At 38.6% G+C, this 72,089-nt stretch overlaps 1 protein-coding gene across 1 annotated transcript; it reads left to right on the forward strand.

Moving 5' to 3' along the window:
* The first annotated feature begins 8,381 nt into the window (after positions 1–8,381).
* LOC107810505 (light-inducible protein CPRF2) lies at positions 8,382–30,017 on the forward strand. Its single transcript, XM_075230805.1, has 6 exons — positions 8,382–8,879; positions 8,970–9,069; positions 19,811–20,015; positions 28,574–28,649; positions 28,725–28,850; positions 29,422–30,017. The coding sequence occupies exons 1-6, from the start codon at positions 8,415–8,417 to the stop codon at positions 29,818–29,820; spliced, it is 1,371 nt and encodes a 456-aa protein (XP_075086906.1). The 5' UTR covers positions 8,382–8,414; the 3' UTR covers positions 29,821–30,017.
* Positions 30,018–72,089: the final 42,072 nt, after the last annotated feature.

Below are 72,089 nucleotides of genomic sequence, written 5' to 3' on the forward strand. Positions count from 1 at the left end.
GTTCGTATGGTGTTTTAGGACTTGTTGATATCTTTGGTTGAGGTCCCGGGGGCTTCGGGTTGATTTCGGGTGGTTAACGGACTAGGATTGGACTTGTGAGGATTGCTTAAGGTAGGCATCATCTGGTGTAATCGCACCTGCGGTGTCCGCATCGCAGAAGCGAGCTAAGGAGCGCAGAAGCGGGATTTGAGAAACTGGCCAGGAATCGCAGGTGCGAGGGAAATACCGCATCTGCGAGCCTGCATATGCGCTTGATGTTTCGCAGAAGCGGAGAGTGAGCTAGATGAGGGAGTCCGTAGAAGCGGACAATGTCCACAGTGGACAATGTTCGCAGGTGCGGCCTTTTGATCGCAGAAGCGGACCCAAGTGTTTTAAGTCAAGTCCGCACCTGCGATGGAAATTTCGCAGGTACGACTGTGGGTCCACATGTGCGAGATCACTGGGCAGAATATGGGAAATTACGAGGGTTTGATCTCATTTTCACTTTGGGACTTTGAGGGCTCGGATTGAGGCGATAATTTGAGAGATTTTCAGAGGAAACTATTGGGTAATGATTCTTAACTCGTTTTTGGTTACATTCCACTAATCTATCGTTAATTTCATCATTTAATTAAGGATTTGGGTTGAGCAAATTGGGGAAAAAGCTGGAAAGTTCTTCAACCGAATTTTTTGGGTTTTGATTGAGATTTTGGTATAGGATTTGAGTAATTTTGGTACGAGTGAACTCGTGGTCGAATGGTTGTTCGTATTTTGTGACTTTTACCCGATTCCGAGACGGGGGCCCGGGTCGACTTTTTGGGGCGATTTTCTAATTTCTTGTAAAGTTTTGATTTCATTAATTGGACTAGTTTCTTATAGTTATATTTACGGTATGTTATTGCTTTTAGCTAGATTTGGGCCATTAGGAGTCGGAAAGTCGTGAAAAGGCATTCTTACTGATTGATTGAGCTTGGTTCGAGGTAAGTGGCTTGCCTAACCTTGTGTGGGGGGAAATCCCCTTAGGATTTGGTACTGTTGTGATACTTCTGTGATATGTGAGTGTCGTGCACGCGAGGTGACGAGTGCGTACACGGGCTAATTGTTATAAAACTCTATTTTTTTACTGAGCAGTAACCGGCTACATCTTAATTGAGTTATACTAGCATGTGTAGTTATCCTATTTAGCCTAATATCGCATGTCTACGTGTCTTAATTGCTTATTTGAAACTTATTTAGCATGTTTAGTTGATTTCCTACTTTTCTTTGACTTGTATTTAGTCTTAAACTATAGGATTTCTTGCTGTAATTGTTGCTGTCCATCGATTTCGAGCTGTGTGTTTACTTTTGGGACTACAAGACGGTACCTCGGGAGATCCCATGTCGCATATTTACTTTTGGGACTACGAGGCAGTACCTCGGGAGATCCCCATGCATACTTACTTTTGGGACTACGAGGCGGTACCTCGGGAGATCCCCTATTGAGCATTTACTTTTGGGGCTGCGAGACGGTATCTCGGGAGTGCCCCTGTTGTTTATCCCTATGTGCTGTGCTGTTATCTTTATGTAGTTTCTCCTCATTAAATTTCCAGTCTCTTATTACATTGCTATATCTTCTGCCTTAAATTATTATATACCAGTAGGGCCCTAACCTGACATCGTCACTAATCTACCGAGGTTAGGCTTGACACTTACTGGGTACCGTTATGGTGTACTCATGCTAGTCTTATGTGCATGTTTTGTGTGTAAACCTATGTACCTCCTGCCAGCCCCACTATTAGCTGAATGTACTTGTTGCTGCTATGGAGACTTCAAGGTATATCTGTTAGCGTCCGCATACCTCAGAGTCCCCATTTTATTCCCTCCTATGTTGTTTTCTTTTCTGTATTTTCCTTAGACTCAGATGTATAGAGACACCTAGCTTTCTCTTAGAGCTTGTGACTTGTGACTACTGGGTCTTTGGGAATTGTTTATACTCGAGTATCGGTTTACTTGTACATGCCGAGCGGAATTTTTCAGTTATATAGCTATCTGTTGAAGTTTAGTGGTTGATTCAGCTTTTATTTCAATTATTCCGCAATTGTTAGGCTTACCTAGTCATAAAGTCTAGGTGCCGTCACGACATCTTATGGAGGGAGATTTAGGTCGTGACATTTTTAATTGCTGGTTTTTGGCTACAACAGTGTGTATCGCGAGAAATTTCTGATGCACAGGGCTGACTTTGAAGCTTATATCTCGCAATCTGTAAAGAATTCAGATGATCCAAAATAAAAGTTGTATCCCTTTGATCTAGTTTCCAGAAAGGTAAACCATTCATCATTTGGACATTTGTACAGAAAGTTATGATCGGTTTACTGAAGACTAGTACTGCAGTCGTTTTGCCTGGTAGTGCGCATCGCAAGAAATTTTTGTTGCATAGGGCTAACTTTGGAAGTTTATATCTCGCAATCTATAAGGAATTTGGAGATACATAAAACATCAAAATTGTAGCTCTTTGATTCTAATTTCCAGAAAGGTTTACCATTCATCATTTGGACTTTTGTACAGAACGATATGAGTGATTTACTGAAGGCTAGTTCTGCCTTTTGTTTTGGCTGGAAATAATGAGACAAGTCGCATTTCATAGATGTGACTTGCCTGAAAAGAAGCTTATATTCGGGAGTTTGCTATTTTTATTCATTCTTGACGATTTTAGAGCTCGTGAGAAGCGATTTTCAGCTGGGGTAAGAATTTCTAACTCAATTTTGGTTAAATTACCTGAATCCATTGTTGTTTTTAACATTTAATTGGTGTTTTAAATTGGAAAAATAATGAAAACCATTAAGGATAAGATTGAGGACTTGAGGGTCGAGTTGTTATCAGAATTTTGCAATTTTGGTATGGTTGAACTCGTATCGGAATGGGTATTCGGATTTCGTAAAAATTCTGTCGGGTTTAGATAGGCAAGCCCCGTGTTGACTTTCGGGTTGACTTTTTAATGTGAAATTTTAAGTCGACGTTATATTATCTGGAATCGTTTTCGATAAATTTTAATGGAGTTATATAATTTATTTGGCTAGATTTTAACCGTCCGGAGATCATTTCACACAAGAAGGCTATTTGAGAATATCAGCCTAACTCCGTAAAGGTAAGTATCTTGCCTAACCTTGAGTGGAGGATTAGCCCTTAGGCATTGAGTCTTATATGGAAATTGTGTAATTGAAAGCCGTGTACGCGAGGTGACAAGTACGTACTCGAGTTTATATGTGCAAATTTTATTATTTTAAAGTCTTAGGCATTTCTATGTATCAAATTGGATAATTGTTGGCATTTATTAAATCATCTATTTGCCATACCTCAAATCCTTTTGTCTTCTAAACTTCTGTCTTCTATTCTCTCACATGTGGTGAGGACACATACAGGCGGATCAGATGACTAGGAACTCGCGCCCCCTACTAGAGCCATGAGAGGCCAGGGCCAGGGTAGAGGCCGAGGACATCCACATGGTGCAGCCAGAGCACCCACACGAGCTACTACAGAGGAGCCACCAGTAGCTCCAGTTGGAGCGCATGCACTTTAGACGCCTGTTACTTCACCAGCTCTTCAAGTCGACCCGGTTCCAGATATCATAACGATACAGCCAGTAGCTCCAGTTCAGCCCGAGGTTAGGGCAGCTGTTTCTGAGGCAGAGCAGCTTAGGCTTGAGAGGTACAAGAAGTACCTATCTCCTACTTTTAGTGGCTTGGCGTCAGAGGATGCCCAGGGTTTTCTTGAGAAGTGTCACCGTATCCTCCGTACCATGGGTGTAGCGGAGTCGAGTGGGATTTCTTTCACTACGTTCCAGCTTAGAAGAGCGGCCTATCAGTGGTGGCTTGCTCACGAGTTGGGTAGTCTGGTTGAGGCAGCTTCACTCACATGGACTCAGTTCTCGGATATGTTCTTGAGGGAGTATGTTCCCTAGAGTCTCAGAGATGCATGGCGTGTAGAGTTTGAACAGTTGCGCCAGGGTTCTATGACTGTGTCAGTGTATGCGGTTCACTTCAGCGATTTGGCTAGACATGCACCAACCTTGGTTTCTACAGTTCGAGAGAGGGTTCGCCGATTTATCGAGGGGCTCGACCCTAGTATCAGACTTAGCATGCCCCGAGAGTTGCAAATGGATATTTCTTACCAGTAGGTTGTAGGAATTGCTAGGAGATTAGAGGGCATGCTAACTCGGGAGAGATAGGAGAGAAAGGCCAAGAGGTCTCGAGAGTCTGGAACTTATAGTGGTACTCGTGCCCCAGCGGCAGCTCGTCATAGTAGGGGCTATGTGAGTCGCCCTGTTCATTCAGCACTTCCAGCCGCTAGTGGTATTTCTACCACTCTTAGGAGCCAGGAGCCTTATTATGCACTGCTAGTGTCTAGTACACTTTCTGCACGGGGTGCTTTCAGCTGTCAGTCCAGCCGACTTGGCCAGAGTCAGTCACACCAGCCACGCCCTCCGAGAGCTTGTTTTGAGTGTGGCGACACTCTCTTTATGGTAAGGGATTGCCCCAGACTTAGGAAGGGTACACCTACACAAACTACTCAAGCACCGCGTGCTCCACCGGGTCCCCAAGATATGATTACAGCACCGGCTACCACTCCACCTACTCAGCCAACTCGAGGTGAAAGTCAGGCAGGTAGAGGTCTTCCTAGAGGGTAATGTCAGGCCAGATACTATGCCCTTCCTGCTCGTACAGAGGCAGTTGCATCCGACTCTGTCATTACAAGTATTTTTCCGGTCTGTCATAGAGAAGTGTGAGTCTTATTTGATCCAGCTCCACTTATTCCTATGTGTCATCTTATTTTTCTCCATATTTGGGCGTATCAGTTGATTCTTTGAGTTCTCCTATTTATGTATCTACACATGTGGGTAATTTCATTGTTGTTGACCGTGTGTGTCGGTCGTGTTTGATTGTTCTTAGTGGTTTTGAGACCAGAGCTGATTTGTTATTACTCGGTATGGTAGACTTTGATATTATTTTGGGCATGGGCTGGCTGTCGCCCCATTATGTTATTCTTGATTGTCACGCCAAGACCGTGACACTGGCTATGCCAGGATTACCACGGTTAGAGTGGAGAGGTACCTTAGATCATACTCCCAGCAGAGTTATTTCATTTCTTAAAGCTCAACGAATGGTTGAGAAGGGGTGTGACGCATATCTAGCTTATGTGAGAGATGTCAATGTTGATACCCCTACGGTTGAGTCCGTTCCAGTAGTGAGGGATTATCCCGATGTATTTCTAGCTAATCTTCCGGGCATGCCATCCGACAGGGATATCGACTTTGGTATTGATTTGTTGCCGGGCACTCAGCACATCTCTATTCCTCTATATCGTATGGCTCCTTCTGAGTTGTAGGAGTTGAAGGAGCAGTTACAGGAGTTGCTTGATAAGGGCTTCATTCGGCCCAGTGTGTCATCTTGGGGTGCTTCGGTCTTGTTTGTGAAGAAGAAGGATGGTTTTATGCGTATGTGCATTGATTATGTGGGTAATAATAATACACTCAGTAATTTAATGTTCTCAGTAAGATTCTTGGCACGTTCGAGGACCATCGTTGGTTTAAGAGGGGGAGAATGTTGTTAGGCCCCGTAAAATATTTCCTAAAAATCAAGATTTCCGTGATGCCGAAGTAGGCGTAGAGGTTAATAATAGTAGAAATTCTTTGCGGCGAGTTTACGAGCCGCGATTCGGACTTTTTGGATTGAATAGTGCGCTGGGGAGTTGAAGGAAAATGTTGGGCAGAAGTAGGCATTTTTGCGGTCCGTTTTATGACCGCATAATGGCCGCAGAGTGGAGCAGTCTTCTAGTAAATTTTGATGTCATTTATGCGTCCTATTATGCGACCGCATTACCATTTTGCGGGCCGCACTCGTGTCGCATATCCCTCTTTGGGATTTTTCGGAGGGAGGTTTTGTGGTGCACTATGCGACCGCAGAACCGTTTTGCGGTGTATTATGCGTTTGGAGAACAGGTCTGCGGGCTGTATAGTGACCGCAGACCTGGTCAGTTCCTCTCCAGTTTTGGCACCCAATTTCGCGGTCATTTCGCGAACCACATAATCATTATGCTGTCGCATATGCGACCGCAGAACCTGTTCTGGAGCTTTATTTTTGGGTTTTTAAAACCCGACCCTACTTCGTTAAAATAGATGTAAGGGGCCATTTTGAGCAAAATCTTATACTCTAGAGTGAGAGTGAGAGAGTCCTAGAGAGAGAAAGTGATCTTCATCAAATTGCTCTTCAATTCTCACTTAAAACCTTGAATATTATCAAGAGAGGCACATAGGTCTTCTTCCTAAGAGGTAAGATTCTATCCCGCGCAAATTTACCTCCAAACGGCTCGAAACTAGCCAAAAGCAACTTAAAAACATCAATTAATGCCAAAGGAAACCAACCCGAACTATAAATGTCGAATCTTTAATCAAATACTCAAAGTCAACCAAAAAGTCAAAATCGGGCTCGCACCTCGGAACCCGACAAAACTCTCAAAAAATCAGACAACCCATTCAATTACGAGTCCAACCATACTAATTTTACTCAAATCCAACTCTGAATCGATGTTCAAAATTCGATAATTCACTTTAGGAAAATTTAGACAAAACCCCCCAATTTCTCTTTCAAAATCACCAATTAAATACCAAAACTCAAAGATGTAATCATGAAATATAATCAAAATCGAGTCAAAAATACTTACCCCAATCCATGTGGTGAAAATCGCCTCCAAAATCGCTCAAATCCAAAGTCCCCAACTCAAAATATGACAAAATGAACAAACCCTCGAATTTATAAGCTTCTGCCTAGACATTCCACTTTTGCGGACCACCTGCCACTTCTATGGCGTCGCTTTTGCGACAAAACTCTGCTTTTGCAAATATTCATTCAAATCCGACCTCTCGCACCTGCGGAAATATTTCCGCTTCTGCGACATCGCAGGTGTGAGCCTTGATCCGCTCCTGCACCCCAATTCACCGCTTCTGCGCTTCCGTAGATGCGGCCCAGCTCCCCGCACCTGCGACTTCTCGACAACAGGACACCTTCGCTTCTGCGATATTATGTCCGCATCTGCGTCCAAACTTCCGCATATGCGGAAACACCAGCACCAGGCCTTCTTCAGCAATGCAACATGAGACGAAAATGATCCGAACCATGTCCATAACTCACCCTAGCCCCTCGGGACCCCGTCCGAACATACCAACAAGTCCCATAACATAACACGGACCTACTTAAGGCTTCAAATCACGCATAACAACATCAAAACCACGAATCGCACCTCAAGTCAAATTTAATGAACTTTTAAAAACTTTCAACTTCCAAAACTCGTGCCAAATTATATAAAATCAACTCAGAATGACCTCAAATTTTGCACACAAGTTCTAATAACATAACAAACCTATTCCAACTCCCGGAACAACAATTCGAACTCAATATCATCAAAGTCAACTCTCGGTTAAACTTATGAACATTCCAAACCTTCAAATTTCCAACTTTCGCCAAATCGTGCCGAAACCTTCTAAAAACATCTAGATGCAAATTCGGGCATACGCCCAAGTCCAAAATCACCATCCGAACCCAACGGGACCATCAAAACTCCGATCCGAGGTCAAATATACAAAAGTCAAACTCGGTCAACTCTCCTAACTTAAAGCTTCTAAAATGATAATCATTCTTCCAAATCAATCTCGAATCACCGGAAAACCAGAATTGACGATTCACACAAGTCATAATACATCATATGAAGTAACTCAAGACTTTAAATAGCTGAACGGAATGCAAATGCTCAAAACGACCGGTTGAGTCGTTACAATTTTATTGCAAAAAAGTCAGGTATTATTTAAATTTATCAATAATATTTTTGAGAGTTATTAAAATGCGCTCACATCAAAACCAACTTAGAATGTTCAGATGACAATATTATTTAATTTAGCAAATTATTTAGTTAATTATTTAATTTCCTTGACCAAATACCACATTAGTTTTATGCTCCCACATCACTTTGGAATCATATTTTGGAACTACCGCATTGATATCATTTAATTTAACAAATTATTTTGTTAATTATTTAATTTCCTTTACCAAATATCACATTAGTTTTATGGTCCAGTCTGGAAGTGAAACTTTCACATTTTTATTACAACCCACGATTTGAAACTATCACTTTTTTTTAAACTCCAACTATTTTAATAATATTAGAATTTTGGCGAGCTCCCTCCATTTACAATCAAGAGGTTGTAAGTTTTCACCTTTCCCAAACCCACTAATAAAATTATAAAATTTTTATCGTAACGTTGCACATAACTTAGCAGTTAGCACGTTTGAATTACCTTTGGTAAACCTGTGATGTGATAAAATTTGTTTTTTGAATATAAATAAAAATAAAAACTGTCCTCCGTTTTACTACAGCTTACAGGTAGAAGATACAGGCAGCATAGATATATGAGAAATTCAGAATTAGAGCTCAGATTTAGCAATTCACCTATTTGTCTAAGAGTCTCTCTCTCGAGAGAAAGAGAGAGAATGGATAGTGTGTTTTCTGTGGACGACATTGCAGACCAGCTGTGGTCATCGCCGCCGCCGATGCGGTTGTCTCATGAATTGGATTCGTCTTCCACCACGTCGTCGTCGAAGATGATGAACAGGAGCTCGTCGGAATGGGCTTTTCAGCGATTCCTTCAAGAGGCCACCGCCGCCGACACTACTACTTCCTCGTCTTCTTCGCAGCAGATCAAGGATCAGACGCTTAATCAGAATTTAATCGCTGATCAACCGAAGCCGCCTATGTCCAATACGGCATCCTTTGGCTCCGAACCTCCTCCGAATATTCCGATAGAATCCGATGAATACCAAGCTGTCCTCAAAAAACGCCTTGATTTGGCTTGCGCCGCCTTCGCTTTGACTCGTGTAATTTTTTTCTTTTGGGCTTGTTGTTACGTTATTTTGTTTTTTGCTTTTCTCCACATTTAGGATTAATCAAAGCAATTTTATCCTCAGGCCAACTGTGTAAAACCTCAAGATTCAGTTTCTTTGCCATCCGAAAAAGGATCACTGTCGGCTACTGCATCACAATCTGGATCTCAGGTTCCTCCAAAAGGTTAGGGTTACCAATTAAACTGAATATACTGTTTTTCCTTGTTTTTTTCCTTCAAAATTTATGCATCGCGTTGGTTTTCAGATGCTGGTGTCTTCCGCAGGAAATTTCTAGTATTGTTGCTTACTCTTGTTCATAAAAAAATTATGAAATTAACATATAGGTGTTTCACTATTCATTAGACCTGTGTCATTACACTTGTTAACCATTTGGACGACTTTTAAGGAAGGGTTTTAAACTTTTTTTGGAGAACAGTTTTATGAAAAAGAAAAATATGTTTGTCCATTGTAGTTTTCTTTTTTCTTTTGATGAGTTGTGTGTGTAAATCTAGTTTTTAAATGAAAAGCACTTTCAATGCTGTTCATCATTTATCTTTTTTTTTTCTTTCCCGAAAAGATCACCTTTGCAAAAACTTGAGCAAACATGTTTTTGGAAAAAAAAATATTCAGAAAATTCCGAAAAGCTTTTCATGAACAAGGCATCCTGAAGCAAGCCTTTATTGGGAAGGAGGTTCAGCAGGACACAAGAGAGTAGCCATACCTTTTAAGCTAGCATAGATAGCAGTGGGAGATCAAACAAATGATTCATGCAATAGCATGAAAGAAGTCCTACTAAACTAAAGAAGCAGATGAAACATCGGGTCACTTTTCTCTTACCAAGCTTGCAAGACAAAAACAAAGTATTAAATTTCGGTGAAATGGAGTATATAAATGGATATGTGTCCATCATTCGTGCAATAACTACAGTGCATCGAAAATGTAAGAGGCATGATATTGTTCACCATTAAAACACGTTTCAATTAACAATGAGTGCAACCAAACATAATATACGTGCTTATAGATAACAAGGAGAAATAAAATCTGGTTTGGACCTCTCTTTTGAACATTCTAAATGATTTTCATGCTCTTCTTTAGTGTGTGTGCCGAGAGCGAGTTTCTTAACCACACGTTGCACGAACATAAGAGGACGACCCTAGGGGGATGGATCCTTAACCACACGTTGCACGAACAACTCACATGTCATAATCATAACAACTGCACGGACAACTCACGCGTTGTATGGACAACTCACCTGTCAATAATAATGACAACTGCACGGACAACTCATGTGTTGCACAGATAACCCACGTGCCGTAGTAATAATAACCGCACGGACAAGTCACGTGCTGTCAACCCAATCCATCACACAGAAAACATATACAAGAATACATGTATACAATCAACGGATATCAAATTGCATACTCATGGACTGATAAAGTAGCATGCTAAGGTATGCATGTGTGAAGTGTACATTTACAACTCAAGTCAGGTGAGTATGCCATACAATAGCGAGTATCATGTTCAAACAGGAAATCAAGACTTACACATGATCTCTAGCATTATTCGAGAAGTTTACATAACCATACAAACATATAAAGCATGATAGCAGAAAATATAGTATCCAAAACAAGGCATGATACAACCTAAAGACTACTTCGGTCATGAATCAAGCATAGTGCCCGCATATACGCTCGTCATCTCGCATATATGTTACTTCTCGCACATTCCAATTAGACAAATAATGTCATATCCTAAGGGTTATTCCCTCAACAAAATTAGGTAAGATACTTAACTCATCCGGGCTAGCCTTCAACCTCAAATCACATAGAAACCTTGCTCTAGCCCTCCAATCGCGCAAATCCCAGCCAATGCTCAACCAAGCAGGTCAACAATGCCATAGAAAGCATTTCCTATCCATAAAACCTCAATCTTTAAAGAATTTCCAAAAAAAATCCAAAAGTCAACCCGGACTTGCGTGCCCGAAATACAAAACCAATATCAGATCTCGATGACCCATAACCTGCCGACTCCAAATATGTAGATTCCAAAATCGAGTCCAAATCGGTACTTAAATCCCCAAAATGCACTCTCTTAAAGTGTAGACAAAATCCCCAAATTTCCTTTCAAAATTCCATGATTAAAGTGCATGAATCCATGAGAAATCAAGATATATAATCAAACCCAAGTGGAAAAACTTACTCGCAAAGTAGTAGTAGAAATCTACTCCAAAATTGCCTCTTTCCATGCTCCAAACCTCAAAATAATGAGAAAAGAACAAACCTCTGGATTATAACATGCTTCCCGGGCCTCTCGCATCTGCATCCCAAAAGCTCGCAGAAGCGAGCTCGCTTCTGCACCAGAAAGTTCGCATACGCGAACACTTCCTAGTTGATCATCGCACTAGCGACAATTACCTCCGCGGATGCGGCTCTGCAGGCGCGCACAAAATCCCGCAGGAGCGACACCCGCCTGGCCTGACAACACTCGCAAATACGCCATCGCAAATGCGAACACCAAGCCGTAGGTGCGACCACACTAGAATCAGCCATGCCATCACAGTGTTTTTGAGAGCGAGAAGCACTAAAAAGCGACAGGGGCTCGCCTCGCTTCAAAAGCGAAGCGCACACTTCATTGAAGTGAAGCGCAATTCTTAAAAAACATATTGTAAACCTAGCGAAGAGACAATATAAATAATCAAAAAGTTCAATTTAAAAACTTAAAAGTAGGTACCACAAAATCCTCCATAAACCATATGACAAGCAAAATCAAAACCACTAAATTACTAGAATCAACATCTTATTCTTCTACTCTTCTAGTTCTTCTTCAAGATTGTCGAAATCTTGAATTCCTCTATTATCTTCATATTGCTCGTCATCTTCTTCTTCCCCCTCCTCTTCCTCTTCATGATCACTTTCATCTTCGTCAATTAGGGATCGACTTGTAGTACCTACACTTTTTTCCTTCCTATTCAAGCTTGAACTTGAAGTATTCCCCCTTAAACCATAAGGGTTCTTCCCAACTCCACTAGCCTCCGCAACATCACCCCAAGTGAAATTAGAGTCGCCTTAAATATTTCTTCATCTTCACAATTTTTGGGAACTCCGGTTAGCCACTCATTAGCCTCATCAATATTGTCCAAAAGAATTCGATCAATTAGATTGCGGTGGTTGTAGCGACGCCTCAATGCTCTATTGTATTTTATGAACACTAAATTATGGAGGCACTTCAAGATTAATCGATTACTCTTCTTTGTATGAATCTGCAAACAAGATGTGTCAACTAATTAATAGGAGTTGGGACAATTGAGATATAATTTACTTTCTCAATACACGAAATCATTCTTTTTAGTTCTCACGTGTTAAAAAACGCTCCCGTTCCTTTCACATCCGGATGAACTACAAATTAAACTTAGAACTTTGATGGCGAAAATCTGTAATCCGGAGTCTCTGCACCATATTGGTCCTACCTCTCAACTATAGAAGTGAAAAAAAATATTCAAGAGTTAACAAGTATAAAAAATACATTAAAAGTTAGAGCTATAAAATATAGAAGCGCTCGGTCACCTGGCGACTTCGTCTTTCTTTGTTTAATAGCCAGTCACAGCTTAAAATGTCATTCAGCTGCCTTGTAAATAGCAAACTGATCTACTATCTTTTCTTCCAGCTCTTCATCTTGGGTCAACTTAATAACACACTCATGGAATCCCTTCCACACTTCTTTAGCCAGTGAATTATTCTCATACTGATCATGAAAGAGTGACGGGTTCAGAATAAGTCCAGCTGCATGCAAAGGTCGATGAAGTTGCTCCGTCCATCTTGAATCAATGATCTGAAAGACCTTTGCATATTTCTGCTCATCAGTGAATGATGCTTGAATAGCCTCCTTGGCCCTATCCATAGCTTCATAGAGGTAGCCCATTGGTGGTTTTTGCTCCCCATCCACCAAACGGAGTACTTTAACCAAAGGGCCACCAATTTTAAGAGCATGAAGGACATTATTCCAAAAAGAATAAGAAAGAATAATGCGTGCAACATCTTTCCCTGCACTTTCCTTTGCAAATTTACTCTTGCTCCATTCCTCTGAAGTGAACAACTTTCTCAAATTGGATTTTTGCAAGTGGATACTATGTAAAGTCAAGAAAGCAGTGGCGAACCTTGTCTTGCCCGGTTTCACCAAATTTTTTGTTTGGTGAATCTTCTCATCATATTCAATAACAAGGGCCGCTGAGTAATATAAGAATGTACCCTAACGCCCTGGCCAAAAACTGTAGAGAAGGGTTTTTTCTTGAAAATGTCCCCGAACATTAAGTTGATACAATGAGCCGCCCATGGAGTCCAATAGACATTCGGGTACGCTCCTTGCACCATACCACCCGCTTTAACATTTTCACTCGCATTATCAGTGACCACTTGAACAACATTGCTTGGGCCAAGACGGACATTTTGATGTGGTCAGTGGACGCATCGCTAGCATCAATCGACTCGAGAAACAAACTCCCCTTGGGAGAATTCACCAACACATCAATAGTCATTTTCCCCGTTCTTGCCGTCCACTTATCCATCATAATGGAGCATCCATACTTGTTCCACACAACTTTATGTTCCTTCACAATTTTATTGGTCTCCTACTTCCTTATTTAGATAAGGACCTCTGATTTCATGATAAGTGGGGGGCTTCATTCCAGGTCCATATTGACCAACGGCCTCAATAAAGTCTCCAAAAGTGTCAGTATAGTTGGCACAATTGAAGGGGAGCCCAACATCATAGACCCATCGTGCAAAAGCTTTAACTGCACGATCCCTTAAAATGTCCTTGACAATTTTTTTGCACATCTTTTCCACTGCTCTCTCCTTCTGGCTTCTTTGGGAAATAACAATCTATAAGATCTTTAGTCCTACTCGTACCCGTCGATCCATGGCTTGAAGAGATTGCATCTCTTCCCCGTTTTGTTGGAAGTGACAAACCCTCACCTTCTTCCATATTTTCATCATCATGATGACTCATTTGATTTTTTTGCTCCTTGTCCTTCTCAACAAAATTTTTTATTTCCTCCCTCACCTCCGGCGGGCATTTCGGACAACTTGTGACGTTTCTATCGCCACCAATAAGATGAAATCTAAAGCGATAAATTTCCCCCGTTGTATCTTGTTACAAAACTTATATATAGAATTTGTACTATTCTTCTCATTAACTTTATCGCCATATCGCCAAGCCGTGTCTTTCTCTTTCGAACTTTGGGACATTTTTAATCCCTATTAAGATACAAGAAAAACAAACACAATGAAATAAACTGAAAATATAACATATATATATATATAATAATAATAATTAACTTTATAAATTGAAACACACATAAAAAAACGCGCCTGCCGTAACAGTGAGCAAACACTTCGACGGGAAGAAGAAGAAAGAAGAAAAGGAGAAGAAAAAAGGAGCAGAAGAAGAAGAAAGAAGAAAAAAAGAAGAAGAAATTACATGGATTGGAGGCAGCTGGACGGAACCCTAACAGCAGCAGCGAGGTCGATGGAAGGGAAGAAGAGAAGAAATGTCTTCAGTTCACTTTGGGGTTTATGTTTTGTATAATAAAAAAAGACCCAATTTTGTTTTTAAAAAATTAACCCCTGACTGAAGCGAAACGCTTCTCGCTTCTGCATCGCTTCTCGCTTCAACACCTGAAGCGTTCGCTTTTTTAAACATTGTGCCATCAACTCCCAAAAGGGTCCGGAATCATCCCGAAACACACCTAGGCCTCTCGGGACGCAGTCCAAACATACCAACAAGTCCAAATACCTAATCCAAACTTATCTAAAGGCTCGAAGCACCACAATTAACATCAAAACCAAGAATCGAAGATCAAATCATTCTCTTAACTTTCAAACATTCCAACTTTGCCAAATGCGTTCGAATCACACTTAGACATTCCGGATCACAGCCAAACATTGCACACAAGTTCCAATCAACTAAATGAGGCTATACAAGATCTCAAAACCGCAATAGGAGTCCGATAACACCGAAGTCAACTCCCGGTCAAACCTATGGGCTCTCCAATTCTTCAAATTACCAAACTTTCGACAACAACAACAACAACAACAACAACATACCTAGTGTATTCCACAAATGGGATCGGGGGAGGGTAGTATGTACGCAGTCCTTACCCCTACCTTGTGAAAGTAGCAACTTTCGACAAATAGAGCCAAAACCATCTAGGAACATCCAAATCCAAATCAAGTCCAAAATCACCATACCCATTGAAACCATTAAATCCCGATTCCGGGGTCGTTACTCAAAAGTCAAACCTTCAACTCTTCCAACTTAAAACTTCTAAATTGAGAATCACTCTGTCAAATCGATTCGGAACCACTCGAAAATCAAAACCAACCATACATCAAGTCATAATACACCATATGAAACCACTCGAAGTGTCAAATTACAACATGAAATACTAGAAATCAAAACGATCGATCGGGTCATTACATTCCCCACAACTTAAACATATGTTCGTCCTCGAACGTGCCAAGAGTCGTTCCAAAGCCATCAAATCATTGTATAAGCTCATCATACACATCCATGGATATCACGTCACCTCAATCCATACAAGCTCACTAACACAATCTTGACTGAAAATTCTTCTTTCAACATTAGCCTACAATCCTTAAAACCAGATCCCAACATCCGGAGCTCCCTCTAAGATCTGATTCTCGTATATACACTCTATCAGTTCCCACAAGTTGTATCAAGTCATCAATGTACTCCCAATATAACCACACAATGTACCGCATAACTCATACTCATAACATCATTTTCCGATCACATTAGTTGCCCATTACCAACCTCGGTACCGATAATATACCTCATATCAAATAAAACCTTGTGTCAAACCTTCGCAACCCTGCTAAGGATAAAAGAAACGTGTAGAAACTCATAACCACCCATCAAATCAACAACTCGTGGTTCTCCTGCCCGACAAGGACCATAACCAAATTATGAGCTGTTTAATGACATTTTTCTTCCATACCCTATCCCAAATCCGAAAGCACAAATTCCAGGTCCAGTAATCTCGTCTCACCTAATACAAGCTGCTTAACCGACAAGCCACACCAAATGCCACCTAGAACCACATACGGCGCAATCCGTGCACCTAACAAGCAACAACTCGATGTGGCTAATAATGGAAAGAGAACCAAATAAGAGAACCGTCCAACAAGTTCAACAGATACAACCACAAATGTACAATGCTATGAATCCATTCCACAAGGGAGAAACAAAACACATGGAATAAGCACAAGGAATCATATCCCAACATAACTACTGTGGCGCGCAACTTGATCCAAACGTATCAACCAACATGGAAATACCCATCGAGCCCAAATGTGCATACTCAATTAACACGTGTGTATCAATAGCAAGCACGCGAAATGCATGACCATAACCATTGAGAGACAAATAACACAATATACCACAGACAGGCAAAGCGCGACTGAGGTGCAACAAGCAATTCAACATCTCAAGAGCCATCTCGCTCAAATACCGCTCACAAGGCATAGTCAAAGAGTCTCGCAACCCATCCTAGCATAAGAGAGTAACACATGAAATAGATTAGCGCATGAATAAGATCACCTCTAGCCGATGACACACCCCTCGCAAATGTTGTGCTGAGTCAACAAATCCAATCCAGTGCGGAATACACATACCTATTAGGCCTACAAATATGCCCTCAAACCGATTCAATCCATTCCGATCAGGTGAATAGCCTTCCAAAGGTCCACAATGACCTATCCATAACACACATAATCAACTGCCTAACCCTTAACTAGCGTATTGGAGAGCGAGAAGCAGAAAAAAACGACGAGGCTTCGCTTCACCAAAGCGAGAAGCGTGAAGCGAAACACGTGCTTTTTTCATGTGAAGCGCAATTTAATACAAAAATAAAAATATTAAATAGGCATAGATAAATGACCAAAAACTCAATAAAAATAACATATTACGAAAATCTTTCAATTCTTAAATTAAGAAGTAAAGAATAGACACCAGAACTAGATAGTCAATAATCCTCATAAGTCATAACATATTAAGCAAATGCAAAACCAAATCACAAAAGGAGCAACATCCTATTCTTCAACAAGATCTCAAAACTCTTGAAGTGTCATCACAATTGAGAAGAGAAAAAAACAGAGCAGAATAGAGAAAAATTTAGAGCAGAACATAGAAAATAACTGCTGCAAGTCGAAGAACCGAAAAAATAGAAAAGAAGAGAAAAAAGAGAATAAGAGAAAAGAGAAGAGGAGTCGAGAGGAAGCAGGTAAAGCAGAAAAAAGAAGAGGAAGAGAAGAGAAGAGAAGAAAGAGAATAAGAGAAGAGAAAACTTACCTTGAAATAAGTCGCAACAGTCAAAAGAAGAGGAGAGGAAGAGATGTCGCAAGGCTTGCAGCAGTCCACTCGAAGCAGATGTTTTGGAAGAGAAGTAAGAATGTATTTGCAAAATTTTAAAATAAAACTGTAGGCAGTCGTCGACCTCGCTTAAGCGAGCTTTTCTCGCTCGCCTCGCTTCTCGCTTTTGGGCCTGAAGCGTGCGCTTTTTAACCCATGCCTCGCTTTAAGGCAGAAAAACGCAAGGGTTACGCCTCGCTTCTCGCTTAAAGCGCATAAGCGCATAAGCGCTCACTTTTAATAACACTGCCCTTAACACACGTTCACAGTCCGCATCCAAAGGGATAATCTGCCTTTAAGAAGATCCAATCTTTGAATCTCGTGAATACAAGAGTCTCTATACTGGATCTCTAACTCTTCCATCTAAATAGCTACCACGTCATTCATACACAATCACCTCGTGAGAAGCACTCCCACAAATCCTCTGCGTCGAGTAGCAAACCTGAACATCAATGGTTACCAACCATGCAATCCAGTAGTACTAGTCAAGCATCCGCAATTCAATATTCAGTGCATCTTCTACAACATACATCCTCAGGCGATACAAGATAGTGCTAGTATCCTCTTAAATATTTGAAATCTCCCATGTTGTCTAGAACTCATGACCTTCATTTCGAAACTGAACCGCAATCTTGTCCATGAAATCTCAATCCCACACGGCACAATGCATATATCATGCCAACATATGAAAATACAAGTCTCATAATCAACTCTGAATCACAAGTAGGATAAACACTCCATTAACCAGGAATCTTCTACTTAACTCAATCCAGGGGAACATTGCAATACACAATAACCCTTCCATACCCATAGAAGACATTGGCCTCAAGCCGTGGTCGAAACCATCGTGAGCTCATCGAAACCCATATGCACATAACCAAGCTATCAGAACTCAACCCCTCAGAATCAACCAAGTCACACAGGCTGCCAAACCCAAAAGTATTGCCACAAAACACCTGTAAAGCCTGTCATACCAATGGAACCGATCATTTCTATTACCATGCTGATCCAAACCACTGCTAAGCTGAGCCAACATCTTCATATTCCTCTTGACTTGTATTCAAGATAATACTTGTCTTTCCCAGTATACTATGGACCTTAATCAACACTCATACCAAGTGATCCCAATATGAAACCATGTCGTCCTAGGACTCGTAAATCACTTTATTCCCTCTCATGCACCCTATACTACCTCAAACCGAAATGCCTGCTTTGAAGAAACCTTCTTCGAATCCGAAGTTGTTTCTTTCACCTTTCTAATAATGCAATGTAGAATAAATAATGATATAGAAATACTGCAAGTCTCGGCATCATCCGATGCAAATCTCAGATCATAGCCAGACACAAATTCGGGAACCTTTAGATATCACATATGAATCTTGAACCTATTAGAGTCACCGAGAGTCGTCCACTCTGCTATAATCTCCATTGTACAGCCAATTCACGCAGAACGACTAGTGATCCGCCAGTACATGAATATCCAAAAAGAAGCAACCAAGCGAATCCCTTTCCTTGCACACTGCATTTACAATGAAATATCAAACCTGAGTCATTCCACAACCTTCATATACCAATAAAGCATATTACATCATGGATCCAACAAATCTCTTGCTCGAATCATCCTCGAAGTCATCCTTTTCAAGTCATAACTGATCCACAAGTATGCCTTAGTCCAAAAACTAATATAACACATGACCATGCGATCCGATCGTCAATAGTAGACTCCCCCACTTGGCTCGAAGCCACAAAACACATCTTCTGATATCCCACAATACTCTTCTTTCTTAACTGCCATTATCTCGCCTATTACTCAGCTGAATTCATCATAGGCGCATGTAGTACTAGTCAAACACACTCCAAGTTATCTGCCAATGCTTACTCATCCTCATGGCGGTCGTGCCAACTTCCTCAAGCGATCCGAGCTCTAATCATAACACATGTATGCCACTAGATAGAAGGAAAACTCTTCATAGAACCTCATAAGAATCACACAACCTCAAATAAATTTACTTTGACTATCATATTTATGCTGAGTGTGTTATTTCAGTACTTCTATTCTTCTATTGATTGTAATATATATAGTTAGAATAAAACTTATTTTCCTCTATAAAGGACAATACCCTAACATTATATTTTCCTCAAATTATGGTTCATGCACTAAGAACCCGATAGATCTGTGAAGTCCATCTGCGGAGGGAGGGACCAAAAACATATTAAAATTAATTGAATGCCAAATACACTTAGTTAAATATTACAAAAACCAAAATTGCAATTTTTCTATAATTAAGGACCAGAAATCCAAGTCTATGGTTCTTTATCCAAGAATACAAGGATCTCATCAGCACCAAAGCATGTTATGCACAACACATAAATAAGATGATTAATGAACATAGATATCCATTTAATCCAGGGAAAGAGACAGTGCATGTTGCCGTATTGATTTACGTTTAACAAGGTTGTATCTTCATTCTTTAGTTTCCTTTTTTTTATTGGTGCAGGATTTGGACAGGAATTGGCAAAAGTTCAAGATAAGGATGCTGATGAGCCAGTTGGAATACCCCCTTTGCCTGCAGTGCAGAAGAAACCTGGGATCCAGGTAAGGTCAACAACAAGTGGTTCATCCGGGGAGCAATCAGATGATGATGAAGCTGAAGGAGAAACAACTCAATCAACGGATCCAACTGATGTGAAACGAGTGAGGAGGTAATACAGTTTGCAACTTCATTTTTGTCACGTCTCAAATTATTCCCTAGACGTAATTGACACCTAGCTGATACCACCCGCCAGGCGAACCAACTCCTTACGCTTAACCATTTATATACAAATTGAAAGATAATATGTACAAGGTCAAAAGCATTAATAATTATTAAATAGGAAATATTATCTAACCAAATCCAGAGTCGATTTATAAAACCAACAAGCTAAATTGCTCGGACACGGGTGCGGATCTAGAGATCGGATCCTTTGAGGTGTAAATTTTAAGATTCGGGGATATGGATCCTAGTACGGATACAGGTGCGGGGATTCAACTAAAAATAACTAAAATATAAAAATATCTCTAAATTATGAGAAATTTTGTGGAATACTTACGTATAGCTTGTAAAATGTGGATGCTTTTTTATTCTCAAGTTGTAGATAAGTAAATGATTGATTTCCTAGATGAGGCATGTTATTTTCTTCAAATTTACCCTAGTTTTGGTTCTGATTTCGGGAATGAAATTGTATCTCCACTCAAATTTTTTCATACGTCATGGTCAAAGTACCCAAAATTATTTGACCAGATCCGGTACGGATCCTATACCTACACCCATACTAGTGTCGTGTCGACACGGGTGCGGCACCTAAACATGCCGTTTTGGAGCAACTTAGCCAACAAACACTCAAACAATAAATCTCTAGCCCAATTCACACACTAAGACCATGGAGCATCTAATAGAGTAACATGAGTTTAACTAACGGGCATGCAAACCCCAAAACAAAGGATGTAACTGGCTAAAATTAGATAAAACTGAAATGGCAGCCTCCACGGACTATTCGGTGGCTCATCTCAGCAATAGAATCAGCTCGAATAAGTTTGTTAGCCACTAGCTCTATTGTCAGCAACAATATTTGCATAGACATGAAGGTAAGGAGTGAGTTATATGTAAATATAACTCAGTAAGATCCTTGACCCGCCACTTTAAACACCTCTAGAACAAGTGTTAGACAATACAAGCACACACGAGTACAAAAATAATTGCACTGAGGTTATATCACTATATAATACTTAGTAAGTTCCAAACAAATATTCAACAAGAACACTATATATATATATATATATATATATATATCTCAGCACAATTTACACTAAGAACTTGTCATAAACGGCAGTGCAAGAAATTAATCAAACACCTCAATGAGTCCACGACAACATATACAATGCTCCAAATCTATCACGGCGACATACATAATGTCCTAAATATATTACGGCAGCAAAGAAATAATTCCTAACGTCCCAACGTCATGTCACGAAGCCACGCCACACCACAAATCACTTATTAAATAATTTCAGCATTTTTTACAAAATAATATATTTGTGGCTGATCTAAGACCACCGATTCTGCCAAGGACACGCTCGTTCCACCACATGGACCAAGCAGACAAAACATACTTTTAGAACGGGTTTGAAAAGTAAGCACCAAAGCTTAAAGTCTCACTTACCTTGCTAATGATATATTCCCCAACCTTGCGACGTCTAGAACATCAATCAAACTGACTCCAATGTCCTCAATCTATGCAAAGTAGTAATTAACAATGTCAATTATGCTAGTCGGGTCAAATCTCATTATCCCAAACTTTTAAGCTTATAGTTGAATCTTAATATTCCACCTATCAAATACCATATTTTTGAAGGTAAAGACATATCCCAATATCTCAATCTAAACCCAATATTTAATATACAAGTGCAAAATATTAAAATTCAAGTCCCAAAATAATATTCATAAGAAAAAAGTATGTGTCTGCACTTGAGACCGAAGCAACAATTTTATACATAATTCCACAGTTTTGAAACTCGCTAACTAAATTAATGAATCGTCACGTTGAAACCCGCTTTTGTATCCATCATGTACTAGTACACTTAATTATCATTACAATAACCATGTAGTCCTCTCGTCATTACCTAATGATTGAATAATCATTTTGTCCCCAAATTTAAAGAGGCAAAAATCGAACTGCATAAGTGAATTACTTCAATTTCCATAGCAGCTTTTCAAATTCAAAATTTTTATGTCTAACTCCACTATCTCACCAATCATTACAATAATTATTTTGCCCCCCTCAATCATTACTTAATCATTAAGTATAATTGATAATCTTTTTTAATTCAAGGTCACGTACATAGGTAAGGTTTAGATATATCTACATACCTTGTAACTTGACTTTCCCTGTACAATATTCCTCCGCAGTGAAAGATAACTCAATCAAGCTTGCCTTCTAACGTCTTCTTACCGATACAGTGTTTCCTAGTATTCTTTACTGGGTTACTATTCTTTATCAAGGAACTAACAACAACAACAACATACCCAGTATTATCCCACACCGTGGGGCCTGGGGAGGGTAGTGTGTACGCAGACCTTACCCCTACCATGTGAGGATAGAGAGGCTGTTTCCAATAGACCCTCGGCTCAGGAAAGCATAAGCACCACATTAATGAAAATATAGACAAGAAGGGACAATACCAAAAAGCCATATAAAAGCAGAATAAAAACAACAAGATAGTAAGGTGATCAACAATGAAAGAAAACAACAGATAGTCATAAAAACCTACTACCAACAGAAAGCGAGACTGCATGCCAATACTACTGTTATGAACACTCTAGACTACCTACTCTACTACCCTAATACTCGACCTCCATACCTTCCAATGAAGGGTCATGTCCTCGGTTAGCTGAAACTGCGCCATGTCTTGCCTAATCACCTCTCCCCACCTCTTCTTTGGCCTACCTCTACCTCTCTGTAAGCCCTCCACTGTCAACCTCTCACACCTCCTCACCGGGGCGTCTGTGCTCCTCCTCCTCACTTGATCAAACCACCTAAGCCGCGCTTCCCGCATCTTGTCCTCAATAGGGGCCACACCCACCTTGTCGCGAATAACCTCATTTCTGATTCTATCTAACCTGATGTGCCCGTACATCCATCTCAACATCCTCATCTCTATTGACTTAGTTATCAAGGAACTAAGTCATAAAATTATATACTCCAAGCCCCAAGTCCAAAAACGCTTAGGGCCCACTTCTTTCATCTCTATTACTATCCAAAATCACTACATTGCTTACTAGTATGTGAATTATAAATTAGGCCCACTAACTACTTATTTGGTATACTATTTATATATCATAATAAATTCTTTTTTACTTGCTTAATATTTGACCAAATAGTTAGACATAAAATTAATTCTCCAATCCCATAATAATAAGTATATAAAAAAAATTCGACTTATTACAGTTTTTTCCCTGGTTGTAGCCAAACTCTTTAATACTAATATTCTACCAGTTAATAGTCTCTAATAATAAGTATTGAATTTTAAGGGAACTACATCTATCCTTTCAAATAAGTATTCCCATACTTTTAGGTAAATATAACAGATTATGAAAATTCTTTTGGTGTTTTATATTTGATAAAAGTTTAAAAAATGTGAATACATGGTATATTTATATTTATACTTATGAAGAAAATTCTGTTTATGTTTTAATATCGGAGAGATATTTTAAATATGTGGATACACTATATATGTGTAAATTTATAATATTGTCATGTACATTAGATGACTTTAATCTTACTTTAGCACTATGAGTAATCAGAATTATCCAGAATCTTTTGATTTCTCCTCTTCTCCGATTGTTTTCTTTCCATACCTTACAGGTGGTTTAAATTTTAGTTAAGGACAATATTTTTTTAGCTTTCTAATTAATACTTTTAGTGACCAATAATTTCACCATCTCCAAAATATTTATTGTTGGAGACTAGAGTTGTTGAAGTTGTTTGAATCTGAGAAAGGAGTTAAACTATCTGATAAGACCTTGCGGATGGACACATCATAATAATTAACTAGTGAGTATATCCGCGCTTCGCGCGGTTATATTTCTCATTCTTTGTTATTTTTTCGTCCAAAATTTTTTCCCTTTTCAGTGAACTTTTTACTATTAAATATATTATAATTATTACACTTAATATTATTTCTGTTATAACTCCAAAATATACGTTACTCATTATTTTTGCAATTACTAAATGTTTGCCATCCTCTTTAGTACCTATCATATTATAATCTTTAAGATCATGATCTTTATTTTAGTGAAAAAAATATAGAAATTTCAGTAACCAAGAGGGAGGAACTGACGGCTACTCCATCTACATAGAAGGACTGGCAGTGAGCACGTTTCCTTGATGACACATAAAAACAAAGAAAAGAGTTGTAGAAATTGTAAAATAAAATTTGTCATCTCGATGTCAAAATTTGTGTTGGTTTTTGTTTTTACACTTTTTTTTGTTTTTGACTTTCTTGTTCTTTTTTTGTTTTGTTTTTCTTTTTCCCTTTCATCTCTCCTCCTTTAATTTTAATATTAAAGGGAATCAATAAAAAGAGCTTACAATAGCATATATTCCATGAGGATCATTCCAAAAAAAAAAATTAAATATATATATATATATATATATATATATATATATATATTCAGATTATAGAACATAAGTTATTGTCTTTACTTGACTATACTTCGGCATAGCATCTCCAACAATGTTTCGTCATGAAACTATTCACTTTCTGTTTTTCAATTAGATTAAATACATACACATGCAAAGAAATTATGAATACAAAATTCTAGTGTCTCCCATTACCATGTATAATAATTAATTTCTTGAAAACTCTATTTCTAGTAATCTGAAAGGGTCGCAATTGATTGATTCACAACAGAATATTGGCAGTTGTAAAGCGTACTCAACATGATATATAAGCTTCTTATTTCTTATTTGGCTCGTGAATAATATATTTATATCATCAACTATTAAGCCAATGGTCTATCAGAAACAGTCTCTCTGCTCTCTAGGATGAGGGTAAGGTCTGCATACCCACCACTCTTCTCATACCCCACTTGTGAGATTATACTTGATTGTTGTTGTTGTATATCATCAACGGTTGAATTCATCACAACAATGCCCCTGTGATACCATGAAAGAAAAGAACAGCTAAGGTACATGGGCTTGCTCATTTGCTTGTGAAGCTAATCTTATTTATGCCCATAGAATCAAAGAATTTCTGAATTTAAAGGGAATTCATTTTCCAATAATAGCAATTTCATCTTTTAGAAAAAGTTGAAAAAGAGTGGACATCAGACATGTATTCACATTTGCTTTTTCGCCGACTGACATTCTAAATTGCTATCTCAAACAACCAAATCAGGAGTCACTGCAGGGAGCAAATAGTTGCAAATTATAAGTAAAGGATCTTCATTAAAGCAACAGATGAAAATATGTGTATTTCTTTGATAATATAGATGAAATAACATAAATTATTTGCAATTCATAGCCACAAATTGAACTTGAAATATTGACTGAGAGAAGTATTTCATAATTTCAGTAGTATCGTTTTTCCGGACTATAAAACTTATTGTATTCTTGAAAAAATCACGTATATAAATGATAGAACATGCTAACACTTTCTTACATGAAAGAAAATATCCTAAATTCAGAATATGTAGCACTGCATTGAGGTCATAAAAGCAGTCTAGTACTCTAGTCTTCCCTTGTTAAGATCCTGAACCAACAAATGTGAAGACTTATTATGAACAACTAATAATACCAAGAAACTGCTCAAATAACTCAGACCCTGCCAATCCAAAAAAGAAGAAAGATGATGCAATGCTCCTAAGGTTTTATGGGTATTGTTAATCGAAGAACTCATTTTCACTGGTTATGCCTCCGAAAGACTTGATAATGCCATCCGAAGAATTTTATACAGCAATCAATAGGTTATCACCCATGATCTTTTGTTTAGCACCAGCAGAATTGATTTGGTGGCCGGAGTAATTTTGCACAGCAGTGGATCTTTATAATGAATGAAAGCTTAAAATTATTATGGAATTTAGAATTGGTAAAGAAATTAATTATAAAAGCAATGAAAAAAGATTACCATGGCGATCAAATGATGAAGTAAATGATTTTCATAAGTTTTACAAACTGCTTATTAAACCAATTTTGCCGCTACTTATTATCGTAAAATTTTGAGAAATTGCAAGATAGGCCGTTCGTATAGGATGTATAAGGGACGGTTCTACATCTGCAATATCCTTAGTAGACTTGCAAGCAGCATTAATTAAGACTCACGATCAGGATTTCCATGCTCTTCGGCAAAACAATTGCTCAATAGCTTCGTGAATATTGCCTCACTTTTGCTAGAGGAGTTTCTGTAAAATATATTTTATCGAAGAGTTGCTGTACAATGCAATCGTAGTTTTGTGCCTTTTTACCTAGGGAGACTCTTGGACTTTTAATATATTGATGATTCTTTGGAAACGGTCGTGACTTTTGAATGGCAAACGGTTATTGTTTTAAATCAATTTTTTGGTCTCTTTAATATATATAAGTAATAAGTAATAATTGAAGGGAAGAGAAGAATGAGGAAAAATCCAAAAAAAGAAGAAAAAAGAGAAATGTGTTTATTGGCCAAAGAGAGGTGCCAAGTTATCACTCTTTGTCCCTGTGTTACTGTGTGAAAATAAATTCCCCATGATACACTCTTCCAATAACTTTCATAGTCATTTCCAGTGAATTGCTTTATGTAGTGAGTGTTCATATGAAGGTAAGATATTGCAGAGTTGTTACATTTTCCTTTACATTTTTCTGATAGGTAAGTTGTCGTTATCATTGCATCCTCATATGTTGTGGCAACATTGTTACATTGTCCTTTACTAATTTTCTGATTGGTAAATGGTCCTTATCGTTGCATCCTCAGTTATTGTATATTAAAACAAGAAAAATGCCATGCACCGGTCCCCGTAAGTTACTGGTCTACAGTTCAAGTGGAAGGCTTAGAGTAAAAGGACGTACAAATACTTTGTGGCCTTTCCAAAAGCCTAAAAGCTTCGAAGTTCAGTGAGGATGTTCTTGGGTTGAAGGAGGACTGGTTCTCCCCATCTCAGAGAACACAGAATCAAACTACCAATTGCAGTTGCCTCCAGACAAATGGATCTTTCTGATTTACTTCCGAAGGAAAGAGCTGAACTTCAATGTGGGAAGGTGTCATTTATGACAAGATTACTACTCCCTCCTTTTCAATTTGGATGACACACTTTCCTTATTAGTCCGTTCCAAAAAGAATGACACATTTCTATAGTTAGAAACAGTTTAACTTTAAACTTTTCATTATACCCACTTTACCCCCGATGAGAAGCTTTTATAGCCACACAAATATCATGACCCCACTAAGCTTTTGCCCCTTAAGCTTAAAGCACAACATGTTTCAAAAATCTTCTTTTATTTCTTAAACTTTGTGCCAAGTCAAACTACCTCATCTAAATTGAAACGGAGGGAGTAGTCTGTTTTATGCAAGAACAAATAAGTCCTCAGAAAATGATATGGTTAGAGGTGGAGTCATGGATATAAGTTGTTTGGATTTGATTCTGTTTAGTAATATTGTGCTAATTGACGAAACTAGCGAGGGTGTCAACCGAAAGCTTGACCTATGGAGAAACACCTTAGTGTGCAAGGCTTTTAAGATAAGTAGAAGTACTAAGTACATGGACTGCAAGTTTCGTCAGCATGAGAAGAGCGAAGATGCGGTGAGACTAGATGGAATTGCGGTGCCAAAATGCAAATAATTTAGATATCTAGGCTCGTTGTTTCAAGAGAATGGAATGATAGATGAAGATGTTGCTCATATGATTAAACCAGATGATTGAAATAGAGAAGTGCAACCAGGGTGTTATGGTAAAGACTGACTATGTAAAATGGTAGTGAATGTTGGGCTGCTAAAGACATATCCACAAGATGAGTTGTAGAAATGCGAATGCTAAGATGGATGTGTGGTCACACAATATTAGATAAGATTAAAAATGACCACATTCGCCAGAAGGTGCAAGAAGAACACATTGAGGATAAATGAGAGAAGGTTGCTTGAGATGGTTTGTTTATGTTCCGCATCGACCTACAGATGCATCGGTCTTTAGGTGTGAAACTATAGTGGGGGAAGGTGTTAAAAGGGGACGGGTAGACCTAAAATCACATGTAAGGAAGTTGTCTCGAAAGACCTACAAATCCTTGGAATTAAAATAGACTTAGTTAAAGATAGAGCACAATAGAAGGAAAAAAAAATCTATATAGGTGATACCTATTAGTTGGGAATAAGTTTAGACTTGGTATAGAACTTCTATTATTATTATTATTATTACAAATTTATCTTTTTACTTATCAAAAAAGATTTACAAATTTATCTTTTTTAGTGCACTTTTATTTTATTTTGGTAATGCTGATGGTATGAGTTGAGCTAAATGAAAGAAATGAGGAATCATATCAGTGGCCCCAACTTGTTTGGGATTAAGGCGTAGTAGTAGTAGTTGTTGTAAAATCATGTCGAAGGTAACAAATTTATTGGGCATCCAAGAGATGAAGCTTAGTGTTGGTATGTTATATTTATGGCAAGTTTACGATGAAGCTTAGTGTTGGTATGTTATATTTATGGCAAGTTTATCTGGTTAGAATCCTAATTTCTTGTGCCAACACATTGACAGAATGCTATCCAATAGAGAATCAGCTAGACGCTCCAGAAGAAGAAAGCAGGCCCATCTGACAGAATTAGAGACACAGGTATGTTTCTAGGTCATGCTTTCAGTTAAGATTTACTTTAAGACTATTCATTTAATGAAAATTTGTTCATGGCAGGTTTCTCAAGTAAGAGTAGAAAACTCCTCTTTATTGAAACGCTTTACTGACATAAGCCAGAAATACAATGAAGCAGCAGTTGATAATAGAGTATTGAAAGCAGATGTTGAGACATTGAGAGCAAAGGTAAGGCTACTTTCAGTGTTTGGAGAAGAAAACAGGTTTAACAATATTCGTTTCATTTGTGTTGGAGAAAAGTAAGGTAAATATAGTTGAAAAGGATATTCATCTCAAAAAAAATATAGTTGAAAAGGATATTTTCATTGCGTTGTCATTTTTATCAATTGATCAGAAAGTTAAACTGAGTTTAAAATTCCTGTTACACTTTTGCTATCTCCTCTTTGTTCGTCATTCCATGCTTCTAGACGTTGAAATGCCTAATGTGCTTCTTAATCAAAATCTACCTAGCTTTATTTAAATTACACTTGACTCAAGCTTACCTCGTATTACTGCCACCTACTTTAGGATACCTAGCTGCTATAGACTAGTGGTGAAGAAGAACCATCCCTCCGTTAATTTCTCTTTTGCTTCTACTAAATAAGAGAACCTGTAGTAGAGAGATCTCGCGCATTGGGATTTTATTTGGGGAGAAAGAAGTTGAGTTATGTTATCATCCTTCTGTTCCATTATCTTTTCATTGTTGGTGTCTTTTTCTATTTGAAACCTGTAAACCAGTCCTTCATATACTGATGTGCAGGTGAAGATGGCTGAAGAAACTGTTAAAAGAGTTACTGGGTTAAACCCGCTATTCCAAGCTATGTCTGAGATATCCACAATGATGATGCCATCTTTCACTGGCAGTCCTTTTGACTCATCAGCAGACGCTGCTGTTCCTGAACAAGATGACCCCAGACATCACTACTATCAAGCACCGGAAAATAGTCATATGCCCAACCATACTCCTAGAATGCAAAATGGTATGATAGATATTCCTTCCATGGAAAATGCACATCAGAGTTCTGCAGCAGAAGCAATCGGGGGCAATAAGATTGGCAGAACTTCTTCAATGCAGCGGGTGGCTAGCTTGGAGCATCTGCAGAAGCGCATGCGTGGAGAAGCGAGTACTTGTGGAACCCAATGCAGGAAAGAGCAGTAGCGACTTAGTAAGCAGAGGAGTTAACAACTGCTAGAGATTTCACATAAAAATATTGTAAAAGATTACATATAATCACTTTGAAAAAATATATATCGTTCTTAGCATAACGAGTCTATCGGAGGCAGAAAACATGACTATTCTGTGTACCAATGCCTTTTTGATAGTGGGTTTATGCAAAATTTATCTTATCGTGATGACACCTAATCCCAACATGCTTGGTAAGCCAAACATAGAGTAATGCAACACAAGTGACAAATCAATAATAGCAAGGAGTGGAATAGCTGAAATCTATATAACATCCGAAGGATTGATAGTACAAGTCATGAGTCACTAAGATTTAGATTTTACAAAGCTAGTTCGAACATAAATACATGTGTTTGGAATATACATGAACAGAATATGAATCCAAAGCTACCGAGGACAAGTGGTAGCTATATTCGGAAAACAGGTACATCTTTAATGATAATCTCCATCACCCACTGTAGCTCAGCTCCACGATCTGCATGCAAGGTGCAGAAGTGTAGTAAGTATAACCGACTCCATGCACTCAGTAAGTATCCTGATTAACCTCGATGAAACAATGATGAGGTCTCGGTCAAGGATACTCACTGTATATATTTAACCTACACAGTCAATAACATATTCGTGTACACAACAACAGTAGCAAGGTCTAAATAAGAAAATATACGTACCACCAACGATGCACATAGAGAGATGTGCGCAAGTCTCTTAACAGTTCAACATGTAAAGAAGGTATGCTTCTGATATCAAATAACAAATCAACAATTGCATATAGAGAAGATATACCTAGATACTATTCTAGTTCAACAACTCAGCAAATATAGAAGATATGCGTCCAACATCATTAAATCATCAAGCTTGCATATAGAGAAGATATGCGTAAAGTATCAAATAATCATTCCATAGTTGCATATAGAGAGAATATGCATGAAATACCAGATAATCCTTCAGCAGTTGCATATAGAGAAGATATGCATTATTACTCAATTAATCCTTCAACAATTGCATATATAGAAGATATGCACGATTAAACCAGTCAAGTCACACGTGTTCACATATAGAGAAGACATTGTACCATGTCTCATCTAATTAATTAAGGTAACATATAGAGAAGATATGCATAAAGGCATGTATACATTCCAGAATTAGCATATAGAGAAGATATGTAGTAAAATCATGTATACATCCAACGAGTTTGCAAATAGAGAAGAGATGCAATGTCCAACCAAGAATCACTTTTCCATAACCACGACAACCAGAAAATTGTCAGTTTCTCACAACCTGCCTGTACACCATCAAGAGAGAAACATGAGAGGGTGACCCAGGGGGATGGATCCTTATCCATACACTGCACGGACACCTCACGTGCTAATAATAACAACCGCACGGATAACTTACGTGCCATAATAACTCATCCCGCACGGACCACTCACGTGCTGCCAATCCAGTCCATCACACAGAAGATATATACAAGAATACATGTATACGAATAATGATATCAAATCACATACTCATGGATTGAAGACGATAGCATGCTAGATGTATGCATGTGCGAGTGTACAACTACAGCTCAAATTAGGCGGATACGCCATACAACAACAAATATCATACTCAACTGGAAAATCAACACCTACACAGGGTCTTGTGCATGATTCACGGAGTTCACGTAGTCGTACAAACATATAAAATATGTGTCACGACCCAAAATCTCACTAGCCGTGATGGCACCTAACCCAACCCGTTAGGTAAGCCAATTTCCAACAATCCAATTCCAATGAAATTAATTAAAAGAAAATATCTAAAACCAATACATCTCCCCAAGAACTGGTAGTACAAATCATGAGCTTCTAAGAATAGAGTATACAAAGCGAAAATAAAATAAATACATAGTCTGTTTGAATAATACATAAACAGAGCTTTTATAAATCTAAGACTATCCTGAACAAGAAGCAGTTACAATAGGAACGCAGGTACATCTTCAGATCCCGCAACCACCGAGCACAGCAACAACGACAACCAATATCTGCACGCAATGTGCAGAAGTGTAGTATCAGTACAACCGACCCCATGTACTGAGTAAGTAACAAACCTAGCCATAGGTTGAAAGTAGTGACGAGCTTCTACCAAGGTCGGATCCAAAACCACTAGTCCACAACAGTCCATAACAACATAAAGCAAATAATACCAGAAGAAACACAAAAATAAAATGCTCAGCCAAATCATGATTTCAAAAATAATAGTTCTTCCTTTCAAATACATCAGTGAAAACCCAAATCATTGGCCGAAGTTGCCAAAAATATGAATAATTTGAGAACAGTAATTTTTCCAAAAATAATTTCAATAATAAACAATATATTTCCTTTTCCTTCCGGATAACCCGTGTAAAACAAATGCATCACTATGCCCATCTGTCAACATGCGTGAGAAATCAGGAATAATGTGATACCGTACAACATGAGGAAAAATACATCTCTATGCATATATGTCATATGTGCATGTCAATGCAATGTATCTTAGAGATTGTACTCATGTACTTACACTCTCAGAATACTCAATTTCACTGTCTCGCATTCTCTCTCACTATGTTCAGCACACTCAATCACTCAGCGCTATATAATACTTGCTGCGGCGTGCAGCCCGATCCCTGTTTATAGTCGACTGCGCTCACTGGGGGTGTGTACAGACTCATGAGGGGCTCCTACAACCCAAGCGCTATAAGTACGGACAACTCACGTGCTGCACGGACAACTCACGTGCCATAATATCAATCCCTGGATCCGCACGGTCAACTCACGTGCTACGCGGACAACTCACGCGCTATGGTATCAATACCTGGATCCGCATGGATAACTCACGTGTTGCACGGATAACTCACGTGCCTCAATCAAATACCTTACAATAGCCCCTCGGCCTCACTCAGTCATTACCTCTCTAGCCTCACCGCTATGGTATCATACTTGGATCCGCACGGACAACTCACGTGCAATAGTATAATATATATAAAGCCAACATGGCCTGCTGCGGCGTGCAACCCGATCCCAAAAATATCCTCACAATCAGGCCCTCGGCCTCCCTCAGTCATCAATCTCTCTAGTCTCTCTCTCATGGGCTCACAATGTCATGAGAATAGTCCAAAAATAATGATATGATGTATCAATAAATAACAACAGAGACTGAGAGATGATATGCAATGAAATGAATATGATTGAATATAAATTTTTAATTTAAAATAAATATTTCACAACAATATAACCTCTGTGGGTCCCAATAATACTGGCACATAGTCTCAACATGATTTTTTTTAATATGCCTTTCAGCTCAATTTCTTTAACTCATAAAATCGCATGAAAAATGTCAAGATCATTTAACTACAAAATTTCACAGAAACAATTATGTCATAATTTCTATAGTGCCCGTCACCTAGCATGTGCGTCACCTCCCAATAATTTACAGAATACATATATTCAGGGTTTATACCCTCAACTACAAGATTAGAAGAGTTACTTACCTCGAACAAGCCGAATCCAATGTCGAGCAAGCTAAACAATGCTCCATAAATCCCATTATGCATGTATCAACTCCCGAACGGCTCGAATCTAGTCACAATTAATTTGATTCAGCCCACAAAATTTATAGGAATTAATTCCATATCAAAATACTAATATTTCCACAAAATCCGAAATTACGCCCCAAAAATCACCCGTGGGACCCACATCTCGAAATTCGACGAAACTCACAAAATACGACAACCTATCCAATTACAAGTTCAACCATACTGATTTCACTCAAATCCGACTCCAAATCGGTATTCAAACTTGAAAAATTGACATTATAGAAATTTCCTTCTATTTCTCTTGAAGATTCAATAATCTTACACCAAAAATGAAGATTAATTCATGGAATATAATCACAAGGGAGTTAAGAATACTTACCCCAAGTTTTGTGAAAAATTTCCTCTCCAAAATAGCCCAACCCGAGCTCCAAAATACGAAAATGGGTGAAAATGTTGAACCCTAGAATTTAAGGTTCTGGCCCAGCGATTTCCGTACCTGCGGACAAGATTTGCGCACCTGCGCATCCGCTTGTGCGAGCAAAACGTTGCATTTGCGAACTCCACTCGCCTGTCCAGTTTTCGCTTCTGCGCGCTTCCGTCCGCATCTGCGCTCACGCAGGTGCGGAATTTTCCCTCGCATCTGCGACCAATGCCTCACAGCCCTCTGCCCGCATCTGCGCTCCTTCTCGCGCATGTGCGATTCCGCACCTGCGAAGCTCCTTCCGCACCTGCGTGCCTCGCTTTAGCGCACTCCTGCTCGCATTTGCGAGCTCGCACTTGCGACCACTTTTCCGCAGGTACGATTACACCAGAAGGCTTCAGTTCCAGCAGTCTTCCAAATTCAAAAATCAATCCGTTAACCGTCCGAAACTTACCCGAGGCGCTCGGGTCCCCGTTCGAACTTACCAACAAGTTCCATAACATAATACGGACCTACTCGAGGCCTCAAATCATACCTAACAACCTCAAAAATCCGAACTACACACGGATTCAAGCCTAATAAATTTCCAAATTTCTGAATTCTACAAACAACGTCGAAACCTATCAAATCTCGTCCGATTGACCTCAAATTTTGCACACAAGTCACAAATGACACTACGAACCTACTCCAACTTCTAGAATTCCATTCCGATCGCGATATCAAATTTTTCACTGCCGACCGAAATCGCTAAATTTTCAATTTTGCCAATTCAAGCCTAATTCTACCACGGACCTCCAAATCACATTCCGGACGCACTCCTAAGTCCAAAATCACCTAACGGAGCTAACAGAACCATCAAAATTCAAATCCGAGATCGGTTACACATAAGTCCGCATCCTGTCACTATTTTAACTTAAGCTTTAAACCTTGGAACTAAGTGTTCCAATTCCTTCAAAAACCTCACTGGACCCGAATCAATTACTCCGCAATTCACACAACAATTGTAAAGTACAATTTGAGAAGTAAATTGGGAAACGGGGTTGTAATGCTCAAAACGACCGGCCGGGTCGTTACGGCATGATAGCAAGAAGCACAACATCCAGATCAAGGCATAGTACAACATAAAGACTACTCCGGTCATGCATCATACATAACACTCATATATACGCTTGTCACCTCGCATATACATCGCTTCTCAAATATTTCAATTAGACAAACAAAGTCATATCCTAATGTTATTCCCTTAACAAGATTAGGCAAGATACTTATCTCAAACAAGGCTAATCAATACTCTAAAAACTGCCTTCCTACATGAATGAATCTCCAAACGGCTCGAATCTAGCAAAAAGCAACTCAATAACATCAAATAATACCATAAGAATCAAATCAAACGATAAAGGTAGAATCTTTAATCAATTACTCATAGTCAACCAAAACGCCAACCCGGGCCCGCACTCTGAAACCTGATAAAACTCACAAATCCCAAGCACCCCTTCGAATACGAGTCCAAATATATAAGTTTCATAAAAAATTGACTCCAAATCAGGGATCTAATGTCCATTTTTCACTTTTAAAAGGTTTTGCCAAAACCCCTCAATTTTTCTCTCTTAGATTCACCAATCAAATGCAAAAATCGAAGATAGAATCATGAATAATAATTAAATTCGAGTCAAGAACACTTACCCATTCCAAGTGGATGAATATCGCCTAAACAATCGCCTCAATCAGAGCTCCCAACTCAAAATAATTAAATATGAATGAACCCTCGAATTATAACATGCTGCCAGGCAATGTCGCATCTGCGACTCAAAGATCCGCTTCTGCGGAACCACATATGCAGTCAAAACCTCTCTTCTATGAGCTACCTCATCTCAGTCCCAATCGCTTATGCGACAAAAGTTGCGCTTCTGTGCACAAGGACCCGCTTCTGCAGATGCGCAGATGCGCCCAAAACTCTGCATCTGCGGACTTCCCAACCTCCATCCTTCCTCGTAGGTGCGACCAAATCAAGCACTTCTACGACCTTGTACCTGCGCAAAAACCATCGCAGGTGCTCAACACCAATAACATACCTGCCAAAACACTCCTAAATAGTCTGAAGCTCATCCGAAACACACTCGAGGCCCCTGGGACCCCATCCAATCATCCGAACATGACCAAATACATTATCCAAACTTATCCAAAAGACCGAAACATCATAAAGAACATCAAAACCATGAATCGAAGGTCAAAATCATTCTCTTAACTTCCAAACCTTTAAACTTCGCCTAACGCGTCCGAATCACACTTAAACATTTCGGATTTCAACTAAACTTTGCACACAAGTTCCATTCAACCAAACGAACCTATACAAGGTCTCAAAACCACAATAGCAGTCCAATAATCCCAAAGTCAACTCCTGGTCAAACCTATGAACTCTCCAATTATTCAAATTGCTAACTTTCAACAAATAAAACTATAATCTCATAGGAACATCCAAATTCAAGTCTGAACATACGCCCAAGTCTAAATTCAGCATACAGACATATTGAAACCATCAAATCTCGATTCCAAAGCCGTTTAATCCGAAGTCAAACCTTGGTCAACTCTTTTAACTTAAAGCTTCTAAAGTGAGAATTACTCTATCAAATAAATCCCGAACCACTCGAAAATCAAAACCAACTCTGCTCGTAAGCCATAATGCATCATACAAAGCTACTTGAAGTCTCAAATCATAGAATGAAATACCGAAGCTCAAAACGACCAATCATGTCGTTATATTTTCCCTCACTTAAACATACATTCGTCATCGAACGTGACAAGAGTCGTTCCTAAGCCATCAAATCAGTGTATAATCTCACCATACACATATTCATGGGTGATCCTACATCACCTCAATCCATATATGTAACATCCCGTACCTTAACGCTAGGATTCATCAAAGTCATAACACATGAGTTGGAAGGTATTAAGGCTATACAAGAAGATATGGATGTAAGACTCCGTAAGTTTGACAAATTTCGGAACTTCTATATATTAGCTTGATATGTATTTTCTTTGAAGTAAACCATTTTCGCTAAATGTTGATAAATATGATTTTATATGGTTGTGATAAGTTTTAAGTTATATACATGACATGTGGGAGTTTATAAATGAGGTTTTATTTATTATAAGAGTAGATAGTATTTTATCATAAGAAACATTATCCTTTTTCTGTTTTGAGAATTTATAGTACAAAAAAAAGAATTGTACTCTTGAGGTTAAAGTGGAATTTTTTTGAATTTGATAAAGTATGTATTTTTCCGTAAATATTTTTATGAAATATTAGTGTGTGTATTAATTTTATAAGATACCCACGATTTATTGATATTTTAATGGATATATTTAAGTCCAGCCATGTAGAGAAAAGAATTGAAAAATAAAAAAGGGAAACAATAGAAATTTTGACACCTAGAAAAGATTCTTGTTGATCCTTTTTTAGTTGACTATATTTTCCTTTATCCTTGTTGACATGTAGCAAACATATTTTGTTTATCTTTTGTTAGGTGACACATGGCTAATATTCTTAGTCATCCTTTGGTGACAATTCATGAATTATCACCAGCATATATGCACACGACAAACACATAGGGATGGGTCCCTTACACTTTATTTTCAATCCATATCATAAATTCATTTGGGGGAGTTGTAGATAGGGGAAAGTCAAGAACGAAAAGGTGAGGGGATTTAGGAATTTCACCACCGGTTAGGAGAAAGTAGAACTCAACCAACTTCCTTTTGCTAAGGGAAGTCTATTTTCACGAAAAAAAGAGAAAGGGGAGAAGCGCTCTAAAAAAACCATCCTTGAGCGATCACATAGTGCAAGAATTGGTCATGGCTGTTAAAAAGAAGAAGATTTACCTTAAGTTGCTAAGCACGAACTCAAGGTATGTAAGGCTATCCCTTCTTTCCTTTTGGCATGATCCATTCGATACAAACGAAACGAGCAAACGCACAACTTTCATAAATATCTCTATTCATAGAAGCACTAGGAGTGCCTATGTTGTTGATTCCCCAAGTGTCTTATTATTATATCTTTTGTTCATGGGTCTTAGAAAAATATGTAGTTGATAAAGTTTATCCGAAGGCATATTGATCTTATGACATTCCGAGAGATCTTATTGACTTACTTATGCATTGCATTCATTTATACATGTACATTGACCTATGACCAGATGACATTATATACGCATATATTATATATATATGGGGTATGGAAAAATATTATGGCTTTATATACGCACCACCACCTGATCAATTGGTATATGTTGATGATTTCGCCCACAGAGGCTGTGATGATATGATGAGATTCCCTCAGAGGCTTGATGATGTTATGTACGCATAGACCTATGCATTATATGACATTTATACGCATGTGCATGACATTATAAATATTTCATGATTCACAGAGCTATTTAGACTTACATGTTGAGTTCTTTACTCCATGTTTCTTTCATGTATTTTATATACTGATTTTCATACCTTACATACTCGGTACATTATTCGTACTGATGTCCTTTTATTGTGGACGCTACATTCATGCCTTCAGGTGTAGGTAATCAGTTTGACGAGACCTCATAGTAGACGAGGTTAGCATTCAGCGAAGGATCGATAAGACTCCACTTCATTCGGAGTGCAGCCGACCGAGTCTATAAGTCATCATGTCAGAGTTTTTCTACTGACTTATGGGTAGGCCGGGGCCCTGCCCCGTTGGATGTCGAATACTCTTGGAGGCTTTATAGACAAAGGTTCATTATGTACAGTATGTTAGAGGCCTTGACGGCCCGTGTATATACTTGTTTTAAGTACAATGGATCGCTGATACAACATTTTCCCACTTATAGTTGTACATTATGAATTGTGGCCATGTTGGACCATGATAGTTACAAAAGGAATGAGTTCAGTTAACTCAACCTTTGTATGTTCTAGTTTTGGTTGATCGATCATGAGTTACAGAGTGGTTCGCTTGGGCCAGTACGACACCGGGTGCCAGCCACGCCTCCCCAGGTTTGGGGTGTGATAAAGTGGTATTAGAGCATGCCGTGTCCTAGGGAGTCTACAAAGTCGTGTCTAGTAAAATCTCACTTATATGTGTGTTGGGAGCCACACTTATAATTGGGAGGCTGTAGGGCATTTAAGAAATTTTACCCTTCTCTCATATTCCAAATCGTGCTATAGAACGACGTTATCAGATTATTCTATTTCCTTTGAGTAGGACTACGCGATAAGCAATCACAGAGTCTTTATCAGATCAGACATGTCGTAGATACGTAAGTCATGTATTAGAGCTTAGAGTTACAGTCCAACATTCGAGGACGAATATTCCTTGGGGGGGGGGGGAAGGGAGGAAGATGTAACATCTCGTACCTTAACGTTAGGATTCATCAAAGTTATAACCCATGAGTTGGAAGGTATTAAGGCTATACATGAAGATATGGATGTAAGACTCCGTAAGTTCGAAGAATTTCGGAACTTCTATATATTGGCTTGATATGTATTTTCTTTGAAGTAAATCATTTTCGGTAAAAGTTGATAAATATGATTTTATATGGTTGTGATAAGTTTTAAGTTATATACATGACATGCAGTAGTTTATAAATGAGGTTTTATTTATTATAAGAGTAGATAGTATTTTATCATAAGAAATGTTATCCTTTTTCCTTTTTGAGAATTTATAGTACAAAAATAAAAAAATGTACTTTTGAGGTTAAAGTGAAATTGTTTTGAATTTGATAAAGCATGTATTTTTCCGTAATTTTTTTTTGTATAAAATATTAGTGTGTGTATTAATTTTATAAGATACCCATGATTTATTGATTTTTTAATGGATATATTTAAGTGCAGCCATGTAGAGAAAAGAATTGAAAAATGAAAAAAGGGAACCAATAGAAATTTTGACACATAGAAAACATTCTTGTTGATCCTTTTTTAGTTGACTACATTTTCTTTTATCCTTGTTGACACGTAGCAAACATATTTTGTTTATCTTTTGTTAGGTGACGCATGACAAATATTCTTAGTCATCATTTGGTGATAATTCATGAATTATCACCAATATATATGCACGTGACAAACACATAGGGATGGGGTCCCCTATATTTTATTTTCAATCCATATCATAAAATTTATTTGGGGGAGTTGTAGAAAGGGGAAAGGCAAGAACGAAAAGGTGAGGCGATTTGGGAATTTCACCACCGGCTAGGAGAAAGTAGAACTCAGCCAACTTCCTTTTGCTAAGGGAGTCTATTTTCACGAAAAAATAAGAGAAAGGGGAGAAGCGCTCTAAAAAAAGAAACCATCCTTGAGCGATCGCGTAGTGCAAGAATTGGTCATGGCTGTTAAAAAGAAGAGGATTTACTTCAAGTTGTTCAGCACATACTCAAGGCATGTTAAGGCTATCCCTTATTTTCTTTTGGCATGATCCATTCGATACAAACGAAATGAGCAAATACAAAACTTTCATAAATGTCTCTATTCATAGAAGAACAAGGAAAATCTGACGAGCGCAAAACCGACGTATAAACTTAGGCTCGCTAGTAGAATATAGTATAGAAAATATCGTATCCACAAGGATTGGATTTAAACAGTATTTTCATAGCTTTTAGTCTTATTGCTATTCAAGATGATCAATAATTTGGAGTTGTGTGAATTAAAACTAAATATAACTAAAAGTCTAAACTATTGGCTAATGACAATCGCAACAAGAGTAAGAAAAGAAGATATCAATGAGAGAAAATAGGGGTTGATTGGATAGGTGCCAGATACTTGTTTGGGAATTAACTCTAGTTACTTCACTTCTATAGTTCAAGTGAGTCTCTCGAATTCACTCTATTATGTTCAAACATTCAGTAGAAAGTCCTCTCTCGATTAAGTATCAACCTTACGATATGAACTAAGTTAAGCTTGGTGAATATATGCAAGAATTCTTAGTGGATTGATCCTTAGGAGAACCTCTTTCGATTATCCTCCTAACTAGGTCTAAACATTAATTCAACTAGCCTCTTTCGATTACTAACAAGAATCAATGAAATCAACCAATAAGATAATGCAGAACATCACAAATTATGCCTCTTTAGATTACATAAACAAGTGAATATATATGCAACAATAAAAATATCCAAAACGATTCAAAATATAAAACTAGAGTTAATATCCACAAACAATTCTCAAAACACCAAATCCATCAATCCCTAAGGAAGAATTACTCCATGAATATGGAGAAATTAATCACAATTAAGTTTAAGTCAAAGAAAAACATAAAACATCCAAACCCTTGTCTTGAGTGGGGATGAATGGTGAAATCCTTGTGCTCTTGATTCTCCCTCTTCTCCTTAGCTTCCTTAGGTCTAAATTATATAAAGTCCTCAAAATACCATTTTTCTATGTATATATACCAAGTAGGGTCGGGCCTTATCCTAAAACATGTGATTATAGCCTACCATCAACACCCCAAACTCAAACCATTTCTCATCCTCGAGCAATCAAACCACACTTTATATAGACACAACCTTACTAAGCAACTCTCCTAACTCATCACACTAAGAATATTTAAAATAGACTAAGCACAATAGTGTAACATCTTCACCTCAAGATTTGACTCACAAGCACCACGCATTATTCAAAACTTACTCACTTACTCAAACATAGAGATCAAGATTTACCTTTCCTTCATGAATCATGTGCCCTCACACACCAATAGAGAGTGGTTCCACACACAATAAAATTAAGAACAATCAGGAACTCAAGATAGAAAGAATTCACTCACTCTCAAAAATAACATTCATATGCCACAAAAGATGAATCATAGGCTTGCTCGTAGTGTACTACTCTACTAATTGAGCTCATTCAGTCAAAGATCAAGTAGGACTTTTAACTGGTTGTAATGTAGGCTGCGGGACGGGTAGAATACATTTAGATATAAGAGTGACTACACCTCCCTGAGCGCTTTAATAAATACACGTTAACATTCAAATCCCAACACTTATGTCCAACCATAACTCCACATTCATATCAATATACATTAACTCCCAACTTCTTTAAGCACACTTACATCAAAAGTCACCACTATCAAAGAATATTTTCACAACATTACAATGTTTTTTTCTTTCTTTTTCAATTCAAGTGGCGCTTACTTTTTCAAAACAATGCACCTTCCTCCTTATTTCAATAGTTCCACTCAAAAGCCAAACCAACCACCCCACACTTCATCTTTTACAAAGTTCATAACAATTTCAAGTGGTCACGAGAGGTACAAGGTTCAAATAGATTGTCAATTCAAACAATTGGGTAAGGCTTGTAATGTAGTTGCCAAAGAAAATAGGATTATAGGCTCAGAGGGGTTAACTACGATACATAACAATTAGGTGGGTAATATAATATAAATGGCTCCATAAAGAAACGCCTAAATTACTTCCAAGACTGAACAAAACTACTATTTCACTTTGCAAATACACGGGGCAAGTTCTAGACATCAAATGCAATGCACAGAATACACAAACCTCACACACATGGCACATAACTCACTCAAGATTGGATTCATCAAGACACTCTAGTCAAAGCAGTTAAGCAAAGTTAAGATCATACAATTTAAGGTACTTATACAAGAGTGAAAAACTGAGCCTAAGCATCACAACTAAAGAACTCACTATTCTCAAGGCATAACAAACTCAAGAGGCATTGCTTTTAATTCAAATCATAGCACAAGGTTTTCCTACTTCAAAAAACAAAAATCTAACCACACCCGGTTCAAAAAAAACCCTTGAAAAAGAACCGCGACACAAAGAAAACCAAGGAGGAATTATTATACTAAATACAAAAGAAACGCTTTTTGTGCCCGTGCATCTGGAAGTGTGCCCGCGCACTTTTCACACCGTACTGCCCCATATGTGCGGTTAGTGCGCGACCGCACACGTGCCACACACTTTTCATCCTGTTATGTTGGGAATTTGAAAACACATAAAACTTGAAGGTTGTATCCCTTTTAATTAGCTTTCCAACAATATACTGTGGTGCCCAAATAGAGTTCCGAGCAAAAAGATATGTGCATTTTATTAGACACTGCGCAGTATGCCTGCTCGATTTTTCGTTCGTTCTAAACTATCAACCGTTGATCCCCGAACATGATCCCGGCTTAATTCCTTGGGCTTTTACTCAGACTTCAAAGCTCCAAATCACTTGAATTCATTCCATAACATCTACATTGCTCGAAATCACTCATACAAGTCATAAAACACACAATTAGTGCAAAATACTAGCGATTAAAGCTCAAACTCAACTAAAGTGCAGTAAATTGGTATGTAATAATCGACTAAAACATGAGATTATAGCCTACCATCAACACCCCAAACTTAAACCATTGCTCATCATCGAGCAATCATACCACACTTTATATAGACACAACCTTACTAAGAAACTCTCCAAACTCATCACACCAAGAATATTTAAAATAGTCTAAGCACAATAGTGTAACATTTTCACCTCAAGATTTGACTCACAAGCACCACGCATTATTCACAACATACTCACTTACTCTAACATAGAGATCAAGAATTATCTTTCCTTCATGAATCATGTGCCCTCACACAGCAATAGAGAATGGTTCCACAAATAATAAAAAATAAGAACAATCAGGAACTCAAGATAGAAGGAATTCACTCACTCTCAAAAATAACATTCATATGCCACAAAAGATGAACCATAGGCTTGCCCGTAATGTACTACTCTACTGATTGAGCTCATTCAGTCAAGGATCAAGTAGGACTTTTAATTGGTTGTAATGTAGGCTGCGGGACGGGTAGGATACATTTAGATATAAGAGTGACCACACCTCCTTGAGCATTTTAATACATACACTTTAACATTCAAAACCCTACACTTATGTCAAATTATAACTCCACCTTCACATCAATATACATTAACTCCCAACTTCTTTAAGCATACTTACATCAAGAGTCACCACTATCAAAGAATAGTTTTCACAACAATACAACATTTTTTTCTTTCTTTTTCAATTTAAGTGGCGCTTACTTTTTCAAAACAATGCACCTTCCTCCTTATTTCAATAGTTTCACTCAAAAGCCAAACCAACCACCCCACACTTCATCTTTTACAAAGTTCATAAACATTTCAAGTGCTCACGAGAGGTACAAGGTTCAAATAGATTGTTAATTTAAACAATTGGGTAAGGCTTATAATGTGGTTGCCAAAGAAAATAGGATTACAGGCTCAAAGGGGTTAACTAATACATAACAATTAGGTGGTTAATAGAATATAACTGGCTCAACAAAGAAAAGCCTAAATCACTTCCAAGACTGAACAAAACTACTATTTCACTTTAGAAACACACGGGGCAAGTTCTAGACATCAAATACAATGCACAGAATACACAAACCTCACACACATGGCACATAACTCACTCAAGATTGGATTCATCAAGACACTCTAGTCAAAGCAGTTAAGCAAAGTTAAGATCATACAATTTAAGGTACTTATACAAGAGTAAAAAACTGAGCATAAGCGTCACAACTAAAGAACTCACTATTCTTAAGGCATAACAAACTTAAGAGGCATTGCTTTTAATTCAAATCATAGCACAAGGTTTTCCTACTTCTAAAAACAAAAATCTAACTACACCCGGTTCAAACAAAATCCTTGAAAAAGAACCGCGGCACAAAGAAAACAAAGGGGGAATTATTATACTAAATACAAAAGAAACTCTTTCTGCATTTTGCTTTCGACTTTAATCCCTCAAGAAACCCGTCGAATGATATCCATCGTCGGGAAAAGTCGTGGATTTTAAAATTTTATGTTTTTTTTCAAATTTTTTTCTCTATCTCTACTACTCAAACTAACGAAAGAAAACAAAAACTAATATACACACATACATACAATATATCCCCCACCCGACACTTTAAGTTGTGGCATGTCTCCATGACACATAGTTAAAAAGCATAAGGTAAAGAATACTTCCCTGAATTTTCTTCTTTTCCGAGAACTTATGAACTCCACCCCTAATTCTGAATTCATTCCTCATTTTCGCTCCTTGGGATTCATTATGGAGCTCATTAGGCCCAATTCTTCTAAGGATACCTGCAAGACCCACTCTTTTCTTTCTTTCTAGTCCTCATCTTGAGCGGTGAATTGTTCGTTCATGATCATCCTCAACTTGTTCCTGCATTCTTTCATAGGATTAATCAATACATATTCCTGTAGATCCTTGAAAATAAAATCCACATGATCAAGGTTAGAATAAGAAAACAAGGATGAAAGGTCAAGTGAATATTCCTCTGGTATGTCCAAGACCATTTGTTTTTCATTCTCTTCTACTACATGTTGCAAATGTGGAAAGGTGGATGGGGGTTTGAACTCTTCTTTCGTTGCTTCACACTCAACCACAACCTTATTTTTGATCATCTCGATTTAATCAGAGTCATCTTGAATAGTGGGAAGCTCTCTCTGTGGATGCTCATCCTCTTGGTTAGGCTCATTCTCACAGGGTATCTTCTCCATATATTCACCATCACAACGCAATGAGCTTTCTAATAGTGTACTTACCAATTGACTCACTTGCGTTGTTAGGTTGTTAATGGCTTCATCATCTTGTGTAAATCTCTCTACCGGCTTATTTATGAACTTATACACAAGCTCTTCCAAACTATCATTCTCCCCTTGAGGTGGTTGTCGCACTTCACTTCCATTCAAGTTATAATAAGGGTATTCATCATAACCAGAGTCAAAATTGTGCCCATATGAATCCTCATAGCTGTACGGACTAGAAAACGAGTGAGATTGTTCAAAATACGAACCATAGGAAGAATACATACCTACTTGACAGTCAACCCATAGATGATTTCCACCGAATTTAAAACACATAGCAGACCGTTGATAATATTCAGTTGCTAACTCTTCAACCATTTTCTTAGGCTGGTTGCACTCCATCTTCACAGCATTTAGAGTTCATTATCTACAATTTCTTCTCCAACTTATTAGGAACAACAAAACAATTCTTGAAAAGAAGTTATCTAATAAAGAAAATAAAATAGAAAAGGAAAAAGAAAAGAAAAAAAAACTATAACCTAATTCCTGAATTAGCACTACAAACTATTTCAAACACTATTGATTTCCAATCCTCGGCAACGACGCCAAAATTCGACGAGTGCAAAGCCGGTGTATAAACTTAGGCTTGCTAGTCGAATATAGTATAGAAAATATCGTATCCACAGGGATTTGATTTAAACAGTATTTTCGTAGCTTCTAGTCTTATTGCTATTCAAGATGATCAAAAATTTGGAGTTGTGTGAATTAAAACTAAATTTAACTAAAAGTCTAAACTATTGGCTAATGACAATCGCAACAAGAGTAAGAAAAGTAAATATCAATGGGAGAAAATAGTGGTTGATTGGATAGGTGCAAGATATTTGTTTGGGAATTAACTCTAGTTACTTCACTTCTATGGTTCAAAGTGAGTCTCTCGAATTCACTCTATTATGTTCAAACATTCAGTAGAAAGTCCTCTCTTGATTAAGTCTCAACCTTACGATATAAACTAAGTTAAGCTTGGTGAATATATGCAAGAATTCGTAGGAGATCCCCTTTCGATTATCCTCCTAACTAGGTCTAAACATTAATTCAACTAGCCTTTTTCCATTACTAACAAGAATAAATGAATTCAACCAATAAGATAATGCAGAACATCACAAATTATGCCTCTTTCGATTACATAAACAAGTGAATATATACGCAACAATAAAAATACCCAAAATGATTCAATGCATAAAACTAGAGCTAATATCCACAAATAATTCTCAAAACACCAAATCCATCAACCCCTAAGGAAGAATTACTCCTTGGATATAGAGAAATTCATCACAATTAAGTTTAAGCCAAAGGAAAATATAAAACATCCAAACCCTTGTCTTGAGTGGGGATGAATGGTGAAATCCCTGTGCTCTTTCTTCTCCCTCTTCTCCTTAGCTTCCTTAGGTCTAAATTATGTCAGAAGTCCTCAAAATACCATTTTCCATGTACATATACCAAGTAGGGTCGGGCCCAAACAAATATACCTTATCCTACGCGAAATAGGACACTTTTTCAGAGTTGGACATGCGCGGCCGCGCATCTGGAAGTGCGCCCGCGCACTTTTCACACTGTACTGCCCCATATGCGCGGTTAGTGCGCGACTGCACACGTGCCACACACTTTTCATCCTGTTTTGTTGGGAATTTGAAAACACATAAAACTTGAAGGTTGTATCCCTTTCAATTAGCTTTCCAACAATATACTGTGGGGCCCAAACGGAGTTTCGAGAAAAAAGATATGTGCATTTTATTAGACACTGCGCAATATGCTTGCTCGATTTTTCGTTCGTTCTAAACTATCAACCGTTGATCCCCGAACATGATCCCGGCTTAATTCCTTGGGCTTTTACTCAGACTCCAAAGCTCCAAATCACTTGAATTCATTCCATAACATCTACATTGCTTGGAATCACTCATACAAGTCATAAAACACACAATTAGTGCAAAATACTAGCGATTAAAGCTCAAACTCAACTAAAGTGCAGTAAATTGGTATGTAATAATCGACTAAAACATGAGATTATAGCCTACCATCAACACCCCAAACTTAAACCATTGCTCATCGTCGAGCAATCATACCACACTTTATATAGACACAACCTTACTAAGAAACTCTCCAAACTCATCACACCAAGAATATTTAAAATAGTCTAAGCACAATAGTGTAACATTTTCACCTCAAGATTTGACTCACAAACACCACGCATTATTCACAACTTACTCACTTACTCTAACATAGAGATCAAGAATTACCTTTCCTTCATGAATCATGTGCCCTCACACAGTAATAGAGAATGGTTCCACACACAATAAAAATTAAGAACAATCAGGAACTCAAGATAGAAGAAATTCACTCACTCTCAAAAATAACATTCATATGCCACAAAAGATGAACCATAGGCTTGCCCATAATGTACTACTCTACTGATTGAGCTCATTCAGTCAAGGATCAAGTAGGACTTTTAACTGGTTGTAATGTAGGCTGCGGGACGGGTAGGATACATTTAGATATAAGAGTGACCACACCTCCTTGAGCATTTTAATACATACACTTTAACATTCAAAACCCTACACTTATGTCAAACCATAAATCCACCTTCACATCAATATACATTAACTCCCAACTTCTTTAAGCACACTTACATCAAGAGTCACCACTATCAAAGAATAGTTTTCACAATAATACACCATTTTTTTCTTTCTTTTTCAATTTAAGTGGCGCTTACTTTTTCAAAACAATGCACCTTCCTCCTTATTTCAATAGTTTCACTCAAAAGCCAAACCAACCACCCCACACTTCATCTTTTACAAAGTTCATAACAATTTCAAGTGCTCACGAGAGGTACAAGGTTCAAATAGATTGTTAATTCAAACAATTGGGTAAGGCTTATAATGTGGTTGCCAAAGAAAACAGGATTACAGGCTCAAAGGGGTTAACTAATACATAACAATTAGGTGGGTAATAGAATATAACTGGCTCAATAAAGAAACGCCTAAATCACTTCCAAGACTGAACAAAACTACTATTTCGCTTTAGAAACACACGGGGCAAGTTCTAGACATCAAATGCAATGCACAGAATACACAAACCTCACACACATGGCACATAACTCACTCAAGATTGGATTCATCAAGACACTCTAATCAAAGCAGTTAAGCAAAGTTAAGATCATACAATTTAAGGTACTTATACAAGAGTAAAAAACTGAGCATAAGCGTCACAACTAAAGAACTCACTATTCTCAAGGCATAACAAACTTAAGAGGCATTGCTTTTAATTCAAATCATAGCACAAGGTTTTCCTACTTCTAAAAACAAAAATCTAACTACACCCGGTTCAAACAAAACCCCTGGAAAAGAACCGCGGCACAAAGAAAACAAAGGGGGAATTATTATACTAAATAAAAAAGAAACTCTTTTTGCATTTTTCTTTCGACTTTAATCCCTCAAGAAACCCGTCGAATGATATCCATCGTCGGGAAAAGTCGTGGATTTTAAAATTTTATGTTTTTTTTTCAATTTTTTTTCTCTATCTCTACTACTCAAACTAACAAAAGAAAACTAAAACTAATATACACACATACATACAATATATCCCCCACCCCACACTTTAAGTTATGGCATGTCCCCATGACACATAATTAAAAAGCATAAGGTAAAGAATACTTCCCTGAATTTTCTTCTTTTCAGAGACTTATGAGCTCCATCCCTAATTCTGAGTTCATTCCTCGTTTTCGCTCCTTGGGATTCTTTATGGAGCTCATTAGGCCCAATTCTTCTAAGGATACCTGCAAGACTTCTTTTCTTTCTTTCTAGTCCTCATCTTGAGCGGTGAATTGTTCGTTCATGATCATCCTCAACTTGTTCCTGCATTCTTTCATAGGATTAATCAATACATATTCCTGTAGATCCTCGAAAATAAAATCCACATGATCAAGGTTAGAATAAGAAAACAAGGATGAAAGGTCAAGTGAATATTCCTCTGGTATGTCCAAGACCATTTGTTTTTCATTCTCTTCTACTACATGTTGCAAATGTGGAAAGGTGGATAGGGGTTTGAACTCTTCTTTCGTTGCTTCACACTCAATCACAACCTTATTTTTGATCATCTCGATTTAATCAGAGTCATCTTGAATAGTGGAAAGCTCTCTCTGTGGATGCTCATCCTCTTGGTTAGGCTCATTCTCACAGGGTATCTTCTCCATATATTCACCATCACAACGCAATGAGCTTTCTAATAGTGTACTTACCAATTGACTCACTTGCGTTGTTAGGTTGTTAATGGCTTCATCATCTTGTGTAAATCTCTCTACCGGCTTATTTATGAACTTATACACAAGCTCTTCCAAACTATCATTCTCCCCTTGAGGTGGTTGTCGCACTTCACTTCCATTCAAGTTATAATAAGGGTATTCATCCCAACCAGAGTCAAGATTGTGCCCATATGAATCCTCATAGCTGTACGGACTAGAAAACGAGTGAGATTGTTCAAAATACGAACCATAGGAAGAATACATACCTACTTGACAGTCAACCCATAGATGATTTTCACCGAATTTAAAACACATAGCAGACCGTTGATAATATTCAGTTGCTAACTCTTCAACCATTTTCTTAGGCTGGTTGCACTCCATCTTCACAGCATTTAGAGTTCATTATCTACAATTTCTTCTCCAACTTATTAGGAACAACAAAACAATTCTTGAAAAGAAGTTATCTAATAAAGAAAATAAAATAGAAAAGGAAAAAGAAAAGAAAAAAAACTATAACCTAATTCCTGAATTAGCACTACAAACTATTTCAAACACTATTGATTTCCAATCCTCTGCAACGACGCCAAAATTCGACGAGTGCAAAGCCGGTGTATAAACTTAGGCTTGCTAGTCGAATATAGTATAGAAAATATCGTATCCACAGGGATTTAATTTAAACAGTATTTTCGTAGCTTCTAGTCTTATTGCTATTCAAGATGATCAACAATTTGGAGTTGTGTGAATTAAAACTAAATTTAACTAAAAGTCTAAACTATTGGCTAATGACAATCGCAACAAGAGTAAGAAAAGTAAATATCAATGGGAGAAAATAGTGGTTGATTGGATAGGTGCAAGATATTTGTTTGGGAATTAACTCTAGTTACTTCACTTTTATGGTTCAAGTGAGTCTCTCAAATTCACTCTATTATGTTCAAACATTCAGTAGAAAGTCCTCTCTTGATTAAGTCTCAACCTTACGATATAAACTAAGTTAAGCTTGGTGAATATATGCAAGAATTCGTAGGAGATCCCCTTTCGATTATCCTCCTAACTAGGTCTAAACATTAATTCAACTAGCCTTTCTCAATTACTAACAAGAATAAATGAATTCAACCAATAAGATAATGCAGAACATCACAAATTATGCCTCTTTCGATTACATAAACAAGTGAATATATACGCAACAATAAAAACACCCAAAACGATTCAATGCATAAAAATAAAGCTAATATCCACAAATAATTCTCAAAACACCAAATCCATCAACCCCTAAGAAGGAATTACTCCTTGGATATGGAGAAATTTATCACAATTAAGTTTAAGCCAAAGGAAAACATAAAACATCCAAACCCTTGTCTTGAGTGGGGATGAATGGTGAAATCCCTGGGCTCTTTCTTCTCCCTCTTCTCCTTAGCTTCCTTAGGTCTAAATTATGTCAAAAGTCCTCAAAATACCATTTTCCATGTATATATACCAAGTAGGGTCGGGCCCAAACAAATATACCTTATCCTACGCGAAATAGGACACTTTTTCAGAGTTGGACGTGCGTGGCCGCGCACCTGGAAGTGTTCCCGCACACTTGGTCGCGCACTTTTCACACTGTTCTGCCCTATATGCGCGGTTAGTGCGCGACCGTGCACATGCCGCACACTTTTCACCATGTTATGTTGGGAATTTGAAAACACATAAAACATGAAGGTTGTATCCCTTTCAATTAGCTTTCCAACAATATATTGTGGTGCCCAAACAGAGTTCCGAGAAAAAGGTATGTGCATTTTATTAGACACTGCGAAGTAGTATGCCTGCTTGATTGTTCGTTCGCTCTAAACTATCATCCGTTGATCCCCGAACAAGATCCCGGCCTAATTCCTTAGGCTTTTACTCAGACTTCAAAGCTCCAAATCACTTGAATTCATTCCATAACATCTACATAGCTCGGAATCACTCATACAAGGCATAAAACACACAATTAGTGCAAAACACTAGCGATTAAAGCTCAAACTCAACTAAAGTGCAGTAAATTGGAATGTAATAATCAACTAAAACATGAGATTATAGCCTACCATCAATACCCCAAATTTAAACCATTGCTCATCCTCGAGCAATCAAACCACACTTTATATAGACACAACCTTACTAAGCAACTCTCCTAACTCATCACACCAAGAATATTTAAAATAGACTAAGCACAATAGTGTAACATTTTCACCTCAAGATTTGACTCACAAGCACCATGCATTATTCACAACTTTCTCACTTACTCTAACATAGAGATCAAGAATTACCTTTCCTTCATGAATCATGTGCCCTCACACAACAATAGAGAGTGGTTCCACATACAATAAAATTTAAGAACAATCAGGAACTCAAGATAGAAGGAATTCACTCACTCTCAAAAATAACATTCATATGCCACAAAAGATGAACCATAGGCTTGCCCGTAATGTACTACTCTACTAATTGAGCTCATTCAATCAAGGATCAAGTAGGACTTTTAACTGGTTGTAATGTAGGCTGCGGGATGGGTAGGATACATTTAGATATATGAGTGACTACACCTCCTTGAGCATTTTAATACATACACTTTAACATTCAAGGCCCTACACTTATGTCAAACCATAACTCCACCTTCACATCAATATACATTAACTCCCAACTTCTTTAAGCACACTTACATCAAGAGTCACCACTATCAAAGAATAGTTTTCACAACAATACAATATTTTTTTCTTTCTTTTTCAATTCAAGTGGCGCTTACTTTTTCAAAAATAATGCACCTTCCTCCTTATTTCAATAGTTTCACTCAAAAGCCAAACCAACCACCCCACACTTTATCTTTTACAAAGTTCATAACAATTTCAAGTGCTCATGAGAGGTACAAGGTTCAAATAGATTGTAAATTCAAACAATTGGGTAAGGCTTGTAATATGGTTGCCAAAGAAAACAGGATTACAAGCTCAAAAGGGTTAACTATGATACATAACAATTAGGTGGGTAATAGAATATAACTGGCTCAACAAAGAAATGCCTAAATCACTTCCAAGACTGAACAAAACTACTATTTTGCTTTGCAAACACACGGGGCAAGTTCTAGACATCAAATGCAATGCACAGAATACACAAACCTCACACACATGGCACATAACTCACTCAAGATTGGATTCATCAAGACACTCTAGTCAAAGCAGTTAAGCAAAGTTAAGATCATACAATTTAAGGTACTTATACAAGAGTCAAAAACTGAGCCTAAGCGTCACAACTAAAGAACTCACTATTCTCAAGGCATAACAAAGTCAAGAGGCATTGCTTTTAATTCAAATCATAGTATAAGGTTTTCCTACTTCTAAAAATAAAAATTTAACTACACCCGGTTCAAACAAAACCCTTGGAAAATAACCGCGGCACAAAGAAAACCAAGGGGGAATTATTATACTAAATACAAAAGAAAATCTTTTTGCATTTTGCTTTCGACTTTAATCCCTCAAGAAACCCGTCAAATGATATCCATCGTCGGGAAAAGTCGTGGATTTTAAAATTTTATGTTTTTATTCAATTTATTTTCTCTATCTCTACTACTCAAACTAACAAAAGAAAACTAAAACTAATATACATACATACATATAATATATCCCCCACCCCACACTTTAAGTTGTGGCATGTCCCCATGACACATAATTAAAAAGCATAAGGTAAAAAAGACTTCCCTGAATTTTTTTCTTTTCCGAGAACTTATGAACTCCACCCCTAATTCTGAATTCATTCCTCGTTTTTGCTCCTTGGGATTCTTTATGGAGCTCATTAAGCCCAATTCTTCTAAGGATACCTGCAAGATCCGCTCTTTTCTTTCTTTCTTGTCCTTATCTTGAGCGGTGAATTGCTCGTTCATGATCATCCTCAACTTGTTCCTGCATTCTTTCACAGAAGACTAAGTGTATAATAACAGAAGACTAAGTGTATTGGGATTGTACTAAAAGCCTAGAAAATACTAAAGAGTGCAGGATTGACCAAACACTACATTAAAGTTCTCAATAACAAAGCCACATGTTTGGTTAAAGCGCTGAGACAACACTAGTTATAGATAAGGAAAACAGTGGAGCTCGCATAAAGGATTCAATAGAGGGGGACATATCAAAGCAAAGTCTGGGTAGGCAGTAATTCCTTAAGAGTTTCAGTACAAGTATTTAGGTCGAGACATGAAAAAGTTACAATATTAAAATCAGTTAATGTAAGGAATTAAGCACGCATAAACATAACAACTTCGAACAAGTATCACAGCCCAGAAATCTTCTAAATTGACTACACTGATTGAACACATGCTAACTTATACAAGTTCAGATGAAGGATTACAGGAGAAACTCAAAGAAAAGGTCGGCACAGTATCATATTAGCTTTGAAAAAGCCCACATAATAGGGATATTCATAAGCATGAACACAGATAGGGAAGAGACATAATTGCAAGAGTTTGAACACTTACCAGTTTACAGATTTAACAAACAAATAGAGGAGAAAACCAAGTGTCAATGATATCTTGAGTATTAGTAGCAAAGAGAGAACTAATGAGACCCCAAACCCTAATGCGTCAGAGTTCACAGGAGCCTCAAACGGGGCCCGAGCAGTGCTCGCACTAGGGTTGTCGATAGAGAGGATTTTGGTGGCCTTGGCTTTTAGCTGGCTACAACCAAGAGCGCAGAAAATATAGAAGAATGAGAGTTGAGAGAATAACAGTAGTGGTAGCAGTAGTTTTTTTAGAAGGAAAACGGGGAAGGGGTTTATATAGTAGTTAAATCAAACGAGTAAACAAGGAAAGGAAATTAAACAAACATAAACAAGGAAAGAAAAATACACATGCGATCAGTAAAGTAATTGGAAAGGAAAGAAATCGAACTCCAAACCCTAGTTAGAGTTCAATGCTTAAAATCGGCCAACTGGTGTGAAGAATCAGGCCTTTCATCATGGATATGGACGAAATATTGTCCAAATCTCAAAGATTGAGGTCGATTCCAGTCCGATCTAGGAGATAGTACTTGCCAAAATTAGGCAAGTACCTAGGTAATACCACAAACGCATGACCAGTAGCGGAGGAACATAGATATGGTAAGCAAATAATGGAGGAATCCCAAAATCAACGGGATTAGGAGAGGGATTAAAGAGGGAGGAGGCTAGGGTTCTTCAAAGAGAAGGGAGAGGATGAGAGAACACATAGTCGGCTGAACTGGGGAAGTGGGTCTCTAGGGTTAGGGGTGAAGGGTATAAGGAGAATGGGGGGTTTATTATAGGCCGTTGATATTTAAGATCAACGGCCAAGATCGAAAGGGAAGCAAGGCGGGTTAACAGGAGCGGGTTACGATCGAATTTATTAAAGGGGTGTTTGGTTTGGCTGCTGAGAGGTGGGATGATGAGGGCTTAATGGTTTGGGCCAGCTTTGGTTCGAATTTTGGCGTGATTTTGGGCCAGATTTAAAAGATAAAGGAAATTAAGGAAAATAAATTAATAAAAATTGCTAAATAAGTATAAAAATATAATTTAAGAAAATAAGTATTTTAAAATAATAACTAAAGGTTGAAAACATATAAAAATTTATTTTGACCCCGAATAAAATAATAAATGTAATTAATTATAAAGTATAAGCTATTAATGCAAAAATGTAAAGATAGACCAAAAGATGCAAATGTAATTGTATAAAATGATGTAAAATATTATAAAACATGCATGTGGTACAAATAATAAATTTGTATTATTAAAGCATCCCAAAATAATTTGAAGGGATAATTAATAAATATTTGAATAATTAAATGGGAGAAAAAAAATCAATTTTTAAGCTTTAAAAATTATAGAACATACTTATATGACTCTTGTAAATTGGGTAATAATGCAAAAATAATATTTTGAAAGTATATGGAATATTTTATAAAATATGAGGGCAAAATTGGGTATCAACAGTCTTCATGTACATTTACTTTTGAGGTATAGCCGGGGCCTTATCATCGGCACATCCATATGGTGCTAGTTTCTCTTAGAGGCTCTGTAGACATGTTGTGAGCTGTGTTTTGATTTGAAATAACAAACAAAAAAATGTTGATACTCAATTTTGCCCTCATACTTATAAAGTATTTCTACACATTTCTTAAAATTTCATGCTTTTGTCAAATTGTTATTAGAAGAGTTTCATACAATGATTTTATTTTATTTTATATGCTTTCCAAATCAATTTTGGCATTATACTCATCAATTACTCCTTTAAAATTATTTCTATGCGATTAACTATTTTAATTAATCATCCACTTTAGGCATATTTTATAGTATTTTACCTAATTTTTATATAATTGTATTTGCACTTTTACACTACTTACACATTATTTGTAATAATAGCATATAATCTACAAATAATTGCATTTGTTGCATTATTTAGGTCAAAATAGCATTTTATGTTTTTTTAATCTTCAGTCACTATTTCAAAAATATTAAATTGCCTAAATAGTATTTTTAAATATTTATTAGCTATTTTATTAATTTATTTTCCTTTAATATTTATTTATTTTAATCCCAACCCAAAATTAAGCCAAAACACGGACCCAAATGGCCCAAACCCCAGGCCCAAAGATCCCAGACCCTTAGCCCAACAACCCATGACCCAAACCAAACGACCCCTTTGTAAAACCCGGTCGGGACCATTTTTTGACCCGCCTCGCTTTCCTTTAATCCTGGTCGTTGATCTCAAATGATCAACGACCCAAAAACGAAGCCACCACTTTCTTTATATCCCCTCACATAAAAAAATACAGTATTAAACAGTCAATGTAAGAGATTAGGCATTCATGAACACAACAACTTCGAAAAAGTATCACAACCTAGAAAATCTTCTACACATGCTAACTTATACGAGTCCAGATGAAGAATTACAAGAGAAAAACCAAAGCAAAAGTCGGCATAATATCATATTGGCTTTGAAAAACCCACATAACAGGAATATTCAGAAGCATGAATACAAATAGGGAAGAAAAATAATTTCGAAAGTTTGAGCACTTACCAGTTTGCAAATTTAACAACAAATAGAGAAAAATCACCTAATGCCAGTATCAAAATAAGAACAGCAGCAGAAATTCCCAAACCCTTAGTGCGTCAAAGTTCATAGGAGCTTCGAACGAGCCCCGAGCAGTGCTCGCTCTAGGGAGGTAGTTAGAGAAGATTCTGGTGGCCTTGGCTTTCAGTCGAACCCAACCAAGAGTGCAGAAAGTATAGAAGAATGAGAGTTGAGAGAATAACAGTAGTGGTAATAGTAGTTAAGTCTTAGAGGGGAAACGGGGAAGGGGGTTTATATAGTAGCAAGATTGGACGAACAAACAAGGAAATACAATCAACCAACACAAAAAGGAAAGAATATATCCCATGCATACTTGAAAATAGCAGAGGAAGTAAGAATTCCAAACCCTAGTTGGAGTCGGATTTAGGGCAAATCGTTCACAAGCCCCAATCAAGACAGAATCACCGGAGACATACCATATACAAGAGAAATTTTCACTTCTTAAGTGTATAGAACCACAATTGCATCCAGAACTATTGAATCAAAGCTAGATCTGTGAGAATCGAACTTGCCATAAGTATAATTGTAACGAAAGTTACCATAACTAAGTGATAATATCATAAAAGGTAAGTAGAATCTGCGTATAAACCCGTATAAGGAGGGAATGGGAGAGAATCTCCATGGTCGACTAGGGTTTGGTGTGAGAGTGGAGAGATAGAGAGAATACAAAGGCGGTTGGGCAGGGAAATAGGTCTCTAGGGTTTGGGTGAGGGATTACAAAGAGAGGAGAAGGGCTATTGTGGGCCGTTGATCATTTAAGATCAACGGCCAGGATCGAAGGGGAAGTGAGGCGGATAGTGTCGTGAGTAACGGATAATTTCGGGTGGAGCTATGAATGCGAATTTGAACATTATAGATATTCGAGATAAGTGTTTGGGCGGTTACAACAAAGAGTAATCAATTGCCGGTCATTAGTTACGTTTGAGATAGTCAAAGGATGTGAAGATTGTGAATGGAAACCGTATCTAGAATTGCTCCCATTTGTAGAACGGTTACCTCCCGAGTTACCTGCAAAACATGAAACACGATGCATGCGAATATATAAGGTTATTGCGGAAATTTAAACATGATGCAAATTCCTTTCGGACCATGAGAGTTGTCTTTGGATGATGAAGATGATGTCCTTAGACCATGACGTCCCGGGCCATGAAGCGTATGATAAGGGATTCGCAGGCCATGAAATGATGTCCTCGTGCCATGAGGATGATGCCTATGGACTATGGTGCCTTTGAATAATGATATGCAGTTTCGAGAGATCCTCGGGCCATGGCATGATGCTTAGGGATATGAGGATGATGCCTTCAGACTATGATGCCTTCGGACAATATGGCGATGTTCAGCCTATGAAATGCAAATATGCGACGATATCTATCATTTGATAGAGGGAACAAGTGATGCTTAGTCATATACGAGAATGAGACAAGGAAGCACTTAGCCTTGTATGTGATAAGGGCAGTGCATATCCCTATCTATAGGAAGACAACGTTTAGCCTTATGCAATGAAGGAGGCAGTGCTTAGCCTCATGCAAATGTAACGGAGACAGTGCTTAGTCTCATGCAAAGAAAGGCAACGTTTAGCCTTATGCAATAATGGAGGCAATGCTTAACCTCATGAAAATGTAACGGAGACAGTGCTCAGTCTCATGCAAGGAAAGGCATCGTTTCGCCTTATGAAATAATGGAGGCAATGCTTAGCCTCATGCCATTTAATGGAGATAGTGCGAGTCTCATGCAAGGAAAGGCAGCATTTAGCCTTATGCAATAATGGAGGCAATGCTTAGCCTCATACAATGTAATGGAGAAGTGCTTAGTCTAATGCAAGGAAAGGTAGCGTTTAGCCTTATACAATAGTGGAGGCAATGCTTAGCCTTATGCAATGTGATGGAGACAGTGTTTAGCCTTATTCAATAGTGGAGGCAATGTTTTGCCTCATGCAATGTGATGGAGACAGTGCTTAATCGCATGCTAGGAAAGACAACATTTAGCCTTATGCAATAGTGGAGGCAATGCTTAGCCTCATGCAATGTGATGGAGACAGTACTTAGTCTCATGCAAGGAAAGGCAATATTTAGCCTTATGCAATAGTGGAGGCAATGCTTAGCCTCATGCAATGTGATGGAGACAGTGCTTAGCCTCATGCAATGTGATGGAGACAATGCTTAGTCTCATGCGGAGCAAGGTAGTGCTTAGCCTTATGCAATAATGGAGGCAGCGCTTAGCCTCATGAATAAAATGAGGGAAGTGCTTAGCCCTATGCAGAGAAAGGAAATGATTAAATGTGAGAGGGAAAATGGTCCTTAGCTTGATGCGTTTGTGCTTGGTGACTTCTGTCGGTTTGAAGATAGCATTCTTGTTATATATTCATGGACATGCTTGTTATGTCCATTATTCCTGCATCCAAAGAAAAATCGTGAGTTTCGGGGGAAAGGTTGGTCCACATTTTTGATTCCTCATTTGGCCTTTGCTCATTGTCTTGACGTCTTGTTCGAGTCACCCTGGATAACATACATGCTTGTTATGTCCATTATGCCTGCATCCAAAGAAAAATCGTGAGTTTTGGGGCAAAGGTTGGTCCACACTTTTGATTCCTCATTTGGCCTTTGCTCATTGTTTTGACTTCTTGTTCGAGTCACCCTGGATAACATATGGCTATCAAAGAAATGAATTTTTTGAAAATATGCATTTGTGATAAATCATTTGTGAGAAATGCAGTTGTTCAAAATATGTGATGACGCATAAAAGCAAATAATTTCATCGAACCATAGACTGTGACACACTTTGAGACATTGCGACCTTCTTAACTCAAACTTTTGAGGACCCTCCTTAAAATTCTGCCCCAGTTTGAATGCATACTCCCGACAATACGCTTCTTGGCTATCCTTGACGTAATGAGAATGACAAAAACTCAAAACTTGCCTCAGTTCCTGACCGTAGAGGGGAATGAAGATTTTATTATAATGTGACCGAACCCACAGGGCTGCCTATATATCCCCTCTTAAACAATAATCAGGTCAAGCGTAGTTCAGGTTACATCAAAAGAAAGTGCAAATACAATCTTAAACATAATATCTCTTGACGATATCCGAATTGATAGGTTTTGGCCATATTTCTCCATTCATCTCTGCAAGTATAAGCACTCCTCCTATCAGTACTCGGTGGACCATGTAAGGGCCTTTCCAGTTAGGTGAGAATTTTCTTTTGCTTCGTCTTGATGCGGGAAGATCCGCTTCAACACCAATTGTCCTGGTATGAATTGCCTCGATCTAACCTTTTTGTTGAAAGCCCTTGCCCTTCTATTCTGGTAGAGTTGACCATGACACACTGCATTAATTCTCTTACCATCGATGAGAGCCAGTTGCTCGTATCGGCTCTGTATCCATTCCATATCGTTGAGTTTGGCCTCCTGTATGATTCTTAAGGAAGAGATCTCCACCTCGATGGGTATAACAACTTCAGTACTGTAGACCAGTAGATAGGGGGGTTGCCCTAGTTGACATACGAACTGTGGTGCGGTAACCGAGCAAAGCAAATGGTAGCTTCTCATGCCATTGCTTGTAGTTTTCCACCATATTCCTTAATATCTTCTTGATGTTCTTGTTGGCGGCTTCAACGACTCCATTCATTTGCGGTATATGCTGTCAAATTTCGGTCCTTGATCTTGAATGTTTCACACATGGCTTTCATCAGATCACTATTGAGATTGGCAGCATTATCAGTAATGTTTCACCCAGGTACTCCAAATTGACAAACAATACGATCCCGAACGAAGTTTGCTACGACCTTCTTAGTCCCAACTTTATCGGAAGCGGCTTCGACCCATTTTTTGAAGTAGTCTATAGCCACCAAAATGAATCTGTGTCCATTTGAAGCAACAGATTCAATTGGTCCGATGACGTCCATTCCCCTAGCAAAGAAAGGCCAGGGTGAACTCATTGCATTGAGTTCGTTGGGTGGCACCCGTATCATATCAACATGTACCTAGAATTGGTGGCACTTCTGTACATATTTGATGTAGTCTGTCTTCATAGTCATCCAGAAATACCTTGCCCTTAATATCTTCTTGGCTGGAACGAACTCGTTCATGTGAGGTTCGTAGGTTCCGACGTGTATTTCTTCGAGCAATCTAGTTGCCTCCTTGGCATCGACACATCACAACAATCCCAAGTCAGGAGTCCTTTTATACAAAATTCCTCCACTCTGAAAGAAGTGGTTGGCCAATCTTTGAAGCGTGCGCTTCTGAGTGTGTGTAACATTTCCTGGGTATTCTCATTTCTCCAAATACTCCTTGATATCGTGAAACCACGGATTTCCATCGAACTCCTCTTCAACATGAGCAAAATAAACTAGCTGCTTATGAATCTCTATCGGGATAGGATCAATGAAATTCTTGTCTGGATGTTGTATCATGGAAGACAAGGTAGCCAGCACATCTGCGAACTCGTTTTGAATCCTCGGAACATGTTTGAATTCTATCTTTATGAACCTCTTAGTCAAATCTTATACACAATGCAAGTATGGCAATATTTTAGTGTTCTTGGTAGCCCATTCTCCAACTACTTGATGTACCAGCAGATCTGAATCTCCGATTACTAGCAACTTATGAATATTCATGTCGATGGCCAATATGAGTCCCAAGATGCAAGCCTCGTATTCTACCGTATTGTTGGTGCATGGGAACCTGAGCTTGGCGGACACCGGTTAGTGTTGACCGATTTCTGATACTAAAATAGCTCTAATGCCCACTCCTTTAAAGTTTGTGGATCCTTAAAAAAAATCCTCCAACCATCATATGTTTCGGCAATAACCTCTCCTACAAACATCACTTTCTCGTCTGGAAAATATGTCTTCAATGGTTTGTATTCTCCATCTATGGGGTTCTATGCCAGGTGGTTGACCAATGCTCTTCCCTTGACTACCTTCCGAGTCACATAGATGATGTCGAACTCACTTAGCAATATCTGCCACTTTGCTAGCTTACCTGTAGGCATGGGTTTCTAAAAGATGTATTTCAGCGGATCCATCCTCGATATGAGATAGGTGGTGTAGGCACAAAAGTAGTGCCTGCATTTCTGGGCTATCCATGTCAACGCACAACAGGTGAGCTCCAACAAAGAGAACTAGTCCTCGTAAGTTGTGAACTCTTACTCAGATAGTATATTGCCTGCTCTTTTCTCCCGGTTTCATCATGTTTCCCCAGGACGCAACCAAAGGCTCCATCCAACATGGATAGGTACAACATTAAAGGTCTTCCGGGCTCTAGTGGGACCAATACGGGTGGCTTAGACAAGTACTCCTTGATTTTATCGAAAGCCTTTTGACATTCTTTGGTCCAGCTCGTTGCTGCATCTTTCCATAGCATTTTGAAGATCGGCTCACATATCACCATTGACTGTGCTTTAAAACGACTGATATAATTGAGGTGTCCCAGAAAAGTCATCACATCCTTCTTGTTCTTTGGCGGTGGCATGTCTTGAATAACTTTGATTTTTGATGGGTCTAGCTCAATACTGTGGCGGTTGATGATGAAACCCAGCAATTTTCCAGCAGGGACTCTGAAAGCACATTTTGCCGGATTCAACTTCAAATTGTACTTTTGAAGCCGGTCGAAAAACTTCCTCAGGTCTGCCATGTGATCCGAACTTCACTTAGATTTGATGATAATGTCATCCACGTACACCTCTATTTACTTGTGTATCATATCATGGAAAAGGGTAGTCATGGCCCTCATGTAGGTAGCCTCAGCGTTCTTCAAACCAAATGGCATCATTTTGTAACAATATATCTCCCATAGCGTGATGAAGGTTGTCTTTTCGGCGTCTTCTTCGTCCATCCAAATCTAGTGATATCCTGCGAAGCAATCAACAAAGGATTAGAGTTCATGCTTGGCACAATTGTCGATCAATGTGTGTATGTTGGGCAACGGGAAATCATCCTTAGGACTTGCTTTGTTCAGATCTTGATAGTCAACGCACACTTTGACTTTGCCATCCTTCTTTGGAACTGACACAATGTTGGCTAGCTAGGTTGGGTACTCGACCACTCGAAGGACCTTGGCTTTAATTTGCTTGGTAACCTCTTCCTTTATCTTTAGACTCATATCTGGCTTGAATTTCCTGAGCTTCTATTTTACCAGTGGACACATGGGGTTGGTAGGTAGCTTGGGAGCTACTATGGACGTGCTTAACCCAGTCATGTCATCGTAGGACCATGCGAAAATATCCTCATATTCTTTTAGAAATCTGATGTACTCTTCCTTCTCTGATGGCGATAGATGAATGCTAATGCGAGTTTCCTTGACGGTTTCTGAATCCCCTAAGTTAGCTATCTCAGTTTCTTCCAAATTGGACTTTGGTTTGTTCTCAAAATTCTCTACCTCTTTGACAATTTCCCCAATTATTATATCATCTTCAAAATTTTTCGAATCACTTTCTGTATATTGCGTTGTCTCATTACATGTCACAGTCATAGATTCATCATGATATGTAATAATTATGCGAAAAAGAATGTAGAAAGATAATAATAAATAAACAAAAAGAAATAATGCATTAATAAAACTTAAAATTTTCAGCAAGTACGACTCGATGTCTCGAGTAATTATTTTAAAACAAAATACTAAAAATATCTTAAATGCCCAAATACAATTTTAGAAATAAATCATGCTAATTCTACCAAGACTACCCAGGTACTCGGCGAGCCCGGGATGGTGCAGCAGTCCAGTTCCTGAGAATAGCTCCTTCTCCCACTGTCTGAATGGTAAGGTATTCCTCCTCCTTCTCCTCTAAGATTGCAGTGCAGTCCATATCTTCCTTATCTAAAAATAGCTTCCTCAAACCAGCCAAAACCTCATCTTCCTCGGATCCCCAAATCACATCAGTCTGGCGGAATGTCTGGTGCAGCAGTGGTATAGGTTGTTCCAATGGATGGTAAAAGTCACGCCACGACGGTATCCAATCCTGATATTCTTGCACGGTATATTCGTACCCAAGACCAAAGGTTGTGCCATGATATTGTGGTCGTATTGGTTCCGTGATCCCTTGAAGCTTTGGACCAAGACCCTTGCCTGGTTCATACCCCAACCACACAATATGCTCTCTATCTTATTTCTTCACCATCGACCCTTCTTAATTGTGTTTAATCGCTCAATGCTGTGGTATGTTTGTCCTCCCAATTTCCTTCCGTTCTCGATAGCTGGCACAGTCAGGTTGGTGTAGATAGGGTTAATTCCATCTCCATGAATAATCACCTCTTGATGATTCCACTCGAACTTCACATCCTGGTGCAGGGTAGAAGTGACTGCCCCAGCTGCATGTATCCATGGTTGTCCCAGTAACAAGTTATAAGTGGAGGATTTATCTAGCACATGGAATTCCACGTCGAACTAGGTCGGGCCCATCTACAGATCAAGGTTGATTTCTCCGATAGTGGCTCTCTAAGACCCATAGAATGCCTTCACATTCATACTTCTCATCCATATCTCATGCAGTCCTATACCCAATCTTTTCATTGTAGTCAATGGGCATATGTTCAGACTTGAGCCCCCGTCTATCAGAACCCTGAAAATGAACTTGTCTTCATATTGCACAGTGATGTGCAATGCTTTGTTGTGACTCAACCCTTCTGATGGTAGCTCATCTTCGTGGAAAGTAATCTTGTGGCTCTCCAGTATCTGTTCTACCATATTAGCCTTCTCTCCACTAGTGATACCGGTAGGCACATAAGCTTCACTTAATACCTTCATCAAGGCATTCTTGTGCGCATCTGAGTTTTGCAACATCGATAAGATGGATATCTGGGCAGAAGTCTTGTTCAGGTGATCAACAACAGAGTATTCCCTCGCCTGTACCTTCCTCCAAAGATCATCAGTGCATGTCTCCATGACAAGTGGCTTAGATGTGGTCTTTTTGCTTGTTCCTCTAAGATTCTCGGGTGTGTAAACTCTGCCAGTTATGGTCATTCTTTGTGCATCACCTGTCTCTTCCATCTTGGCTTTTCCTTTTCTTCGTGCCTATGCCACATAATCCCATGGGACAACATTAGACTTATAAAACAGTGTTGGATCTGCCATCACAGTGAAGGGCGTAGCTACCTCGACGTCAAACAATGCCTGGGTTTGCACCATAATCTGCGAGAGGGAGATGGGATATGTTTTGGGAGCGTCCCCCTCTTGAATAAGTCCAATGGATTCCTCCTGATCCCATTCTTCATCAGTTTCTATCACATTCACTCCTCGCCCCTATGATCAGGAAGAGGGTTATTGCACACTTTCGGCGCAGACTCATTTACTTGTATAACTTTGGTGTCAATCAGCGTTTGGATCTTCTCCTTCAACATGCGACATTTCTTGATGGTATGACCCTTCATACTTGAAAGGTAGGCATAAGTTTTGTTGGGGTTAACCCACCCGGAAGGTTTTTCAACAGCAACAACAAGAATGGGAGTGACGTAACCAGCGACTTTTACTCGCTCATACAGTTGGGCTATGGGTTCAGCGATAGGGGTGTATTGTCTGGGAGCTCTGTGGTCAAAGTTTGGCCGTAGTTTAGGGTAGTTTTGGCGGGTGGGAGGAGGTGAATGGTAATATGCAGGTTGGGAATTATAGGTGTGGTAGGTGGTGGTAGGGTATTGGTATTTTGGAGGTGAGGGTTGGTGTGTGGGTAAGGGTGTTTGATAGGTAATGGGAGACTTAGGGCCCTGGGCTACCAACACAACACCCACTTCTTTCTTCTTCGAAATACCTCCTGACTGTAAGGCTTTGTTAGTGGTTTTCAGGGCCTTGAAGTTGGTCACCATATAGCTCTTGATCCCTTCTTCTATCCTTTCTCCCAACTTGATAATGTCGGAGAACATACGATTCTATATAACCATCAGTCTTTCGTAATATTGTGGATCCTGAGCTCTGACGAAGAACTTGTTCATTTGTTCTTCTTCTAGTGGTGGCCTCTGATCTCCAATGAGTAGCGTACTCGCGGAAGGTTTCTGTTGGCTTCTTCTTGAGGTTCTAGATATAGATCTACCACGCTCTCTGTGTTGAACCTGAATTTATCCATGAAATCAGATGCCATGCTTACCCAGTTCGCATGCTTCTTCGGATTCTTACTAATATACCAAGATAAGGCATCACATGTTAGACTTCACATGAACAATTTCATGCGGATTTGCTCATTCTTTCTCAGTCCTACAATCTTGTCACAATAGGTTCTCAAATGCACCTTAGTATCACCGGTCCCATCAAATATCTCAAACTTAGGAGGTTTGTAACCCTCCGGCAGTTCCACATCTGGCTGGATACACAAGTCTTCATAGTTCAAACCTTCAACGCCCTTCCCGCCTTCAACACTCTAGACTCTCCCCCTCAGTTTCTTTCGTTCCTCTGCCATGTTTCATATGAGAGGGTCCTTCTCGGTTGGTTCAGGTATGTACAAGGTTTTCTGTGAGGTATGGGGTAAGCTTTCCACATATATCGGGTTGCCTTGGTGTATTCCTAGGACTTGGATTTATGGGTGATCATTGATCGAGGTTTGAGGGGGATCGGGGGTAAGTTGTGGTGCATTTTGGGGGGTGTGATAAGTGGTGGTTTGTGTATACTGGGTTGGGTGATGGTGGTGTTGTGAGGGGTTTGCACTGGTAGGGGGTTAAGGTTTTGACGGGTTGCGGGATTGTGATACTGGTTCGTTGCTGGAGGATTTTGTGGAGCCATGGGTGGTGGATTTTGGGTTTGGGTGTTTTGTAGTGGTGTTAGATTTTGAGTGGTGGTGTTCTGATGGTTAACAGCATAAACATTTAGAGTAAGTGAGAGGTTTGCAAGATTTTGGACCTGCTCAAGCTCACGTTATAGCTCCAAGATTTTCTGTTCCAACCGTAGGATCAACTCGTTCTGTCTTGGCGTACTTCTTCTATTTGAGGTTTCAACATTTTTTGCCATGGTGCATTGTCTTTTCGATTATCACTTAGATCATCCATATTCCCTTTGTCTTTGCCTTTGCTTTTCTTATCGCTAGGTGGAGGACCTCTGGATCTGGTATGGTATGCTGATATTGCCAGAATGCACGAACTAACCTTTGGGAATGGGAGTAATCATAAGAAAGAGAACAAAAGGAAACCGAGCCAGTAAGACGAAGTAAAAGAATGTTTGCAATATTTAAGAAGGTATAATGTAGGGTCATGCAATAATTTACGTCCTAATTTGGGGACCTCATTGTGTCTGAGGTAGGCCTAAGCAACACATAGACTTAGAGAAAATTCATGCCAATGTTGCCTCATTCCATTAATCTGAAAATAAGCCAAATCAATCTTTCACTAAATCGAAATAATAATTATAAAGTCACTAATGGCATTAAGCCTTATTACATCGAAATCTAATGAAATCTAATCTAGAAAGAAGTAAAGAACATTGTCTCCTAGTCTACTTGGTCCCAGAAGGACCTTCTCCATGCTTGGGCCTTTTGACTCCATCAATCACATTTCCCAGATCGCGCATGTCGAATAGCAAGTAAGCCATTGCCAGCTTCCCTCCTTCATCATAGTCCATGCCTTGACAATCCCAAAGCCTCTTTCTCATCTTCCTCTCTAGCTCCATCAATCCTTGCTCTAGATGCTCTAACCTCTCTGTCAACTTATTTGTAATCTCCTTCCATTCCCTAATCGCCTCGATATCCACTTTATGTTATTCCAAATGCTTAGCTTCAGATTCAAACACTCTTTTATGTAGCCTCTTGTACTTCACCTCTGCCTCATCCACCTCATCTTTGATCCTATCTTTCAGATTGACCCCCCATTTGACATCCCCAGCTATGTTATCTTCCAAACATGAGAGATAGTGGTATATGTGACCGGCGTGATACCTTTCTGGTTCAATAGTCTCTCCCTCCACGATGATCTTTTGATTCCAAATGTGTTGGGCTTCAAATTTGAATGGAACAACATCTCCTTTGAAATCTTCAATATACTAAACCATGTTGGAAACCCGAGGTATGACTTGTTTCCTCCCAACTTGCCTCATTACCCTTATAGGAGCGTAAGGGTTGATGCCTTGCATCCCGATCATCACTAAATGAGTGGTTCCTTTGGACCTGATGATGAAATCTCAACTAGGAAACTACTCAAACATCCAATGCACTTGCTCGTCTGTCAGATTACTGAAGAAATGCACCCATCTTACAATATTTCCAAGCTTTGCAAACCTAACTAGAGTGAATGTCATCTTTTTTGGATGATGACTGGCTATGTAGTCATTCAGTGGCCTACACAAGAGCTCCTAGCGATAATTTTCCCTCTGAAAGTGTTCTAGCAACCAAACTTGTAGTAGGAAATTGCAACCCTCGAAATGCCCAAACCCATGCTTGCACCGATCCAAAGCACGGTACATCTCGGCTAAGATCATAGGGATGATACTGTATTTATACACATCGATACCCTTCATTAAGGTCCTAGCGACCATGGCTAAGCGAGTGTGAATTATTCCCCCTTGCATTAGAAAGATCAACAAACCCAAGAAACAGACTATGAAGACATAGACTCAGTGGTGTATCCATCCCAAAGAGGTAATAGCTAAATCCTCATGATGCAAGTGATATGATTTGCTATGCCCATACCGCTCATATAGAAATTCAAAGGGGATGTATGATTTCTTCAGGCATACCAGTTCGTCGTTCTTCTTAAAATCCAGCATCTTTAGAAAACCGAGTGGGGTGCGATTTTCTAGTACCATTAGACCCGAACTAATCCACGGTAACTTGGCGAAGCCCCCTATTTCTTCCAAAAGAGGAGCCATTTCTATATTGCCAAATCGAAAAACAGTTCTCATCTAATCCCAGAACATGGTGGCTGCCTCAATTAATTCCCTATTGGGTCGAACATTCAGCAAAGATGGCAAGCTACCGAGTACTCTCCTCACATGATTTCTATCACATGGTGCAAGGTCATTCCACTAGTCAATTAGCAGAGGCGGGATATTCTGGACCATACCAAACCTGGGGATTTCGTACTTCATTTTTTGCAAACAAATAAAGGTTAGCCCTTTTCCCCTCCAAATTTGACTATTTATGCAATAATGATCAACATGTTGGCATGTTTTCTCCAAACAATGCACATAATATGATGGTGTCCTTTGGATTATGGAAATCCCTTTGGACTTTGGACAAGGTTTACCTAAGCGGGTTGATGCGTCCATGACGTTTCAATCCACACTAGGTTTAGCATGATGCATGTACATTTCAAATCAGAGTGTGGTTTCTAGAAGGGTCTAGACTGGTACTCCCAAGTGGACAACTTGAGAAGGAAAGGCACGGGATCATCGACTGCACTGCTGATCGACTAGTCTACGCTAATAAGCCTTTTCAGTTTAAAAGGGTGTTTTAGGAAAGTGCGAACACTCATCAAGCGCCGCTATGTTGATAATAAGCACGAGTGGAGTATGATGTTGAAGTCATGCTTTATGCAAAAATAGTAACACGCTGCCAGATATTTGCATGATGAAAGTACGTAAAAACAGTAAGTAATATGGTAAAGATGAACATGAGAAAGAAAAGAAAAAAGGAAAGAAAAAAGAAAGAAGTCAGTTTAACTCATGAAAATGTGCGAGAATGTAATTAAATAAAGCAATTAGGGAGATAGGGACATGAGAGACATGATATAGTAGTCTTAAGCAAGATAAAGGAAATAGGGAGGGGACCTACATATCATAGCAGTTTAAGCAAATAAGGGAAATAGGAAGGGGATGTACATGATATAGGAATTTTAAGCAAATAAAGGAAATAGGGAAGGGATGTACATGTCATCCAATAATCCATTAATCCACATAATCAAAAATTCATTATGGTAAGAGCCTAATTATTTTCCTAGTAGAGTCGCCATGCTGTCGCGCCCCTTTTTCTCTCGAAAGCGGGTTTCGACATGTGATAACTCTTTTAAATAGGTACTAAAAGAGAATTGTCTCCACCTAACAATTTTGATGTGTGTTAGGGCACCTATTTACAAATAACTCTGATTTGACTAGTCTATGTCACCAATGATCGGGTAAGGGCTCAGATTACCTCGAAGAGAAGGTGTTAGGTACTCTTCGAGGTCCACAACTGTGGGTCCCGGTAAAATTTCATGCTATGTGGATTATTGGATTGTCTTATGTGATCATGTAAGTTAAGGAAGACAAGGAATTTAAAAGTTCAACTACAATGTAAACAAATGAAAGAAAATCGCACATGTGAAGGAATTAAAGTGTAAAATACATGTCTTTAGAGGTTACAATATACAACCTAATTATTCTAAGTTCAAAGAAACAAAATGCAAATAATAAACATATAATGGAGGGGGGTCCTATGTTTTTTAGCCTAAAGAAATACCCCGTGCAACATAAATAATACTTCGTAACTCCCTTAGGGTAGGGGTTGCTCATATTATTCAGCGCACAGACTATCATCTCCTGCTGCCCAATTACTATGTTAAAGTATTTTACCTAAAGTATTCAATTCTAAAATGTGTCATATGCGTGCACTACCCGTCCCATGCCTATGATCCATGAGGGTTTGGACCTACTATTTAGGTGGTTCTAGACTTTACTTAGGGTGCTCAAAAATGATAAAACTAGGCGCACATTCAAAACATGTAGGACTATACATAAAGACAATAAATGGCTCATGTTAGCCTTCACACATAAGCAACAAATGCACGCATGAAGATTTTGCATTAGGCAGTAGACAGTTTCAGAATTAAGACGTATTAGAGTCGTTAAGGCGTATAAACATGGCTTCTATGTGATTCCAAATTCAAGTGTCCTAAAGGCAGGGTTGCTGTAACGACCTGATCGGCTGTTTTGAGCTCTAGCACGTCGTTCAGTGCTTTGAGGCCTTGAGTAGATTCATTTTGGGTATTATGACTTGTAGGTGTGGTCGGAATTGAATTTCGAGAAGCTCAGAGTTAATTTGGAAAGAAAATTCTAATTTCGGAAGCTTTAAGTTGGATGAATTGACTAAGGTTTGACTTTTGGATAAACGGCCTTGGTATCGGGATTTGAAGGTTCTAATAGGTTTGTATGGTAAATTCAGACTTGGGCGTATGCTCGGGTCGAGTATCAGATCACCAGGGAGCATTTCGGCGCTTATTATGGAAAGTTAACATTTCAAAGGTTTAAGAATTTCCTAAGTTTGGTTTGAAGTGGACTTTGGTGTTATCAATGTCCGTTTGGGATTTCGAGCCTTGGAATAGGTTAGTATTGTGATTCATGACTTGTATGCAAAGTTTGGCATCATTCCGGAATGTTTTGGTATGGATCCGATGCATTCGTCGAAGTTTGATGGTTGGAAAGTTGAAAGAAAGGTTTTGGTTGTCGATTTGTAATTTTTGATGTTGTTTGACGTGATTCAGGGTTTTGGCTACGCTTGTATTATATTTTAGGATGTATTGGTATATTTGGTTGAGGTTCAGAGGGCCCCAGGTTGATTCCGAGTGGTTAACAGGTTGTTTGGAAATTGTTGAAAAAGCTAGGTTTTGGTAGCCACTGGTGTCATTGCATCTGCGATTAAATTGATCGCAGATGCGCAATCGCATAAGCAAAATTTGGAAGGACTGGCATAGGTCACAGGTGCGAAGCATTTCCCGCAACCGCATGATCGCAGATGCGGTCTTTGGCAACTCAGAAGCGACTGGGAAGGGGCAAGGCATAGACCGCAGAAGCGGAGATCTTTAGCGCAGAAGCAACTGACTTCGCAGATGCGCAATTGAGACTCGCACCTGTGATGGCACAGAAGAAAAATTATTTCCGTAGGTGCGAGAGTGAAACTGGGCTGTGGACTTCACAGAAGCGACATCGCAGATGTGCCAATCTGTCCGCAGAAGCGAAACTGGGCAGATTATTAAGGGATCGAACTTGGTCATTTTTCCTCATTTTGTTTTAGATTTTTGGAGCTCGTCTTTGGGGCGATTTTGGAGAGCTATTTCATCCACATATTGGGGGTAAGTGCTTCTAAACCACTTTTAATTATATTTCATGAACACATATGGAATTGTAACATGGAAATTAGTAGAAATTGGGGGATTTTGAAAGAAACCTAGAATTTGGCATTTTGGATTTTTGACCACGAAATTGGATGCAAAATTAGGAATAAATCATATATTTGAGTTCGTAATGTAATGGGTAAAGTTTATCTTCGAAGAATATTGGAATCCGGGCACGTGGGCCCGAGGGTTGATTTTATTGACTTTTTAAGCGGAGATGGAAATTGTTATAAATTATTAAATTATACGTATTGGGGTATATTTTGATTGGTTTGCACATTGTTTGACTAGTTTTGGAGAAACATGCATCAGTTTGAGATGTTTGAGTGGCGTTGGAGTCGGTTATAGAACTTCGGAG

Source organism: Nicotiana tabacum, chromosome 15, assembly GCF_000715075.1.
Source record: "Nicotiana tabacum cultivar K326 chromosome 15, ASM71507v2, whole genome shotgun sequence".
Lineage (NCBI taxonomy): Eukaryota > Viridiplantae > Streptophyta > Magnoliopsida > Solanales > Solanaceae > Nicotiana > Nicotiana tabacum.

What these genes read in the sequence shown, in the direction of transcription:
- LOC107810505 (XM_075230805.1), top strand. Translation starts at nt 8,415, where the DNA reads ATGAGAAATTCAGAATTAGAGCTCAGATTTAGCAATTCACCTATTTGT. An exon ending in ATCTCAGGTTCCTCCAAAAG is followed by an intron (nt 9,070 to 19,810) that starts GTTAGGGTTACC and finishes TTATTGGTGCAG; the next exon opens with GATTTGGACAGGAATTGGCA. An exon ending in GATGTGAAACGAGTGAGGAG is followed by an intron (nt 20,016 to 28,573) that starts GTAATACAGTTT and finishes ACACATTGACAG; the next exon opens with AATGCTATCCAATAGAGAAT.